Genomic DNA, 72,089 nt, shown 5'->3' with positions numbered 1-72,089 from the left:
ATTGACTGGACTGACAACATGGGAAGTGCAGTGTCATAATGAGCAGCCGAATGGTAATAGTGTATATGCTGCGTTGAGGTTGAGAGACAGTATGTACAGGGTGGCTCTGTAGTGTAAGGGAAGGATGCCCTGGGATGTGGTTTCAATAGCACTCAGAGAGCCAAAGGGTGGATCGATTTATGTTATGTGACAGTGATTGAAAGCATGCCATTACTCCTGACTATTGTGCAGTACTATTCCCTTGATACAGATGGTGTTTAATATATTTTAGGTCCGTCTGTGAGGCCCTACTCCACAGACATAGAAAACACTGTATTTGTGAAGAGGAAAAAGTTCTGATGTTGTGGGTGGTTACATGAGTAGGTGAAGAGCCAGTCCCTGCAGATGGTAAGATGTATGCCTTAGATGTAGGTATGCATACTTTCCAGGATTTGTATTGAAGTGAAAAATTGAGAAGGGTGACCTCTGGTGGATTGATTTGAGGATGTGAAATCCAGTAAATCGGGGTGATTTACAGAGTGAAATTAAATAAGTTTTGGGCACAGGCAGCAGAGTGGCATGGTTTCCATTCTTAGCTGGAGGCAGCGCTTAATATGTTCTGGATTATGGAAATAACAACAAATGGTATAGCAATGCAGGGTGGGGCTTGGGGGCAAGAGGTCTTGTTCTTCAGCTCAAACAGAACTGAGAGCTCAGGACGACAGTCAAGATAAGATTATTTATTCATACAGGGAAGCGATTTACATGATGGTGAAAATGAGAGAAGAATGACAGAAAAAGGTATATTCCTTGACTCAGAGGGTATCACATAGAGAACATTTCCTGGACCTATGTTCAGATAGAAAAGCAACAAATGGCCCTGGGAGTAAAGTATGCTGCCTATGTTTTTCAACAATGGCCCAATATCAGAACGTACTGTTAAAGAGGAATTCCACGAACTGCATGATATTCAACCCTGTTATGAATTTTGTGCCCAGTGGTGGTGTATGAGGTGCATTCCATCACCTTGTACAGGTTAGAATTAAAAGGCCGAAATCAGCAGTTGTCCCAGTGTGGTGACTACTGGCCAATTTATGCTCTTATTTAAAACCTGGTGATAAATTGCTCTCAACATTTCGCCTTTTGCTCAGTCAGTGGGAAGAGCCAAGATTTAATGCCTCCTGTAAAGACCACAAGGTTTGTCCCCTTCCAAAATTGGTCAGGCACAACATTTCATAATATTATAGTATGCTTAAAGAAAGCAGATCCCCTGAAGCATGATTTTCAGTATTTCAATTTAAAGCATGGTTGTGAGGCTTTGTCTTTTTCTCCAGGAAGAGTGCAGTTAATGTTGATAACCCTATCAGCGTTCTGAATACCTTAAAATACATTTTCGTTGCAATTGGAAGCCAGTGGAAGAGCATATAAAGGCAGAATAATGTAGTAGCATGGTCCTAGATACCCAAGTAGTTTTGTGGTAGAGCACTGTTGTACAGAAGATATTTAGGTATTCCTTAATGTATCCTTTAAATATAGTCAAGCCTGAATAAACAAACACAATTGGTACTTGTTCTTGATGCAGGAATGCAAGATCAGTGATAATCCTTCTAAGAGGTCTCTACATGTAGAAAGAAGAATTGATTTGAGTCAAAATGAGACAAGGAGAATTTAGTATCCAGAGTAGCTTTATGTTTTTGACACTGCTGGTGATTCTCTTAATTGTGGCAACCAATCCAAGCACAATGTCTATTAGGACCATTTTATGCGGCTGAGGATTTCCTTAATGGTGGCCTGGAGATTGAGGTGATCAGTTTTTAAATAGAGTGTCAGGAATATTAGGTTGTCATGCGCATAACTAAAGCAAGTGAACCCAAAAGGATTGCTATTCTGGAGTACAAGATTGAGATTACTGTTCAAAACTACAGGAGCTATCATTGAGCATTGTGAAAAATGGGATGAATGTTCATAGGCTGGAAGAGAATTGTGGGATGGAGACAATCTGAGCTTTCCCCAAATACATTTAGGTAGTCTATTTGAGAGCCCTCACTTGGTTGTCCAATCATCCCTGTCTGTGGAAAAATGGAGGTGATGTAGATTGCAGATAACTGCTGAGATGTCTAATGATATGCAGACACCCAATCCCTTTCCACCTACTATTGTTGCTAGTGTGTCCCATATGAAAAGCAGTTCCACATCAAGCATGAAAGATAGCTTGGGCACCTGACCAGAAATCTTCAGCCATATACATCCATTGCAGGTAGGCCATTCATTCATAATACACAAACGAAGCGGGGTATAAGGTAGGTACTTGAATGCACCAAATCATTTAGTCAGGTCAAGATTAACAATATTCTTCAGGTGCCACGGATCATGAGGTTAAATACCCCTAAACCCCCTTAGGATCAAAGGATCCCACAATATGTCAACAAAACACCGAGATCCAGCACTCCACAGAGTTATTTTATAATCATGCAATATATCAGTCCATTCAGCAGGTGTGATTTCACAATTGTTTCTTTATCATATTCTTCTTCTCTTTACAAATGTAAAAGACATAAACAGCGTAGCCGACGCGTTTCGTCCCAGCGGACTTCTTCAGGGCCAATTACTCAAGTATAAAGAAGGCTTCAACCTTTCCCCTCCAACTTCAAGAAATATAGCTATGCCTCCCTCTAGTAGTCCGAGTCAAATACGTTTCCTTATTTTTTATTTGATCAGGCTTAGTCCTTCAAGTGTGTTTTTTTCCGTTAACATGTAGTTAAATGATATCCGTATGTAGGAGCAGATTCCCTCCATCTAGAGGTCCCGGCCATTCATTCAGGTAGTTTAACCTGTGTTTCTCTTCTGACAATAGATTAGTTAGTTTCAGTAGTAGTACTCCCTAGTTGTAGCAAGGCTGCCCTTTCCACATAGTACACATTTTTTGCCTTTTTTCTGAACTCTATTTTTGTTGGCTTTACAATTCTGTACACTTTATCACTGTGAAACAGTAGTAGAGTGTCTGTACTTCTCCTCTTAAAAAGTGCTTTACACTCGAACTCCCTATTTAGTCTATTTAACTTCCCTCTAAAGTCCATTGTAAAAGATCCCTATTGTGTGCCTATGGCATACAGAGTCAAAGGTCATATGTGGGCTGCAGTGTGTATTTCCACCCCTCACATATATGACAAAATAATATGTATTCCAGGACCACCACTGCACTCTGGTGGGCTGAATTGTAAAGCCACTGCAGAGACACATGGCTATGAAAAATGCCTTTGTCATTTTGTAAAAACACCTGTTTTTATCATTCATAAGTCACACCGAAAGTGTGCCTTATGAATGGCAGGGTGATAATATAGAAAAACAGAACACACTACATTTTCAGGTTACTGTGTCTCACAGTGAAATTAAAGCCAAAAGCTATTCCACTATGTAGGCCTTGCTAGATTTTTACCTAAGTAAGGGTAGATGGGATTACAATTTTGATTCCGTATGTTCCCGTAATTAAAGGCTAGAAAAATTGTGAAATCACCTTTTTGATAACTTAAACAGAAAAGTATCTTTATTAAAATGTACCTGTTGCTGTCTGAGCCAAAATTGTTTTTAAACAAGTTCTGCAACTCATCGAACTACCAGAGCTGGAATACACATCTTTGGCTGAGAGAGTTAACAATCCTGTCGTAGAAGACAACGGCCTGCCTCTTAGCCCAGGAAGAGACTACTAATGTTAACAGCTAAGCACTTAGCAGGGATTAGTTATCTGGGAGTGTACAGGAACAGTTGCCAAGGCAGCTTTAGTAATGCCTCTTTTGACTTGTAGATGCCAAATAAGCCTTTTCCTATTCATTCCCAGGACCCCGCCAGACAGCCAGGCTCCATTCACACATGGAGGGAAAACTAGTTAGAGCCTATCAGGTGCGGGAGAGTTCATCTGTATAGGGCAGTGGTTTAGGATCTAAAGACAGGCCTGCCCGGTCTCAGTTGGGTTTTGCCATCATGAAACACGGGCTCCTGTTTTTTTTCACAATATGGCAAAAGGAAATGCTGTAAAAGGAGGTGGGCGGAATTCAAGAAGATATTTAGGATTGAGTGGTAGAATGTCAGCGAACACTGAGCACAGGATACATCTGGCACCTCTACCACCACCTTCTCAGCCTATTCTTGAACCTGTGAAGACTCCATCTGAAGTAAAAATCCGTGCTGGAAGAAGACTCGAGTCCTGCTGGTAGAAGAGGACTCCCAGAAGAACTCAAGGACTCATGGACTCCTAACTCCTTCTAGAACCTAAGGACTGGAGCTGCTCTTCAAGGGTCAAGTGGTTTGCTTCCAATTTTCCTGCTTCAGAGACACAAAAAGCAGACTGACACCTGATCCCAACAGGGTCGAGCTGAACACTGATAACTGGACCTTGCTGGAGACCAGGCTGGAGAGAGAGCTGGTGTCTAGAAGCTGACCCCAAGTAGCTAGGTGTTGGAGGACTGACCAGGAGGAACTTTCTCAGAACTTTAAGAATGCTGGGAGTTAGTAATTGTTTTGACCTCCAAAGGACCAGGACAATGTGCTAAAGTATGCCCAGTGAGATCGCACCCAAGATGGGTAAGAAATTCAGGATTGCCCCACTCAGTGCTTCTTGCCACTCTGAAAACTGGTTCAGCAGGACTTCACTGCAAATGTATCCAGCCTCATGGAACACTGCCTGGCTCCGGCTTCCAACCTTGCCCCACTGTAGGATTTTGACTTCCAAACATGAAATGAAATCCAAAGCTAAAACTTTGTACCAGGACAGTGTATGTATCTGACTCACGAAGTAACCTTGCTGGATATGAAATCAAGGTTTGTACCACTCTGAGGTTGACAAAGATGTATCTGGCTTTGAAGCCCTCATTGGCTACAGCCTTGGACCTTTCATAAAATAAACTAATTTAGAAGTTAAAAACATTGACCAGAACAACCTGCTTGGAGTATCCGTCATCCACCTAATCATGGTCAGCCTAAAATCTCAGAAAGGTCCCGGTCAACCTCGAACAGCAACTTTAGATTGGAGCATTTATTTTTCTTGTTGTGTTTTGCCCTAAAATAAAAAAAATTTAAAAATCATACCTCCAGATTCATACCAATTTACCTCCAGTCCTCCTTAACCTATTTTCATGCTCTTCCTGTCTTTTTGTTTATTATTGTTTCTCTATTGTTCTAAATTGATTTGGGAATATTATTGGTATATTCTTTATATTAAAATTGTCTGAGGATGAGCAGATAGTCTCTTAGAAATGTGTTTCGACCTAACTGTAATTGGTTTAATGAATTGGAAGGAGTACCTCACATTTCTGACACTAATTCTTGCATTTTTAGAAGGTGGTTAGCCTAAGACATTTTGAGGTCCTAAGGAAAAAGTAACTTTTTAAGCAATCACGTAATAATGGTCCTAAAAATATTCCTGAGAGGCAGGGGGCCACGAGAGAGCCAGAATTTCTACATAGCATCACACAGTAATTCATTCAGATTCAAAGATTGCTCGGAAAGAGCAGATGGTTGACACTTCAATTGATTACGTTTTACACCAGTTAAGGGGTTTAGATGAAGTGGAAGCATATTCAGACCCTAGGAAACAGTCCAGTTCCAGGGTCTTATTGAGAAGTCACAATGCCAGTGAATCACAAAGTCGCTTTTATATCGTGATGTCCGAAGAGACAACATCCCTCAATTTTGAAATGATTTTGAATTGGTTATAAATCAGACTAGGCCAGTGCTCTCTGTCTTTAAGATGTAATTGGTTCTGTTGTAAAAACTGAGACTGCTGAAATCCCGATGCCTCAGTGCAACTGGCCTGCGTGGAAACATATCCATCCATCCCTGAAATAAACCAGGAGGAAATGGAATCCCATTTTCTTAAAGGCAGACACTTAGGTGCCGATTACGATGCTCACAGAAAAGGCTCCAACTGTCGGTCGGATTCCTTTCCACCCGCTTCATAGAGGCGGTCGGAAAGGAATCTGACTGGTCATTCTGACTATGATGTTGGGTTTCTGCAGCCTTGCTGTGCCGGCCTTACCGGCACAGAAAGGCTGTCGGAACTCGACTTTGGAGGCCCCCAGCATTGCCCCCATGGGTGCACTGCCTCCAGTTGGAGGCCGAGGGGGCACCTAGGGTGCACCCCTGCTAATCCCTGCACCCCGAGGCAGGCACCTCAAGATGAACTGCACCTCCTATTTTACAATGGGAGCAAGTAGTCAGGCCGGAATACATGCTCCCATTGTAAAGTATAGGAATGCGACCTAACAGTGTTCGGTCACATCCTAATTAGTCGGTCGGGACCGCCGACCGGGTGTCGGTTGGTCCCTGACCGAGACGATGTATGGTGGAGGAAACTCCACCCAACATCGTAATAGGGCCTTTAATTTGCTGTTACATAGAGATAACGTGCCTGGGCCTCACTTGCTGCTGAAGTATTGAAATATTACAAGTGTTTCTTTTCAGAGATGCCTATAAAGATTGTGATGTTTGGCCAATTTATTTGGAAAAAGAAGATCCCCAGTAGGTGCACAAATCCTTATACCCGCTGATCCCTCTTTTATCCTTTATCCCATTCTTAACCCCACTCAACCGTAAGACTAGCAACAAATGCGTGTAAATACTGATTGTCACTGAATTTCAGTGGTGTGGAGTCTCTGTTGCTAGATGATTTCATTTGTTCCTTAACTACGATCCAAACTGAAACAAGAACCTCAAGTCACTTGAAAAGTTACAATTAGATAAATTAAAATACCAGTAAAATAATGAGGTCATCCAATTTTTGGGGATGATTTGCCCGGAAAAGAGGCAGGAAGTAACGAAACATGCATACTTGAACAGATAGTTCAGTTCAGGAGAGTTGCTGTTAGCTGAATACCTGGGGAGGGACAGAGAGCATAAATAATTGTCTTCACGTAAAAAACAAACATTTTAATGGGGACTGAGCGTTGTATTTGAGGAAGTTCTCTTTTCTGCAGTATTCCTTCATTCATTTTCATAAAGCAAACATACATCAGATTTCTCATGCAATATGTTCACATATTTTGGTTATCCAAATGGATGTTTCACAGAGAGATTAGTATTTAAAGAGACAGTCGATGACGAAAGAGAAATGGAAATAGCAAAACATTGCCACACATAAAGACCTTCATCTGTATTAGTTACTTGTAGCTAATCGAAGAACTATATTGTCCACTCGTGGCAGTTGTGAACTTTATTTATAGTGGGCATCTGGCATGCAGTTACAGGGCATGATATCGCTTTAAATAGCCATCCAAGAAGGGGGAATCAGGTTTGGTCAGCAGCCAATGTATTAATTGCGAATGTGTTGGGCTTCCTTATTGTCATCAGAATATCGTCCGCATATTAAAAAGTTTTCAATGGTCCAATCTTAGTGGATGCTATTACAAGTCTGGTAACTTGTGTGCACTGTGCACTATTCACTGGGTTATTAGCAAACCCTAACTTTTTTTATCAAAGTGAACCTAATAAAAATAATAATATTCTTTCCTTGTTCCTGTTAACCTTAAAGTCCATACCAATTATTAACATATCAGCTTCACAGATTCCAGGTGTCTCCACTAAGATTGAAGTAAGAATGAAGGGTTGAAGATTTGGTTCTCTCGTGGCCCCCCCCCTCCCTCTCAGGTCTTCTTTTATTGACCGCCCTCGGGTGGTTGGGTGTTGACTCCCCCGGCTGGTGTTCGCCGCCCTTCATAAGTCGTTTCGCCTTGTTTGTTGTATTTTTGTATTTTTCTTTTTTGTTGTTATTTATATTAAAAGTGTGTATTCTGATTTTCCTTATGTGCAGTCTGATCTACTGTGATAGTGCGGAGCCCCTGTGGGCCAGTCATTGTTTTCTGATATGCTGGAACACTTCGACTACTAGCGGCCGGCCCTGGTGGTTGTAGGCCCGAGTTTGTAACCCTTTTTATGCACAATAAAATCTTTTAAAAAAAAAAAACAAAAAAAAGAATGAAGGGTTGAAGCAGCACACCTTATTAATTCACTCTATTTTTAATTCCAACTGTTTATTAGAGTGGTGCTACAGTGCTACACTTGCTGTTTGACCAGGTGTCTAATCAAAAGGATGATATTACAAGTCTGGTCGGGTCGGCGCCGCAATACCCGATGGGCACCCATAAAGGGGCTCTTTGCCGGAGATCTTCTGTTCCTCCGTATGGGAGCTGTGGGTGTGAGGGACCTAGTGTGTGTGTAGATGTTCTGAAATAGTGAAAATAAAACAAGTGGGGAATCCTAAGAGCAAATTTTATTCTAGGTGGATCCCTACTTGATTAAAAATAGTGAGGAGAGGCGACTAACAAGCTAACAAGGGTCAAGAGGCGCTCTACTCCTTGATGGTCGACATGTTTCACGCCGGTTAGTCCTAAGGATCTGGTGGCGTCCCTCACACCCACGGCACCCATACGGCAGGAACAGAAGATCTCCGGCAAAGAGCCCCTTTATGGGTGCCCGTCGGGTATTGCAGCGCCGACCCGAAGAGGAGCGGACCCATATGATGAAGCATGGCACCTAGCTTGCTGGGTGTGTGAGGGCCTTAGTTCCGAAAGGAGGATTCCTCCTCCTCTTTCGGTGCCTGAGACACTACCTGCATGTAGAGGAACTGCGTACCTCTTTTTTGCATATAACTTTGATTGGGCTAGTATGCTGGACCTCTTGAAAAAGCCCTTTGTCCCTCTCTTTTTGCAATAATGTCATAAACATAACAGAAACATGAATTTAAATGGACAATTGACATTTGTTATCTTATCAATACTACTGTAGAATATACAGCGCATAGTAATTATTGCACAACAATTTTGTGAATGCTCAATGCATTTCGGGAAGTTGCTGTCCCTTCCTCCGGGGCCAACCTATAGGGGAAAAAATATATATCCTCTATTGAGCTTAACAACAAATAATCAGCAAATTCACAAAAGCAACATTACCCAGTCAATTGTGTTTTCAATTTATACCAACACGGGATACTCCTAAGAACCATTGCCTGCCCAACTAGATTGCAGTTATAGTGGGTAGTACAGTGCCTTCATACGTGAATGATGATAGGTTAAAAATCTAAACACCCGGTGTGCAAGTGAAAGTGAAAGAAAGAAAAAAGCTTGGTGCTGTGTTAAATACCTCATTGATTAAATGCAACTGCCCTGCAGCACAATGCTAGTAAGACCTGCCCTGTATGAAAAAAAAAGGAGACCGTGTAAACTACTATCCATGCCATGTAGATATGTACAAATGTATGTGCCTTTAGACGCTCACCTGGATTAGAAAAATGACAAATCTTGATGGAACACCGTAGTTATCTAAGGATTAAAGGCTTAAAACGAGCGAAAAAAGATTCAACTTCAACTGTAAAAAACTCAGAAATTGGTATATGACCAATGCGCAAAACATGCGCTTACCTCAATGGTGTATAAATGGCTTTGAAAGCTTGCTCATAGGCCCCAGTCTGACAAAAGAATACCTGCGAAAAAATACGTACTATAAAAGTGTCCCCGACCGTCTTAGAGTCTAATAACAAGAGAAAATCCCTGTAATGGCTTACCGGTAAATGCACCTTAGTATGGAGGTTAACTGCGGCACGATTCCTGCGTTCAATATTTACCAAGGCTACAGCCGAAACATAAATCGTCGAAAAGAAAGAGAAATCGAAAGAGGACTAGCAAACCTATGGAAAGCAGCAATCTTATCATAGGCCAAAAATTCAGATAACGTAATGTTGAATAAATGGAATGTCACAAACTGTAGCGAAATGAGGAAACGCTTAAAAAATGAAATCAATGGTTTGTAAAGAACTGATCCGAAATAAAATATTAATCGTCTAAGCGTATACTATGACTCTATGTGCTATGCTAAATTAATCTCAACGATGGACAATTAATGAATTGTGCCTCAGGGGATAAGATCATAAAAGAGCAGAAGTGATCAGAAAAAATACTGTAAACTGATGCAGAGTATCAGAGTAGCCTTGCAGGAAGAATGACCTGCGTTTAGATGTTAGATTATTAAGGGAGTGATGCCAGAAAGATCAGCCAAGCTGTGCCTATCTGTTTGTGTGTCCTGCCACCGTATTAACAGGTCTATATCCTTAATTGAACCCAATCTCCCCTCACATATGTCATCCAGTCCTAAAATCAATGGTGATATCCTTAATTTGTGTGCATATTATAGAAAACAGCTCATGTCTAGATGGTCATTAAGACCTGATGGCATCAAGCAATCTAGATATTTAATCCAATAAATTTCTCTTTGGAGCAATTTTTTTGTTATATCAATCCCTGGTCGTGGTGTCACTTTTTCTATAATTTGGAACCTAAGTTGCTATATGGTATGTTGTGCCTCCTCCCAATGAAGCGTTAAACTAGATGTTGTACTTCTAGTTCTAATTTTGCTCTTGTGTTCCAAACCTTTAGTTTGCGCTCTGTCTTACCCACATATGCTTTACCACAAGGACACTTAATGCAAGACACGACATTATTTGTGTTGCAGTCCCTTGTATGTCTTAATTGTACCTTTTTACCGTTAGATGGATGTGTTAAAGTGTTATGCCCGTTTTCACGTTATTGCAATGTACACAGTTATTGCATTTCTTTGTTCCTTGTGTTGTTTCTTGTCTGACAGGTTGTTCAGGAGTGGATAAAAATGTGTGTAGATTTCTACCCCTAGTATATGCATATAGGGGTTTGTTCCAAAAGATGCCATTAAAGTCTGATTCATGCTCCAAAAGTTCTGTTGTTTATAATTTTTTTGATTGTTTGTGAGGAAGTTGAAAATTTGGATACAAAAACTATCCTTTTGTCATCCGGGTTATCATGCTTTTTGAATAGATCTTGAAGATCACAACAGGCACGTGGCTGACGCACCAATCGAGCGCACTGCTTTACACGGGATCGTTTCCCTTTCATACATATCAATTTAGTCCAAATTTTAGTCGAAGACTTGACCATTAATCACAGTTTTTAACCATCACTTGCTTGTAAATACCACGGAGACAGCGAATTTCCTTTTGGATGTTTATTGAACATTTTCAAATGTAGCTGCTTTCCATTCCAGGCTTTTAAACAACGACACGTGTAATTTAATAAACACCAATGTAGGCCATGTTCATGCAACCCAATGCATTTCGAGCCACAGGCTCTTCGTCAGGGGTTTCTGCAAGATATAATGAAATCAACTGTACCACTTGCGACAGTAAAATATATTATTTAAACATAAATTAACTAAACAGTGAAAAAATATAAATCACCCTGTAGTTCAAGCCTCTAGAGATGTAGAAACCAAAGCATGCTGTACTGAAATCCACCCCAATTCTAACCACCCCCAACTAAACCAAAATAAAATAAACCATCTTCTCTCTTCTGTGCCCGCGTTTTACCTTGTCAAATGTGTGCCTTTCTTCTAGACCGCCCGATGTTCTCCTCACCGCTCGGCCAAAATTACTCTCACAAACGCTCTCCCGAACGAACCGTAATATACACTGGTGCTCCCACTCACGTGCCTACAATCAACCCTAATTATCCAACCACATGACTCACATTCCTACTACTACAACACCCATACTACCCTGTCCTAGCTAAAATCAAAAACTTACCCTTAGCATCAAACATGCCTATCGTGCATAGCATTCAAAACCTAATCAAATTCTCAAGTTAAATAAAACCAAAAATCAAATGAAAACCTACACTTATCCTAACAATTATCGTCACGTATTACACCCAAACCAGACTCTCTCACCTACATCCCAATCACCTCTACCACTACTCACTGGTACCCCATGTTTATAATTCGGTACGTGACGGACGTCTGTTAATTACCGTTTGAATAGATCTTGGCGTTCCTTGATTTGAGCATGTTTTAGAAAATCCTGTAATATTTCTTCAGGATACCCGCGTGCTTTATATCGTGACTTATATTCAAGGATTTTCTATGTGCTGTAAGTTGGGTCTGAGCAAATTCTTCTTATCTGGAAAAACTGGGAATAAGGCAAGTTTTTAATTAAATTTCTGGGGTGGCAACTGGTGTATGCAAGGGCCTTATTCCGGTCAGTTGGTTTACTGTAAACTTGAGTTTCAAAACATCTGTTGGAAGGTGATTTACTCACCAGTACATCCAACAAGTGTATGCTATGGTCAGAAATGTAGGTAAATTGGATCCTGGGGTTGATAGTATTCAATGTGTCAATCATTATTATCAATTCATCCTTAGTGTCCGTCCACAAAATGTCGGGTTAGACATGATATTTTCATACTCAAATAGTGCCATAAAGGTATTTGCGTTTGCTGGGGCTCCCGAAAAACCCATGGAGGTACCCGTGAGTTGTGCAAACAATTGTCCTTGCCATTCAAAATAGCTGTGATGTAAACTAAACTTCAACAGTTGTAGAATAAAAATCTTCTCCATGTCAATATCACTGTTAGACTCGGGGGTCTCTAGTTGGCACAGGTATGCACTTGTGACAAATAGGGACCCTCTCCTCTAGTCAGGGTAAGGGGGTACACTCCTAAAATAACCCCGGCTCAACCCCTTGGTAGCTTGGCACGAGCAGACAGGCTTATCTCAGAGGCAGTGTGTAAAGCATTTGTGAACACATACAGTAACCAAGTGACAACACTACAGATGGACACCACACAGGTTTTATATAAAAAAATAAGTATTCTTTATATAGAGTTACCTCAAGACCATTAAACGACAAAAATACACAATACTGTTACTTTAGATGGTAGAAGTTTGCTTAGTTCTCTTAAGTTCTTAAATGCAACACTTTAAGTCAATGTACCTTTTTTAGATGCGGCACGCAGGGCAACGAAAGTGTTGCAACGATGTTCATGCGATGAAGTTTTTGGTGCAAAGAAATAAAGACGTGAAGATCTTCCAGATGCGGCACGCTTCTCCGATGTTGCGAGAAGACTCGACTCGATGCGTCAGCTGCAGCGGCGACACCCTTTACGCGATGCGACGACAGCGGCCTTGACAGCGACACTCTTCTCCGACGTTTGTGAGACGCTTCCGCTCGATGCGATGTTGCAGCGGTGACACCACTTTACGCGATGCGACGACAGCAGCTCCGACGGCGGCACGCTTCTCCGTGGATGCGAGGTGCTTTTCTTGATGCGGTGCAATGCGAAAGCTACGATGGCTGCGAGAAGACTCGACTCGATGCGTCAGCTGCAGCGGCAACACCCTTTACGCGATGCGACGACAGTGGCCTTGGCAGCGACACTCTTCTCCGACGTTTGCGAGACGCTTCCACTCGATGCGATGTTGCAGCGGTGACACCCCTTTACGCGATGCGACGACAGCAGCTCCGACGGCGGCACGCTTCTCCATGGATGCAAGACGCTTTTCTTGATGCGGTGCAATGCGACAGCTACGATGGCTGCGATGGCGACACGCTTCTTCCTCGATGCGAGACTCTTCTCTTGATGCGGTGCAATGCGTCAGCTACGATGGCTGCGATGGCGACACGCTTCTTCGGCGTTGCGAGACACTTCCTGGACGATGCGAGACGCTTTGGCTCGATGCGATGCTGCAGCGGCGACACACTTTACGAGATGCGACAACAGCAGCTCCGACGGCGGCGCGCTTCTCCTCCTTGAGTCGCGCTTCCAGCTCCTTGCGACACGCAGTCCCTCAGAAGGCCCAACAACAGCAGCAGGCACTTCCAAAGAACTCTGGGGAGCTGGGGGGTGAAGTCTGTTGATCCTGAGACTGCAGCAGGAGGCAAGCTCTATTCCAAGCCCTTGGAGAACTTTTTAAGCACAAGTTGAAATAAAGTCTTTTGTAGTCTTTCTCCTCTCCTTCTGCAGCATGGCAACCAATGCAGGCCAATCCCCCAGGTCAGGGACAGTACTCGTCCTTACAGCTTTCCCAGTTCCTTCTCCTCAGGCAGAGGTTCTTCTTGCCAAGCAGGATCTAATTTCTTGGGAGCAGGGTCCCAATACTTATACCCCTAAATCCTTTGTTCCTCTGGGGTAGAGGGGCCTTTGCCCAGCCAGAACCAGTTCCTGAGCACTTTGTTGACATGTCTCTGACTTTCCATTCAGGGTGCAGGGCAGAGACATCAGCCACTCCACAGGAGGTGGAGCCAGCATTGTGGTGGCAGAGCACAGCCCTATTCAGAGTCCAGGTGCACTCCTCCCCACCCATCTGGATGTCAATCTATCTATTCACCACCAGGCTACTTAGCCCTGCCCTCTGGAATTCCCCAGCCCTGTCACTCACAGAAACCAGACAGCAGATACACATCATAGAAGAGGCGGGCTGAAATGGTTAGGCAAGCAAATACCAGCTTTCTAAAAGTGGTATTTGCAAACACAGAATATTAAAATAAACTTTGCTAAAAGATGTATTTTATTATTCTGAGTTCAGGCATACTAAACTCGAATTTCTACCATGTTCCCTGGGTCTGTTAGGATCATAGAATGTAACAATTCTAACAGCCCATTCTGGCCTATGAGAACAGGTAGCCTTGCAATAGTGAAAAACGAAAATCGCTGTAATTCACTATTAGGACATGCCACACACATCAGGGCTTGTCCTACCTTATGCTTATAATGCACCCTGCCCTTGGGCCTACCATAGGGGTGACTCACATGAAGTAAAGGTTTAGGGACTGGCAAGTGGGTGCACTTGCCCAGTCAGCATGACAGTACCAGACTGCACGCAGGTTCTGCAATGGCAGACCTAGACACATTTTACAAGGCTGCTTCTGTGGGTGGCACCCAGTGCTGCAAGCCCACTAGCAGCATTTGGATTCACAAGCCCTGGGCACTCCTGGTGCACTTTACTGGGGTCTGACAGTAAACCAAATAAGCCAATCATGGAATCCAATCAACATATACATTTTATGCAGGGAGCACTTACACTGTGGCACTGGTTGGCAGTGGCACAGTGCTCTGAGCAGCTAACACCAGCAAAAACATGAGACACGGCGAGACAAAAAGTGGAAGGGAGACTCACGCCAAGGTGCCAGGTCTAACAATGTCCCATCTGGAGTAAAGCCCATTCCACGACTCCTAAACCAGCCTTGTGTGGTATAGACTTATACCGTGCTGCGACGTCAATTGTGCACAGTGATGTTCTCTCTATATTATCCAACTTTAACATTTCCAGTTTCTGTAAAAAATGAGTAGTGTCTTTAAGATACGATTGCCGTCTTTGTACAAATTGCTGTAGGTAAAAATCCAAAGATTTACCCAGTGGGTCAAAAATTGACCCGCACCCCGAGACTATCGGGCGGAACGGAGGATTTGAGACATCCTTATGAATTTTAGGCAACATGTCCAGCTTTGGTCTGCGAGGGTTACTGGTGGAATGAAATGTTTTAGTTTGTTCATTGATCCAATCTTGATCAATTGCATTTTGTGATATGTTCCCTAATATTTCTTGCAGTTTAGTTGTGGGATCATATGTTAATTTAAGATAGGTGTTTCCATCATCAACATGTGCATTGACCTTTGCTTGGTAGAATGAAGTGTCCATGACAACTATTGCTTCACCCTTATCTGCTGGTTGCAATGTAATTTCTGAATTATTAGCTAAGGATTTAATCGCTTTTTTTTCATGTGTTGTCAGATTATTTCCTCTGTTAACTTTATAATTCAAATGCTGAAGATCTTTAAGCACAAGTATTTCAAATGTATCTAGCATCTTATGTGATCCTGGTGGCAAAAATGTACTCTTAGGTTTGAAAATAGTGGATCTGGGTTCCTCAGAATCTTTATCACTATGTTGATAAAAAAATGACGTAATCTTAATGTTCTCATTAATCTGAAAAAATCAGCTTCAACTTTCATTGGAGTGGTATAATTGGTTGGAACAAATATAATCCCTCTGCCAAGTATGTTGATTTGCTTGTGAGTCAATTGTTTTGAAGAGATGTTAATTACTAACCACTGTCTTTCCACTGTGAAGTGATTTCCTGCTTTTTTCTTTGTCCTCTCAGGAATCGTGCTGCAGTTAACTTCCATACTAAGGTGCATTTACCGATAAGCCATTACAGGGACTTTCTATGGTTATTAGACTCTAAGATGGTCTTGGAAACTTTTTATAGTACGTATTTTTTCGCAGGTATTCTTTCGTCAGACTGGGGCCTATGAGCAAGCTTTCAAAGCCATTCATACACCATTGAGGTAAGCGTATGCTTTTTACAGTTGACGTTGAATCTTTTTTTGCTTGTTTTCAGCCTTTAATCTTTGGATAACTATGGTGTTCCATCAAGATTTGTCATTTTTCTCATCCAGGTGAGCGTCTACAGGCACATACATTTGTACATATCTACATGGCATGGATAGTAGTTTACACAGTCTTGTTTGTAGTTTTTTTTCATAAAGGGCAGGTCTCACTAGCATTATGCTGCACAGCAGAGTTTTAACCTATCATCATTGTTTAACAACCCATTCACATATGAAGGCACTGTACTACCCACTATAACTGCAATCTAGTTGGGAAGGCAATGGTTCTTAGGAGTAAACCGTGTTGGTATAAATTGAAAACACAATTGACTGGGTAATGTTGCTTTTGTGAATTCGCTGATTATTTGTTGTTAAGCTCAATAGAGTATATATATTTTTTCCTTTATAGGGTGGCCCCTGAGGAAGGGACAGCAACGTCCCGAAATGCATTGGGCATTCACAAGATTGTTGTGCAATAATTACTATGCGCTGTATATTCTACAGTAGTATTGATAAGATAACAAATGTCAATTGTACATTGTCCATTTAAGTTCATGTTTCTGTTATGTTTATGACATTGTCAAAGATTAATCAAATAACAGTTTCATTTTGTACAAATGGCACAGTGTTGAATATTATTATTATTATTAGGTTCTCTTTGAACAAAAAGGTAGGGTTTGTTAATAACCCAGTGAATAGTGCACAGTGCTCACAAGTTACCAGACTTGTAATAGCATCCTTTTGATTAGACACTTGGTCAGACAGCAAGTGTAGTGCTGTAGCACCACTCTAATAACCAGTTGGAATTAAAAATAGAGTGAATTAATAAGGTGTGCTCCTCCAACCCTTCATTCTTACTCCAATCTTAGTGGAGACACCTTGAATATGTGAAGCTGATATGTTAATAATTGGTATGGACTTTAAGGTTAACAGGAACAAGGAAAGATAAGGAGCTTTTGGATTCCATAAAAGGTGCACTTGCATCCTCATATGGCTACAGGAGGATCGGCCTGGAACAAATCTTACCTCAGAAGAGGGAATCCATGACAGAATGTCCCTACTCAATGTAGTGGCCTAGTTTTCTGGGCAATATTTTGATGTCAATGTTTTTAAGGGAGCTGGGCCTCTTGCTCCCACATTCTAATGTGTCCTTCCCCTCTTTGGGTAATATTGATATGATGACCTTGTTGGATATGGCTCACAATAACCCCAAACTTCTGCTTCACTAAAACACTGTATAGCATAGGAGCTATTTGGATTTTAAATGCCTTAAAAATTCAACAGGGAAGCCATCCTCTCTTGGTGACTTGTAGGTTCATGGTAATTTCACCCTCCAGCGGTGCACACCATTCATCAAGGTCGGATGAAGAGAGTGCAAGACATCATCTTTGACATCTAGGACCTCCTCCTGTAGTAAATTATATCATTTCTCATAAAAGGAAGCACATGCCTGTGAGATCTGTTCAAGGTGGGTGAGAAGTGTGCCTGTATTTTCTCGAATCACTGGAATGGCCAGCTGGGCTTCTCTCTGGCGCAGCTTGAAGTCTAACTACCTACCTGTATTTTCCCCACGCTCTTAGTGGCTCTCTCTCTGTTTTACCACGGTCTTTTCTGCTGCAAAATTGTAGTGTGCGCTAAGGGCACATTTATTTTTTCTCCAAATGATAGCATAACTGGGGAGTAGGATTTAAATTGAATTCTGCAGTTAATGCAGAAGTTTTGTCCCTCATAATGTGCCCCTTCCAATTTTCCTTGCCAGCTGTCAGGGCGCATCAGTGCAGGGTGCGGCCCTGCTCATGAACACTGCCAGACACACGTAGTATTGGCGCTAAAACTACATTTCCCATGACGACTTGTGGCATACTGCCGTGCGCATGCATACGTCAGGGAGAAATCACTCATCAATAGAGCTTCCGCGCTATTGACCTTGGCCGATTATTCTGGAGCCGGGATCAAGACGGACACGGAGTGCGGTCCAGTAAGGGTGCGTGGTGCAGTGAGCTATCGGTTTTACAGCTTCTCGCTGTAAACATACAGTGATGTGCTTTGTTGGGCGCTCTCATGCGATATCACACCTGTAGAGTGATTTCGACCGCCTCTCCAAGGCGTTATTGGAAACGCATTCAACTGTGGTTCACCTGTGTTGGCGAGCCGGCATTTTCGCGGCTCATGCAGAGTGAACCTGAGGTTTATTTTTTGGGGGTAATTAGGCAGTACAGGAGTATGCCTACAGGAGTATGGTTTCTTGATTCTAAAGAATAGTCATTTTCTCCTGGCATTCACTGTACCCAGTGACTGGGTCAAAGGTCCTACGAGAACCAGGTGTAAAGGGGGTGCTAATTTCCATGAGCTGTATCTGTTTTCTGTTATACTGGATCTATACTACCCAGAACGCTTATTTCAACGTTGTTGACAATATTGGATGTTGTCTGTATTTATGTATATTTTCAGCAGGGGTTGTTTGAGAGCTTTTGGATCACATTCTCTCTCTGCCCCTGTTAGAAGTGTCATCTACACATAGTGGGTAGGTGTGATTCCGTTGGTTCCTTCCCTGTCCCCCTAGAGTCTTACATGTCTGCATAACAATCAAGCAAAACTTCCTTCTTGATATAGTGTTTTGTTTTCTGCCATTTTCCTCTCAGAAAACTCAGAGTGGGTCTCGTGTATCCATGCTTCTAGTTTCAAACAAAAGACAGCATTCACATTTCTTTTCAGGTATCTCTAGTTGCATGATTGATAGTAAGCTAAGAAACAGTACAATTCTATTGTTATTATTATTATTGTTTGCATTTTACAGGTCTCCTTCCCTGCTGTCCCCTTCCTTACCTTCCCCCGCTTGAGCACTTCAAAAGTCTGTATTTATACCAACCAGACTTTGGGGATATCAGGAGGTGGACCATACTTAGGGGCCCATAATGATCAAGGGCGGATCGCCACCGCCAGGCCGGCGGTGGTGATCTGCCCGCTAAATGACCCATCTTCACCCCCCGCCATATTAGTATGACGAGGAGCACCGCAGCAGACGGAAACACCGTCCGACGCTTTTCCACCGGTCAGATTACCAGTCGGATTAAGGTATAGGTAATTGTGGCGGTGACTTGCAGGCACCGCCATCCATTTTAGAATGCATGCCATTCCATGCGGAGACCCTGCCATGGAAAGGCATGCGGGAAATCACCTAGGGGGCCCATTGCGGGCCCCCGGGGGGTGGGGTGTGTGGGTGGCTGCACTGGGGAATACCCATGGTACCCCCATCATTGCCATGCACAAGGTGGCAGGCACCACGCGGTGCCTGTCACGTTGTGCATGGCAATGCACAACAAGGGCATGAACATTGCGACGGATGCTGCTTACAGCACCGTCCGCCACAATGTTAATGTAGAGGATGCGCCCGCCAGTGTGGACAAAGTCCGACGGCCATCGTAATAGGCCCCTTAGAATCATCCAATCCTGAGGATACAAGGCCTTGACACCAGCTGCCCATATTATCTGTGGTGAAGTAACCAATTGTTTATTCTGTGGCAGTTCAAGTGGCGTCTCAGATCTGGTAATTTTTATTTAGAAGCATTTATCCGCCCGATGTGTGTTGGGGGAGCTCTATGACTGAGATGTATACTAAACAGAATCAGTCAATGGTCTGACAAACCCTTGCCCTCTTTTTCCCCACTATAAGATGTCTGCCGGGAAAGGGAATTGAAGCAAGGACTGTTGTACTAGGAAGTAATTTATCCAGACATTGAGGGTTATTATGATGGCAGTGAACCCGCCACTGGCATCCTGCCGGTAGCGGGTTCACCGCCATCGTGCAGCCATTCTCCACTCACCAGATTAGGATGGCAGGCTGTGTGCTGGCGGATGGAAAGTCCGTCGCCACGGGTCCGACACAGACAATCGTTACGATTGCCTGTCGGACCCGGCCAGCATACCTAAAATGGTGGCGATGCCCAGCAGGCATTGTCCGCCACATTAGGATGCTGCATCAAGCCAGCCTTTCAATGGCGGTTCCTCCTCCATTCAAAGGCTGGCGGGGATTTACCTTGGGGGCCCATTGCGGACCCCCCTTGTGCAGGGGCACTTTTGTTTTGTACTTGGGGGCACCTATGGTGCCCCCTACATTTCCCTGCACCAGGTGGCAGGCACCGACTGGTGCTTACCACGTAGTGCAGGGAAAAACAAAACGTGCATTTTTAACATTGGGGAAGGTACTGCAGCCAGCAGCATCCGCAGCAATGTTAAAACTGCCTTTTGCGGCCGCCATGGTGGCTGCCGGATTGTAATTTGTGGTGTGGGGCCGCTGCCATATATGCAGTTGGTCCCTATCCCTGGGACGATAGGGGACCGACTGAAGTCTGTATTATTACATTTGTAGATTTGCTCATGTGTAAATTTACTCTTGCACTTAGGTGTAAATCTACACTTTTGCACTATTTACCATTTCCGAGTGTAGATTTACACATTTGTGTAGACTTATATGTCTCCACCCATTAAACGAGACAGCGGCGGTTTCTAAGAGTAATTGTTGAGTGTAAAGTTACTACCAGTAACCTATAACTCATAGGTGTAGTTCTCCACCATTGTGGTGAATATCCTCCTTTTGGAAAGCATAGGGAAAATATTAAAGTTTATTATTCTTTAAAAGAATATGAATCCTATTTTAATATAAAATATAAATGTAAAATTATTTAAAATATTTATTGTTAACATAGAACTAACACAATAAAACTTGACATCCCATTTTCATGAAATTATTTGTGTGTTAAATAATTAATTACCATATATGTATTTGATTTATAAATAATTACAATTAATGATTAATTGAAGACAATTTCATCCACTGTAACTTTTTTTACTATGAATTAAATTTTGTTAATAGCTATGTATTTATTTATTCTAAATATTTGTTTTTCTTATCAAAAGTATAAAAGTTGAATATAATTGTATTTTTAAAGTTTGTTTATTATTACACATGAGCACTAATAAAGTAACTTTCCGTCACTCTCATCACCTTAGTGGACAGTTACACTAATCTGTTTTCTCTGTTGTACAGAAGATACTTTTGGGCCATGGTGACATTGTGGTAGGTTGATTGTGAGCAAGGGGATTAAACTGAAAGACATGATGATGAAAATACAAGAATAAACGTTGTCCCTTTTCTGGCAGCAGGTGTGAGTGGTTGTACTGCCGGCTGAGGCGCTGTGTACTGGACTTCACATTACACTCTGGGTCTTTCACAAGGAGATTAGGGCTCTCCTCCCCTGCCAGGATCATGGTGGAAAAGGAATGTCAGATGAGTTAAAGGAGCTTCCAAGAGGACTTTATAACCCAACCAGTAGTGCGCCAGGAAGTGCATCTGTCGAGTGGTGGAGAAAGGGGGCCTGGCCTCCGAAGACCTTTCAGCAATCCCGCTGTGTGGGATTTACTGGAGGTAACAGGAGGGCTTGTTGGCCCCCATGGACCCTCAGCAGCCAAGGAGACTTCATCACCCAACCTGTAGCGCTGAAGGTGCATTTGCAGACTGGTGGAGAAAGGGAGCATGGCCTCAATGACCTCTTAGCAATCCCGCTGTTTGGTACTTACTGGAGGTAACAGGAGGGCTTGTTTGCCCCTAAGGACCCACAACATTCAAGGGGACTTCATACTCCAAATAGTAGTGAAGCAGAAGGTGCGTTTGCAGAGTGGTGGAAAAAGGGGGCATGACCTCTGACCACCTCTCAGCAATTCTGCTGTGTGGGACTTACTGGAGGTAACAGGATGACCCTCTTGAGCTATGGGGACTTCATTCCCCAACCAGCAGTGCACCAGGAGGGGCGTTTGCAGAGTGGTGAAGAAAGAGGGCATGGCCTCCATATCCTCTCAGCAACCACACTCTCTGGGAATTATTACATTTAACAGAACAGATTCCTGGACCCCAAGGACCCCCAGCATCCAAGGGGACTTCATCTCCCAACCAGCACTGCCCCAGGAAGTACGTTTGCAGAGTAGTGGGGAATGGGGGTGGGGCAGCCGGCTGCTTGCCTGTCCCTCATTTGCTTTTTTTATGGGAGGAGGGTCACGTGCCCCCCTTCCCTGGGCTGATTTTGGCCCCAGGGACCCCATCCCCCAGGGCCAGGCCTTTTTGTAATGGGGAGGGAGGCCACATAGCTCCCTTCCCCGTACTCATTTTAATTCTGGGGACCCCATCTCCTTGGACCCGGCCTTTTTAAACTAAAAGGGAAGGGGCAGAAGGCCCTCTTTTGGCCCTGGGGACTGCTTCCTCCTGTAGTGACATGACAGCAAGGAACAGAACAAGGCACACCAAACTAGGTTCAGGGAAAACAGGATTGGAATTAATGTCAGGAGCAGAACTGGAATACAGGTCTGGTTCAGGACTGAAATATAACGACTTAAGGCAAGCAGAACACAGACACAAGAACTGAACTCAAAAAAAGCAGGACCGGGATAAAGGTCAGATTTGGGACTGGAATACACAGAACAGTGGCGATATCTAGTGCAAGGCAGAGGGGCTGCTCCCTTATAACTTCACACTGTTAGAGACTGTAATTGCAAAAAGCAATGAACAGTAATTACCATCAATTACCATTATTATGAAAGGCATACTGTGCACTGCCTTGGCCTGCCTCGCCGAAATGGACATCAGGCAGGTTTTATTGGGCACATGAGCTAGTGCTCATGTGCCAGAATCGTCATGGTTTTGGTGGTGATTAAAGTGTATTTTGAGCAGGCTATGGGCTGATATGTTGCCAGCCCAGATCTGCAATAGTTGGGGGTCCCACGGACTGCCCGGTAATGACACGATGCAGTGCCATATGTTTAAAGCAGCCCTCGGCGTGCCCCAGCCCTGTACTACTGGGGCTGCTTGTCAGTTATTTAGAGCATCCAAGACCAGCCCCTCTCTTTCCCAAGTCATCACTTGGGTAAGGGAGGGTTACAGCCTTTGCAAGAGGGTCTGATGTCACAAAGTCATGAGACTCAACTCACCGCTCTGTGAGGCCGGGTCACGTGCTGTAAATAGAATACATGCAAAAGAAACAATTGATGGACGGAATGCTAGACATTGCAAACATTCACCCCCAGTCACAAGGATCTGGGTTAAATCCATCATTCTTTTGCTCACCACACCACCCCAGTTTGGACCCAGCCATATGCAAATCAGTCTTGACCCTGTTCCTTGTGGAAACAGTCCAGCCCAAACAGCCAAGTTAGGTCCTGCCTGGACTGGAATGGGGCATCCTGGGACCGGTTTCCAGGCATCACCCTTCATCAGCCAGGCTAGCTTGAATCGAGTGGTGTAGTGAGCATGGGACCCATGTCTGGGCACACCCTTACCACTTAGGGCGACATATGCAAAAGAAACAATTGATCGACGGAATGCTGGACATTGCAAACATTCACCCCTAGTCACAAAGATCAGGGTTAAATTCATCATTCTTTTGCTCACCACACTACCCCAGTTTGTACCCAGCCATAGGCAAATCAGTCTTGACCCTGTTCCTTGTGGATACAGTCCAGCCCGAACTGCCAAACCAGGTCCTCCCTGGATCGTAAAAAAGCATTCTGGGATCATTTTCAGGGCATCACCCTTCATCAGTGAGGCTAGCTTAAATCCAGTGGTGTAGTGAGCACGGGACCCACGTCTGGGCATATCCTTCTCACTTAGGGTGACATATGCAAAAGAAACAATTGATGGACGGAATGCTGGACATTACAAACATTCACCCCCAGTCACAAGGATCTGTGTTAAATTCATCATTCTTTTGCTCACCACACCACCTCAGTTTGGACCCAGCCATATGCAAATCAGTCTTGACCCTATTCATTGTGGAAACAGTCTAGCCCGAACAGTCAAGCCAGGTCCTTCCTGGACCAGAAACAAGCATCCTGGGACCAGTTTCAGGGCATCACCCTTCATCCACTAGGCTAGCTTGAATCCAGTGGGGTAGTGAGCATGGGACCCACGTCTGGGCATACCCTTCCCACTTAGGCCGACATATGCAAAAGAAACAATTGATGGACGGAATGCTGGACATTGCAAACATTCACCCCTAGTCACAAAGATCAGGGTTAAATTCATCATTCTTTTGCTCACCACACTACCCCAGTTTGGACCCAGCCATAGGCAAATCAGTCTTGACCCTGTTCCTTGTGGGAACAGCCCAGCCAGAACTGCCAAACCAGGTCCTCCCTGGACTGTAAACAAGCATTCTAGGATCATTTTCAGGTCATCACTCTTCATCAGCGAGGCTAGCTTGAATCCAGTGGTGTGGTGAGCACAGGACCCACGTCTCTGCATATCCATCTCACTTAGGGCGACATATGCAAAAGAAACAATTGATGGACGGAATGCTGGACATTGCAAACATTCACCCCCAGTCACAAGGATCTGGGTTAAATCCATCATTCTTTTGCTCACCACACCACCCCAGTTTGGACCCAGCAATATGCAAATCAGTTTTGACCCTGTTCCTTGTGGAAACAGTCCAGCCCAAACTGCCAAGCCAGGTCCTCCCTGGAAAGGAAACAAGCATCCTAGGACCGGTTTCAGGGCATCACCCTTCTTCAGCCAGGCTAGATTGAATCTAGTGGCATGGAGAGCATGGGGCCCACGTCTGGGCATACCCTTCCCACTTAGGGCAAGAAATGCAAAAGAAACAATTGATGGACGGAATGCTGGACATTGCAAACATTCACCCCCAGTCACAAGGATCTGGGTTAAATCCATCATTCTTTTGCTCACCACACCACCCCAGTTTAGACCCAGCCATATGCAAATCAGTCTTGACCCTGTTTGTTGTGGGAACAGTCCAGCCCGAACTGCCAAGCCAGGTCCTCCCTGGACCGGAAACAAGCATCCTGGGATCGGCTTCAGGGCATTACCCTTCACATCGCCGAATAGAGCTCTGCCACCACGCTCTGAATCTATAGCGTCGCTCTCCCCCGCAGAATAGAGCCCTGACACCACGCTCTGCATTTATAGCGGCGCTACCACCCCGCCGAACAGAGCTCTGACATCACGCTCTGTATCGGTAGGAAAAGAGGCATTTGCATTTTGCCTCGCACCCATTCCCCTTTTGGTTGTTTTTTGTTCCTTATCTTATCCTTCCCTCTCTTGTTGATCTGACCCCCGACCTCGCTGCTTCTTGTGGGGGTTCCTCCTGATTTGTTATAAGCTGGAGATTACTTGGGAAGACTTGCGTGAACCACTTGGTTATATCGAGTATCCACATCTGAATCACGGTAACAGCGCTTTGCGCTGCCTTCTGTTTCTACTATTGTGCTCATATCTATGTCTGATAGTTACAGAATGTTTTGAGAGGGCTTCTTGTGGTTACTACATCGCTGTGAATTACTCCTCAATTAGGTGCACTATCTATACCTGCTGCTGATATAAACCCTATTCGACTCCAGATCCACAGTAAATAGTGGGGGTAAGTGGTGAACGTCACATAGGCATGGGTTTTTAGCGGGGATAATTAATGCCGGTCTGAATTTATATCTCTATGTTGTACAGGATACTCTTCGAAGCTGGCCTATGTCTGTACTGTTCGCCGAGAACTGACAGTAGAATGCTGTAGTATACATACGGAAGTAGCAGTAGAAGGGTATGTGTGCTTAGGAGTTATAATTAAATAGTAGGAGAAGCCTCAACATTGCATAGCTGAATTAACCCTTCTTTCCCTACAGTATTATTCAGCCTCACCTGTACCAGACGTGGAGCCCTTGTCCTTCCTGAAGTATTCCCGCCTTCCCTTGTTTTGTTTCCCTGTTTTCCCCGGGGGTGCCATCCGTACTCTAGAGTCTGATAGAGTCGGAGGCCCGCCGGGGAAGGTTGTGGTATTCTCTCCGGATTCCTGACGCTCCTGCGGAACCTCCTGGTATTCATTACAGAACGCTAAGCCCAAGTGCTGTGTTCTGCCCGAGCGTCATGGATCTGGGAGCGGTCTCCCTGGCGGATGTTGCAGGGATGATTGGGAATCTGCAGGCTGAAACACAGGCTTTAGCAAATAGAGTAGACGCACTCCAGAGACAACAAGGGGTAGCGGCAGCGGGGGGTAGTTCAGATGTTCCCACTCCTGTGATACACGTTACTACCCCTCCCACCATTCCTCTGGCCCCGCCAGAAAGGTTCTCTGGGGAAGCCGCTAGGTGTGCGGCGTTTCTCAGCCAATGTCAGTTGCATTTTTCATGTAAAGCCTCTTGTTTTCCTTCTGACCAGTCTAAGGTGGCCTTTATGATTTCGTATCTCAGTGGGTCGGCCGCAGATTGGGCTATACCTTTAGTAGATCGCGATGACCCCCTGTTATACAGTTATATAGCTTTCAAGCGTGAATTCCGAAAGTTATTCGACAGGCACACATACACGCATTCAGCGGATACAGAGTTGTTAGCGCTGAAGCAGGGTAACCGCGACTTGGTGGAGTATATCACCTCCTTCCGCAGGCTAGTGGTAGAGGCAAATTGGCCTGAAGAGAAGCGTAGTACCCTTTTTTATAGAGGACTGCGGGATGAATTGAAAGACGCTCTCTCCCAGATAGTGGATCTACCCGAGTCCTGGACTGACCTTATTGACCTAGTGGTCAAGATAGACCATAGGTTACAGGAGAGGAGACAGGAGAAGGGAAAGTTTGAACCCCGTTATATAGTCACCAGAGATAAAAAGACCGAGTCCCCTAAGGGCATTGAGGAAGGCGAGCCTATGCAGATCGGAGTGGTGAAGGGTCCCTTATCACCCGAAGAACGGCAAAGAAGGCGAGCTAATAGACTATGTCTTTATTGTGGTAAGGACGGACATTTCTTGCGCCTTTGCCCGATTAAGCCATCTCAGACCATGAAGTTGGGAAACTAGAAAGCCCGGGGTTCGGTGAGACACGAATCCCGGGTAGCTCTGGATGCACCGTCTCCTCCTCTGAAATCGACACCACACCCACCTCACATTTGTATGTATCCTCGTATCTGTCCTTCCAACAACAGGGTATTCACGTAGCAGTTATGATAGATTCGGGGGGTTCCGGGAATTACATGGATTCAGATTGGGCTAGAGAGAATCTCATACCTATCATACAAAAATCCACCATGAGCAAGGTCACCACTATAGACGGTAGTCCCCTTGTTTCAGGGCCCATAACACATAGTACGGTAATGCTTCAGATGAGTATAGATGCCGATCATCACGAAGAAATCGCTTTGATTTAATCCGGTCTCCACAGATTCCTGTACTCTTGGGCATCCCATGGTTGAAGGTGCATAATCCGGTCATAGATTGGAAAACTTCAACACTGACGTTTCGGGCTACTACTGGTCAGGAGTCTTTGATTGCTAGTGCACAAGTGAATCAGAACTTAGAGCAAGAGGAGTCTACTACAGAGCTACCCTTCTGTTATCAAGATTTGAAAACTGTTTTTGATCCCAAAGAAGCTGAGGTTCTTCCCCCGCATAGGGTGTATGACTGCCGCATAGATCTAGAGACTGGAGCCAGGATCCCCTGTAGCCGGGTCTATGCGTTGACAGAAAAGGAGAATTTGTACTTGAGAGAGTATCTGGATATGATGTTGGACAAAGGATTCATTTGTCCTTCTCGCTCTCCTGCCTCTTCTGCGTTGTTTTTCATACCCAAGCGTGAGGGGGGGTCTTCGCTGTTGTATAGACTACAGAAAACTCAACCTTGTTACCATTAAGAACCGGTACCCTTTACCCCTCATCGCCTCCCTCCTTGACAGAGTACGTGGAGCTCAGTTCTTTACTAAGCTGGACTTGCGGGGCGCTTACCATCTGGTGCGTGTCAGGGAGGGAGACGAATGGAAGACAGCTTTTTGTACCAAGTATGGGTTGTTCGAGTACCTTGTAATGCCCTTTGGGCTTTGTAACGCTCCTGCGGCGTTCCAATTTTTTATCAACGAGGTGCTCAGGGATATGCTGGATGAGTTTGTGATTGCCTATATTGACGATCTCCTAATCTTCTCCCCTTCTATGGCTGAACACACCCGCCATGTCCGTAGAGTGTTGGAACGCCTCCGCGATAATTACTTATATTGTAAACTGGAGAAGTGTACCTTTCATTCTCAGGAAGTACCCTTTTTAGGGTTTGTAGTGTCTCCTTGGGGTCTCGCTATGGACCCCATCAAGATCTCCGCAGTTCTTTCTTGGCCGGCTCCTGTGACTGTTAAAGGCCTGCAGAGTTTTTTGGGATTTGCCAATTTCTATCGGCGATTTATACGCGGCTTTTCGGAATTGGCCAGTCCCCTCACCACACTCCTGAAGAAAGGTGTTCCGTATGTATGGTCTCAAGAGGCCGAGGACTACTTTGCTCATATGAAACGGGCCTTCACGCAGGCCCCTGTCTTGCGTCATCCTGATCCCGCCTTGCCCTTTGTGGTGGAGGTGGACGCCTCTCAAGTGGCAGTGGGAGGTGTCTTGAGTCAAGTGGATCCTAGTACAGGTCTCTGCCACCCGGTGGCCTATTACTCACATAAGTTCACACCAGCGGAATACAACTATGCGGTGGGTGACAAGGAGTTACTTGCAGTCAAAAAGGCCTTTGAGGAATGGAGGCAATATCTGTTGGGCGCTCGTTACCCTGCTGTGGTGTACACCGACCATCGTAATCTCCAGTACTTGAAGTCGGCCAAAGCTTTGTCTATGCGTCAACTGCGGTGGTCCCAATTTTTCAGTGAATATGAGGTCACTATACAATACAGGCCTGGACGACGAAATGGCAATGCTGATGCCTTATCTCGACTGGGTTTCTTACAACCGGATGAGCCATCTGAGTCACCTAATATAATTGCTAGGGACGTTATCATAGGTGGAGTTCTCTCTGAAACAGACTTCCTGAATCAAATCAGACAGAGTCAGTCCTCGGTAAACATGAAAGAACTAGTGGGCTCGCAAGAAACAACGATCGAAAAAGGATACGTTTGCGTTCAAGGTGGAGTGGTGTTACCAACCCTGGAATTACAAGACCAGGTTTTGAAGTGCACATCCCATGGAAGGCCATCCAGGGATCAAGAAAACTGTCAAGGCGATCCGGGAACGCTTTTGGTGGCCCAAAATGCTGGAAGATATAGAAACATATGTGAAAACCTGTCATGTATGCGCTCAAACCAAGGTGTCCCACCAAAATCCAGTGGGTCTGCTTTTACCACTGCCCACTCCTCCTGGTCCCTGGCACACGGTGTCACTTGATTTTATTGTGGGCGTACCCGTCACGGTGAAAAGGAACAATACTTTATTAGTGGTTGTTGATCTTTTTACTAAGACAGCTTACTTTATCCCGTTGGGGGGGTTACCTACAGCTGCTGAAATGGCTTCAGTGTTTCTAAGTCAAGTGGTTCGCCTACATGGCTTCCCATCTGTCTTGATTTCGGACAGAGGGACCCAATTTGTGTCTCGATTCTGGAGAAATTTATGTGCCTTGCTACAGATATATGTTCGGTTGTCTTCGAGTCACCATCCTCAGTCAGATGGTCAGACTGAGCGAGTCAATCAATGTTTTGAACAGTACATTCGAACTCAGGTCCTCCACTCCCCTACCGATTGGGATGAGTGGGTATGGGTAGCGGAAATAGCATACAACAACAGTCCACATTCCTCTATCTCTCACACGCCTTTCTTTTGTGCTTCAGGCTTTCACCCCAAGCTATTACCATCCGGAGTTCCCCTTACCAGTTCTACTCCGGCAGCTACAGATCTGGTTCGGCAATTTCAGAACATACACAGAGAGGTTGGGGAGAACTTAGAACAGGCTAAAGTGAGGTATAAGGAGGGGGCGGACTTGCACAGAAGCTTAGAACCCATTTATACACCGGGGGATAAGGTGTGGCTTTCCACCAAATACATGACGCTGAGTGGTCCTCGCAAGTTTAACCCTAAATACATTGGTCCCTATAAAGTGCTGAAGGTGATCAATCCGGTGGCTCTCAAATTAGAACTTCCTACCACCTTTAAGATTCACCCCATGTTTCATGTGTCTTTGGTCAAACCTGTTGTACCGGATACCCGATTGCCCCACAAACCTGCTCCTATTACCCTTCAGGATTCGGAGGAATACGAGGCCATTGTGGATTCACGCTTTGTAGGGAAATCCCTTCAGTACCTCATTCATTGGAAAGGGTATGGGGTGGAAGAACGCACATGGGAACCAACTCGTAATGTGCACGCTCCTCGTCTGGTTCGCCAATTTCACTTGAGACACCCAGAGAAACCCAAATGCTAGGGGGACCGTTGTGGGGGGAGTATACTGTCATGCCCCGGAGCCCTGCTCGGCGATCGCAAGAGTATAAAAGGAATGTAAACGCCCCCGAACACGCTTAGCGTTCTGGTTCTGGGCCCCATTTCCGTCCACATCTTTGTGCCTGACTTCCGTCTTTCTTTGCTTCCTGTTTCCGCTGTGCTGTCGCTTCGACGGCGGTCGAGCCTGTTTCCTTAGCGTTCGGTAACGCTAATGTAGTTTATCGCAGTTGGACTGTTTAGTCCCTTTTGTGGCCAAGTTTCCATTCAGCTTCCTTCCCTCTCCATAGGGAAGCACTTGGTTACACCGAAGTCGGAGTTCGTCTTGTAACTCCGCCCTCCGGGGGTTTCACCCGGGCTTTCGGCGCTACCACATCGCCGAATAGAGCTCTGCCACCACGCTCTGAATCTGTAGCGTCGCTCTCCCCCGCAGAATACCACGCTCTGCATTTATAGCGGTGCTACCACCCCGCCGAACAGAGCTCTGACATCACGCTCTGTATCGGTAGGAAAAGAGGCATTTGCATTTTGCCTCGCACCCATTCCCCTTTTGGTTGTTTTTTGTTCCTTATCTTATCCTTCCCTCTCTTGTTGATCTGACCCCCGACCTCGCTGCTTCTTGTGGGGGCTCCTCCTGATTTGTTACAAGCTGGAGATTACTTGGGAAGACTTGCGTGAACCACTTGGTTATATCGAGTATCCACAACTGAATCACGGTAACAGCGCTTTGCGCTGCCTTCTGTTTCTACTATTGTGCTCATATCTATGTCTGATAGTTACAGAATGTTTTGAGAGGGCTTCTTGTGGTTACTGCATCGCTGTGAATACTCCTCAATTAGGTGCACTATCTATACCTGCTGCTGATATAAACCCTATTCGACTCCAGATCCACAGTAAATAGTGGGGGTAAGTGGTGAACGTCACATAGGCATGGGTTTTTAGCGGGGATAATTAATGCCGGTCTGAATTTATATCTCTATGTTGTACAGGATACTCTTCGAAGCTGGCCTATGTCTGTACTGTTCGCCGAGAACTGGCAGTAGAATGCTGTGGTATACATACGGAAGTAGCAGTAGAAGTATGTGTGCTTAGGAGTTATAATTAAATAGTAGGAGAAGCCTCAACATTGCATAGCTGAATTAACCCTTCTTTCCCTACAGTATTATTCAGCCTCACCTGTACCAGACGTGGAGCCCTTGTCCTTCCTGAAGTATTCCCGCCTTCCCTTGTTTTGTTTCCCTGTTTTCCCCGGGGGTGCCATCCGTACTCTAGAGTCTGATAGAGTCGGAGGGCCGCCGGGGAAGTCTGTGGTATTCTCTCCGGATTCCTGACGCTCCTGCGGAATCTCCTGGTATTCATTACACACGGTTTATAAGGGTAAAGGGTGGGAAGTAATGTATGTTTAAATAATTAATAATTAGTTGGTCATTGACATTAATTAGTTAATTGATATTTAATTAGAGTATTTGTTTATATTTTTTGTGTGTGGGTTTTACTTTTATAGGGGTACAGTGTGGGGAGTAAATTGATTTTTCTTACTTTATAATTAGTTGTTAAATACTATTAGTTTTAATTGTGTAATTAATTGTTTTACAGTTTAATTGTATCTATGGGTTGTAGTGATTATGGGGTAAAGTGTGGAATGTGAATGAATTTTTATGAGTTTTAATTTGTTTTTTCATTAATAATATTTCTTTAATTGATAATTAACTAAGTTAATTAAGGACGTATTTGTTTTAAAGTTTAGATGGGGGTTATGAATTGTATGGTGTTATCGGGTAGGAAATAAAAAAGAAAATATATGCAATAGTTAATGTTTTTGTTTCTAAATAATTACTAATTAATAATATGTATTAGTTTGCAAATTGGTTTTTATTTTATTTAATATAATATTTGTAGGTATTTGTCAAAGGTATTTAACATTATAATATGTTTTTTATTTTTTATTAAATACATTTTATTTATTTTTTTACATTTTTTAACATATTTATATATTTTGTATTTTTTTTTAATAATATTTTAGTTGTTAATAATTTGCTTGCTTTTAATTTTGAACTGACTGGAGTGAGAATATTAATTGTTACCCCTCCGCAATCCAACACTTTCCCTACTGTTGCACTCACTGGAGTGGGAATAGTAATTTTACCCCTCCGCTATCCAACACTTTCCCTACTGTTGCACTCATTGGAGTGGGAATAGTAATTTTTACCGCTCCGCTATCCAACACTTTTCCTACTGTTACAATTATTGGAGTCGGAATAGTAATTGTTAACCCTCCGCTATACAACAATTTCCCTAGTGTTGCACTGACTGGTGTGGGAACAGTAATTTTTACCCCTCCACTATCCAACACTTTGCCTACTGTTGCACTGATTGGAGTGGAAATAGTACATTTTATCTCACCACTATTCAACATTTTCCCTACTGTTGCACTCACTGGAGTGGGAATAGTAATTTTTACCCCTACACTATCCAACACTTTCCCTACTGTTGCACTAACTGGTGTGGGAATAGTAATTTTTACCCCTTAGCTATCCAACACTTTCCCCACTGTTGCACTGACTGGAGTGGGAAATTTAAGTTTGAAGATTTTTAAATAGTTTAATGTTTTATATATATATATATATATATTCACTGAAAAAACCATAGGTTTCAGGGGCGTTATAGTTAGCTGGACATTTCACTCATACAAAACCATTGAAATTCCCCCGTTAGAGTTTGTTCAACTATCTATAACTCGCGCGCCCGCAATGCACTGCTGATGACGTCACATATTACATCACTCATGACATGGTCAGTGACATCACTCATGACATCACTGATGACATCTCAAATGACATAATCGGCCCCGGGGCATGGCCATTTGTTTTTTTTATTGATTTGGAGGGGGGCTGCCACTTATGGCCCCAGGGACCCCATCCCCCGGGGCCGGCCTTTGTTTTTTTTGGTATTTTCTTTTTAATACATTTTTTGAGGAGGGGGGCCACATGGTGCCCCTCCTGGGCCACTTCTAGCCCCGGGGACCCCATCCCCCGGGGCTGGCCCTCTCCGTTGGGGACCGTGGGGGGTCCCCAATCCATCCACAGTCTCGCCGGCTCCCCGCGTCATTCGGGAGCCAGCATTGCTTTTCCACATGGGGAGCTGCTAAGATGCAGCTCCCCGTTTGGAAAAGCAATCGTCTTTGGATTTTAGAAGAGAGAGCAGGTTTCCTGCTCTCTCTTCCAAAAACCAGAGCAGTTTGCTATGACAGGGCTCCAGCCGCGAGGTTCCCGCCCTGCCATAGCAAACAGCAGTGTCCCGGGGGTGGGCACCCCGGGACACTGCAGGAGCCGGCTCTGGGGTTGGTGGTCCCCAGGGCCATTGAGGGCTCCAAGAGGGGGGCAAGCGGTCAAGCATATTCCGAGTTTCTTCAATGCGACCATTTCCATGGCGGTGAGCCCACCATAAAAAGGGTGGTGGTGAGGAAACTAAGGGGTCCTACAGGTCCCTGTTGCCTCTGTGTATGGGGATGCATGCAGGTGGGCACACTTTCTGCCCCCCTGTATTTTTTAACCACCTGATGCTGCGCAGGCAGAAATGCACAACATTGTGCATTTCTGTCCGTGCAGGAACGGGCTGACGCTCTCCTGCGGTGGTGCATTTCAAAGGCCCTCTTATAAGCTTTATAAAGGCACTGTCGTGGGACCACCGCCAGAGGACTGCCCACCAGGATTATAAATTATAATCTGGGTTGCGGACTGACTACGGGTTTGGCTGACTTGAAGCGGGGCGCTGGTGTGGCAGCCCACTCCCAGAAAGCCAAATTCATAATCAGACCCTAAGTAAAATGTAAAATACAAACAGGAACTTAATCACTGACATGAATTGCCTTAATGTTCTTTAAATTGATTGTCCAGGAATTGATGAGTGTTTTTTACCTGCAACGTTAAGGACAAGAATATAGGGTATGACAAGGAACTATTTCGAAGTCTATTTTTAATTACTTATGTCCTTACAAAGACACATGAATACCACAATCTTTCTATAACACTGTTATTGCATGCATTGTTTGCCATGAGTTATGTCAGGAAATATTGAAACCTGTATATGAATGGTGTGTTTGGTTTCAAAAAGAAGAGGCAGGTAATTTGTGTTTTAGATACAACAATGTGTATTGCCACCTTGATATCTGTAAGCTAGCTTCTATCTATGTCTGTCCATGTTTGAAAGTGTTGAGCAATTTGATACTTCCCAAAATTTCTGTTCAATTTGTGACTAACAGTAGGCGTTTTTAGTATCACATAATACAGTCGCTATTGGCCATAATGTACACTGTCAAAACTTGGCAAGGCACATTTTTGTTTAAGCAAATACAACTGTAAACACTCTTCTTGCTTTTGATTGGCATTTTGTTGGTATTAATACTCATAGACTGTCCAAATGTGACAGAAGCTATCACCAAATCACCAGCCTCTCAGAAAACCTCCAAGCATTTCATTAGTGCTACTTACCCTGCCATTGAGAGAACAAATCTTAAAGGTCCTCTTCTAATACAGCTGTCGTCTGGCCCAACGTCTAAATTGCACCTGTTAACTAGTTCTATTGTTTAGCTAAAATGTAAAGGTAATGGGATATGCAGTTTCACTTTATCATAATAGGGGTGTGCAACCATTTAATTACAAATTACGAATCTCGAATATCAGCCATCCGTATTTTAAAAGGTTTCTTAATTTTCATGCCGGTACACCCTGACATAATTAATCCAGCACATTACTATCAGTGCTGAGACTTTCTGTAAGTGAGTGCCTCACACATGGTAAGGAAGCTCATTTGTGAAGTTCTGATAATGTCTTGCTAGCCATTTTCTGAAAAAGGCGGAGCTACTCCAAAAAAGGAATGGTAGCCTTGCTGGGGAAAGGTTGAAAAGATGTGCATTTTGTTGGAGTAAAAATGCAGGTTAGAACTACAGATTGAAATTCAGAAATGCAGGGTTCACTCTTGCATTCCTTGGCCCAGCCATTTATGCAGATATTTGTTATGTTGTTTAATTTTCTAAAGCGCTCCATTACCCAAAAGGTTTCTTGGTGCTAGCTGAGATGCAGAAAGAAGATGCCACAAAAGAAAGAAATTATTTAACAGAGAAGAGCCATGTTTTCAAGGCCATACTAAAGGCTGCAGTGATTGTGACACAAAGCTGATGATCAGTGGTAAGAGGCATGATAGTGGCCCATGCAAACGACCATTCACAGATTCATGACTGAGCTGGCGTTCAAAAGCATAAGACACACAGATGTTGGACGGAATGCAGAGCAAATCAAACATTCACACTCAGTCAAGAGATCTTAGTTAAATCCATCATTCTTTTGCTCATCATGCCACCTGAGTTTAGACCCAGCCATATGCAAATCAGTCTTGACACTGTGCCTCATGGGAACGGTCCAGTCCGAACTGCCAAGCCAGGTCCTCCCTGGACCAGAAACAAGCATCCTCGGCACTAGTCATGCCTTTCGCTTACATAGGAGAGTGTTGGAAATGGCCCTTCTTAGGGTAATTTCCCTGAAACATTTTGCATTTTGTCCTCCTGATTTTGCGAACTCTTTTTTAAGACCTCAGGACTCTGAGTACTTTTCCACTGTATCACAGTTGGAAAGTGCGTGCAACCTTCATACATATGGCAGGATTTGGTGCGCACTTGATTGGTTCAGGTGTTCAGGTGGCCCTGTAAAAAGGTACACCACATACCCTGAACGGGTACTGCACTGGCTAGTAGTGGGACGCCACACTGATTGTGCCACCCACAGGAATAGCCTGTCAAACACGTCTCATGCGCAGGTTGGCCTTTCTCATGCAGTAGCCAACCGTGAGGGAGATTTTCACTACCACTAGAGTGGCCCTAGAGTAAATCCTGAGGGGGGCTCGGGGTAGGTGAGTGCCCGGACAGGTACATCTATGTGTTCGCTTCCTGGGTAGGGAAGAACCCCCATGTGGGTTTTCCCTACCTATTGGTACAACTACCCCCATAGGACACCTCCTGGGTGTGACTGATTATCTTATCCTGGCCTTAGATCACCTGGTTCTCTTCCACTGTAAATGCAGTGTGAGAGTGCGTGCACCCTTCCCACACACGTTAGGAAGTAGAGCTTACCTGCGGGTTCTAAACATAGGTCTGCCATTGCAGGCCTGTATGTGCACACTCGCACCTATGGGAGAAACAGCCTTTACAATGCACTCTAAACCACAATGTAGGTACCTTTATAAAGTAGTCTTAACCACGCTTTAGTCTTTACAGCACATGTTGTTTTTACGACTACCATGGACCTAATTACAAGTCTGGCAGTCCAAGGACCACCAGACTCAATGGGGGCATGGCGGTGGCAGCCAATCCACCACCACACTGGTTGTCAGACCGCCATATCATAACTTTGGCGGTCGGACTGCCATTGCACCGCCGCAGCTGCAATGTAACCGCCATCCATTACCGGTGGCGTGGCGGTCAGGGCCTCAGCAATATGCTGGTGGTGCCGCTTCAGCACTGCAATGCATATTACAAGTTTCAGGACCGCCAATGATGTCATTGAGGTCTTTACTCCATGATAAGGCTGGCGGCCCTGAAACAAAGGGGTTCTACAGGGCCCCCTGTTGCCCTTTTGCATGTGAATGCATGCAGGGGGGCACAGCATGTGCTCCTCTATGTGCATGCACCCCAGTCCCTGCACAGCATTGACTTTACAGACCATGCCATGCAGGAACTTTGTTTGGTGTTCCCATTGCAGTACCCATTTTCAGAGGCACCACCATGTGACTGCCCAAAAAAGCCAGCCAGGCACAAGGGAATTCTTAATCTGGCGGGCAGTGGGCACACGGGTTTGTCGGTTCGGGAGCGGATCGCCGGCGTGGCGGCCGCACCCGCATTGCCAAACTCGTAATCAGGCCCTGTCTTTACCACTAGTGTCATACCCACGCATGAGTTTAGAACAATTTTTGGATCAAGATATTTAGCATGCATGTCATTACTACCCATCTTTTTACCACTAGTGTTACTACTACTTTTGTGTTTTACAACTAGTTTTATTACCACTCATTTTTTTAGCACTAGTGTCATAAGTACTTATGTGTTATACCATTATTGTCATTACAATGCATTAATATATAAGTATATGGGTAAGTATATAAAGTATATGTTATAGGTATTTGGTACATATAATGTTATATTTCTTTATATATATTTTTTTTTATTTTTATGATAATACGTTTTAGGGACCGGATGTATGGGATATAAGGGTATTAGGTGGGGAACTGTATTAATACTCAAGTATTAATTTATATATCATTTTTCAAATTATAATACATTTTAGGGATGGGATGTAGGGCATATAGGGGTAATGGTTGGGGAAGTGTATTAATACTCAGTTATTAGTTTATATATATATTTTTTAATTATCTTATGTTTTAGGGTTGGGATGTTAGGGATATAGGGGTATTGGGTGGGGAAGTGTATCAAAACTCAGGTATTCATTTTTAATACTTTCGTATTCATATTTATGAATTATAATTGTTTTAAAATAATGATCATTTTATATTTTTAATATTTAATAAAATTGCTAAATTTGTATTTAAGGGTGGGATGCAAACGATATGGGGTATTGGGTGGGGTAGTGTATTGATACATATATATCAATTTTAATACAATAGTATTAATATTTATGAATTGTAATTGATATAAATTAAAAATGTATTTTAAGTTGAGTAATATTTTATAAAATTGTAAAATTAGTATTTAGGGATGGGATGCTATAGATATAGGGGTATTGAGTGGGAAAGCATATTATTAATCAGGTATCATTTTAATACTTTCGTATTAATGCATACTATTTTGACTAATGTAAAAGTAATAATAATATTTCATTTATTTTTAAAATATTTGTCAAAATTACATTTGAACACATTATATGAAAAGATGTCAACGTAATACATAGGTGTAATATTTATATTATGTATTTAAATATAGGCCCGGATTACGAATTTGGCAGTCTTCCTGTAGGACCACCACCGCGGCGGTCCCAGGAGGACCGTCAAGCCTGTTGTGAACCCTCCTGCTGGATTCCAAATTGAATCCAGGGCTGGCAGCGTGGCAGTGGTGATGTCACGGTGGAGGGTGTGTTTGGCTCACGGGAGAGCCTAAACTGCATACCAATGCCGTGACAGAACCCCCAGCACATCTGTGCATGTTGTGGCATGTACGTCATGACACACAAAATGATGGACGGAATGTTGCACATTGGCAAAACATTCACCCCCAGTCACAGATCTGGGTTTAATCCATCGTTATTTTGCTCACCACGCCACCCCAGTTCAGACATGGCCATATGCAAATCAGTCTTGACCCTGTGCCTCATGGGAACAGTCCAGCCCGAACTGCCAAGCCACGTCTTCCCTGGACCGGAATCAAGCATCCTAGGACCGGTTTCGGGGTTTCACCCCTCTTCAGCTAGGATAGCTTGACTCCAGTGGCGTAGTGAGCACGGGACCCACGTCTGGGCATACCCTTCCCACATAGGGCGAACAGCAAAACACACAAGATGATGGACGGAATGTTGCACATTGGCAAAACATTCACCCCCAGTCACAGATCTGGGTTTAATCCATCGGTATTTTGCTCACCACGCCAACCCAGTTCAGACATGGCCATATGCAAATCAGTCTTGACCCTATGCCTCATGGGAACAGTCCAGCCCGAACTGCCAAGCCACGTCTTGTACGTCATGCATGCCATACAGTGCACACATGACCATGCACTTTTTGGGGGTGTATCGTGTGTCCTCCCCGTATGCACCCCAATCGGCAGATTTGCCCGGGACCCTTTCGGGGACCTCTTTCCATTCCGTACTGCCAAGCATTTAATGGCGGGGTCCCCGCCATGAAATGCTTGGTGAAAAGTCAGTTCGTAATCTGCTCTGTGGTGCCGGCATCAGCACCGCCATGGTTCCTGCCTGCTTTCCCCACCGCTGTGGGAATCAAAACATTGAGGGTCCAATTCCGATCTGGGTTGGAAAGCTCTCCGACCGAGCCGGATCCGGAGTGTTTTCCGACCGATCCGGACTCCTGCAGTCCGCCCAAGCAAGTACGATGCGGCCGCATGCTGCCGGACTCAGTTCGGTCGGACTCCCATAGAAGTCAATGGGAGCCGGTCGTACGACGCGTACATGGGCTCCCATTGACTGAATGGGTACGTCTCACACAAGGGCGCCCCCTACAGTGGGTACGCATCGGTGCCATCCGCACCATACATGCCTGTGTTGGGGAGACCCTTGGGTCTCCCCCTGTGTCCGAGTCGTAAGGCTGCGGGTGACGGGGGAGTCGTGGCATCAGTCGGACCTTATTCTCTACAATGGGGGCGGTACCTGCGCAGGCCCCGTCATAGGGAATACGATTTCCCTTTCCGACTGCCTTTTCATGGTGGTTCCACAGCCATGGAAAGGCTTCGGAAAGGGACTATGGGAGCCCATAGCAGGGCCTGCGCTATGGGGCCACTGGGGCACATGTGGAAAACATCCCTTTTCTATTGCGGCTTGTGCTGCAACACTTTTCCAGGCCATAGCACAAGCTGCAATAGAAAAAGGCACGTTTACGACCACCTGCACGAAGGTCGAATTGTAATTGGGCTGTTGGGACCGCCAAATTCTTGTAGAACGATCCTGTGCCCGAAACCATGGAAGTTGTACACTTGTCCGACCGCCATTGTAATGAGGCCTTTTGTTCCTTCTTTAAAATTTCAAAAAAATGATATAGGTTTAGGTGAGGTTTGCCAATTGATTTCCTGAAGGAATTGTGTCATTGCTCAATGGCATTGGTAGTCTTGGCACCTCCCTTTAAGTAGGTCATGTAACAGTTCCACCATTCAACAGCAAACTTGGTATCCTCCTGTGACCCAACCTGCTTAATTGGCCAATCCGTGTATCTTAAAAATAATTTAGTTGTGGTGCCAATTTCTCTTCATTTTGAATAAAATATTGTGATTCAGAAATTGTTGTGTGGTACTCGCCTACACATTCAGTAGGCTCAAAGCATAATGCAGGTAGTTTTTTTTAAAATTCCAAATGAAGTTTACTGTTTGATAAGTAATCCTCGACTAAAGATGATTTTTGAAGTCTATGCCAATATGCAAGAGAAAAGTGAACAAAACATCCTTGAATTTGGGTAGTACGGTATATTGCTGATATTGTATTAGTCATTGACAATTCAAAGCCAATTATTACTTTTACATGACTTTTATTCATTAATTTGGATTTTATAACCACTAATAATTCAGTGTATATTGAGGATGGCTTATCAGGGAGTACACTATATACCACTGAGACAGTTGTGTTATTTATGTTTTCATGAATAGTGTAAATTAGGGCTGTTGAATTAAAAGTACCATCCATCATCCAAATTTTACTATTTTCAAGTCTTAAAAGGTTATGGTTTGTGCTAAATATTAGTATTCTTTTTTTATGTTTTCATTGTCATGCAGTACAAAGGGTTCTTCAGAAAAAGTGATTGCTAATTCGGGGTATGTTAATGTCAGAAGATGTCTGTGGTGTTATTCGTTGCGGATTACTTGCCTATTGTTGTCCTAGTACCATTCTCCTCATATTGGAAATTGTGTGCATACTACTGGCTAAGTGTATGGGAATGGTTTCAGATGCCTGTCTCAAAACTGATCCACAGGGCTCATTGGAGGTGGATGCAAGTTATTTTACTTTGTTATATTTTCAAGCACTTCAGTCTCTGTTGCAGAGGCAGAGTGGTTATGCTCAGTTTTCTGAACTACGGTGTCTTCGACAGTAACCGTTTTGCCTGTGCAATGGGATGAAGAAAAGTACTCAATGCATCTCCAATTACACCTAGGTGCCGATCACGAACCGGTAAAAAATTCCCCCGTGCGACTCGTATCGGGTCTTTTTACCGTACGAATCGTACAAGTGCCGTACGAACTGGCAATCACGATTCGCATGGTAAAAAGTCCATACGAACCGCACTGGGAATCATTCCCCACACGTCCTCGGGTCGGAAAATGTGTCCGACACGTCCTCGGACGATTTACCTTACAAACGTGAAAATCCAAGTCCGACCGAGGAATCACGATCCATCCCGTGCGTCCGAGCGTACAACCGTATGGAAAAAACACCGTCCGCACCGAACACCTATAGCAACCATGGAGACATGTGCCCGCATACGCGCCCAACACTCCCCCCAGCCCCCGTACGTCCGACACGTACCCCCCGTATATATATACCCCCACCCGTCTAGGTACACCCCAGTACGTTCCAGTCGTACCCCCACCCCAGCACGTGTCATAGCCCCGTCTACCTACACCCCAGTACGTTCCAGTTCTACCCCCACCCCAGTACGTGTCGTACCCCCCGTGTACCTACACCCCAGTACGTCCGAGCCCCACCCCCACCCCAGTACGTGTCGTACCACCGTCAATGTACACCCCCCCACCCCTGTACGTGTCGTACCACCGTCAATGTACACCCCCCCACCCCTGTACGTGTCGTACCACCGTCAATGTACACCCCCCCACCCCTGTACGTGTCGTACCACCGTCAATGTACACCCCCCCACCCCTGTACGTGTCGTACCACCGTCCATGTACACCCCAGTACGTTCCAGTCGTACCCCCACCCCAGTACGTGTCGTACCACCGTGAACCTACACCCCAGTACGTTCGAGCCCCACCCCCACCCCAGTACGTGTCGTACCACCGTCAATGTACACCCCCCCACCCCTGTACGTGTCGTACCACCGTCAATGTACACCCCCCCACCCCTGTACGTGTCGTACCACCGTCAATGTACACCCTCCCACCCCTGTACGTGTCGTACCACCGTCCATGTACACCCCAGTACGTTCCAGTCGTACCCCCACCCCAGTACGTGTCGTACCACCGTTAATGTACACCCCCCCACCCCTGTACGTGTCGTACCAACGTCAATGTACACCCCCCCACCCCTGTACGTGTCGTACCACCGTCAATGTACACCCCCCCACCCCTGTACGTGTCGTACCAACGTCAATGTACACCCCCCCACCCCTGTACGTGTCGTACCACCGTCAATGTACACCCCCCCACCCCTGTACGTGTCGTACCACCGTCAATGTACACCCCCCCACCCCTGTACGTGTCGTACCACCGTCCATGTACACCCCAGTACGTTCCAGTCGTACCCCCACCCCAGTACGTGTCGTACCACCGTGAACCTACACCCCAGTACGTTCGAGCCCCAGCCCCACCCCAGTACGTGTCGTACCACCGTCAATGTACACCCCCCCACCCCTGTACGTGTCGTACCAACGTCAATGTACACCCCCCCACCCCTGTACGTGTCGTACCAACGTCAATGTACACCCCCCCACCCCTGTACGTGTCGTACCACCGTCCATGTACACCCCAGTAGTTCCTGGCGCACCCCCAACACAACCTCCTAAGTACGGAGCGCACCCCATGCCCCAACATCACAACCGCATGTACGAGTCGTACAAAGCCACACACAAGGACATAATCGTACAACCAAATGGCCCATGTACACACCGTACACACGCTCAAAACGCACGTACACAACAAGGACAAAACAAAACAACACAAGAATACACCATTCGAAAGGCACACAGCCACTAAACATGGCCAACAACCACTAAAATAACACAATCACTGACCTGCAACTGTCAAAAACAAACAGAGGCCCAATACACCACCACTCCTTATAACACACCCACCCAAAATTCAAACACTGCCACACCCACCCATGGACCAATGAAAAGGGCCCACACACACAAACCATGAGCCTTTGCAACAGACTCACTGCTGCCAGACACCACAGAACCAGACTACAAGCTACACCACACCTTACACTTGCACACCTTCACACGACCACCCTCACAAACACCCTCTCATCACATTCACACACACACACAACCATCCACACCCCCCCCCCCCAACATCCACACACCCCCCACACCCACACCATCCCCACCCACACCCCTCACCATGCCCACTACCAAGAATCCAAAGTTCAGTCACCGAGAGTTGGAGGTCCTTGTTGATCAAATCCTCAGAGTCGAGCCACAGATCTTTGGAACATTGGTCAGAAGCACCAGCCAGGCAGCCAAAACAGCCATGTGGCAGACCATCGTCGATGCTGTGAATGCCGTTGCGGACACCAGGAGGACCAAGCAGGATTGCCAGAACAGGTGGTACGATCTGCGGAGGAGGGTCAGAGCCAAGAGGCAGGAGGAACACGAACAGGCCAACGCCACCGGAGGAGGGCCCTCCCGCAGAGCCGTACAGTACCATCCCTGGGAGGAGAGGGTGATGGCCATACTGCCGGTGGAGGCAGTTGAAGGAGTAGAAGGACTCCGAGACCCGGGTGAGTACACAAACAACGCACCTCACATGGGGGGAACTGCAACCACAACCAAAATTACTAACAGGCACGCAACCACCACAAGCCATCGCATGACTCAACCACACTCCATGAGCAGGCACATGCCACTGCTGCCACCATGCCCCATGCACCCAGGTGGACAATGTCAAGTCACAGGCCACAGAAGACAACAACACATGACACGGTAACCCGGATGGCGGGAGGCTGGGCACCAAAAATCACATAGTGCGACTCCAAAGCAGACAACAATGCCCTCTGCCCATATGGCCTAGGTCACAGCCAGACAAACACTGTGTCCCAACATAGGAATGACTTGCCAGCAAATGGCGGACGCCTTGCATCAACACATGGGGGTGAAGGCACTGTTTTGCACATGACAGCAGCTAATGAACAGCCAACATTGTGAAAGAGTGGCAGCACACACCACCACAGCAGCAGCGCACAGACACACAGCAGACAAAATGGGTGCCTGGAGATCAGAAACAAACTCACATCAACAGGCCAAGGGCCACTCAAAGATCTGCCAACAGTGTGTGCCCAGGAAGCTGGGCCAAGGTGACAGAGGGTGACACACGGAGGGAGGGAGAGGGGGACAGAGAGGGAGGGAGAGGGGGACAGAGAGGGAGGGTGAGGGGGACAGAGAGGGAGGGAGAGGGGGACAGAGAAGGAGGGAGACACAGGAAGACGGACAGAGGGAGGAGGCTGACACACAGAGGGAGGGAGAGGGGGACAGAGAGGGAGGGAGAGGGGGACAGAGAGGGAGGGAGAGGGGGACAGAGAAGGAGGGAGACACAGGAAGACGGACAGAGGGAGGAGGCTGACACACAGAGGGAGGGAGAGGGGGACAGAGAGGGAGGGAGAGGGGGACAGAGAGGGAGGGAGAGGGGGACAGAGAGGGAGGGAGAGGGGGACAGAGAAGGAGGGAGACACAGGGAGAGCAAATCAGTCCTTTGGTGTGTGGGAAAGTCTGCTCGTCAGCAGGTGGACTGCGTGCATGTAGACAAGGGTGGCCAGTGCCAGAACCCCCCCTCTTCATCATGGCAAAACGCAGGGCCATGTCACAACCTGTACACGAGCACAAGGACAGCCACCTGCATCATATAAGTGTGTGGATCCACTCCATGTGCACATGTACAGTGCTACAAGGAAGGCGCAAATGCATGGCTCGCCACACCTGCACACTCCACTGCTGACTGCAGTCACACTTGACGCAGCAAGTAAGACTGTGCCACACATAGTTAAAGGGGCCAAATTGGTGCCCAAGGGACACACCCATGCACAAGTGCACTGTGAGTGGAATGCAAGACAGATCCTAATTCCAAGAGGAAATGTGCCAACTTTGAAACGGATGAAACATGGATGTTGCATGGACCAAAATTAACATTTTCTCTCTCACACACAGGTCAACGTCGTGCTGCACCCCCCAACACTGGGGGGGAACACTCACAGGACCCGGATCTGCAGGAGACCGATCCCACCGGCAGCGACCACTCTCACCAATCTGCGGACGACCCCGACCGACCTGGCCCCTCTGGTGTCCAACCACCTGCAGCACCTGCGTCAGGTACAACCGTGCCAACCACCACCCCCACTCCTGCCACATCCCAGGAGACACCCAGGATCCCTGCCCCAACACCACAATGCAGCCAGGCTCGCCAGGAGGGACACGGTGTCCCGGGCACCCAGGAGGAGGCAGGCGACAACGCCAATGCCACCCCTCAGGGGTCCCGGAGACCCGATGTGCCCACAAGTGCAGGCCAGACGCAAGTGGGCAGGGGTGGTGGGAGTGGAGGACGGCGGAGGCGCGAGCCTGACCAGTTGGCTGGGGATCCGGTATTTTCCCATGTCCGTAACATCCTGGACTCATACCGGCAGGACACCACGGGCATGGCCCAGGTTGTGTCCGTCCTCGAGGGGATCAAGGTCCAGCAGGCCCAGCAACATGCGGAGCTAATAGCCTGTCTACAGGTACACCAACGGAGGATGGAGGACAGACAGGCTGAGCAAGTGACGGCGTCCCAGGGGATTCACGCTACACTCCGTCGGATGGCCGACACCATGGCCGACCCTCCCTGTGCCAGAAGGCGGAGAACATCACCACCCACAGGGAGGGATCAGGAGGAGGAGGAGGAAACATCCGACGGAGCATCCCGGACGTCGTCACGGCCTGCTGCTGAGGTTCCCCGCAGGAAGCCGGGTCGTCCACGGAAAGGACCGTGAGGGTGGCTGCTACATCACCATCTCCCAGGACACCTGGCCTGGCACCTGGCCCACTGGAGCAACAGCATCACAGCATCAAGAGACATTCTCTGCCACATGGCCCTGCTGGTCACTGGCTGACCAATGTTGACAAAGACTGTGGCATGGACTCTGAGGATTTCCAATGGCAAGGACACCAACTCCCCTACTGAACTTTGGATTCCCTAATCCCGGAAAGCCCCTCACTTTGTCCCCCCCCCCCCAATAATAAATCACACTATTAAGAGTAGATGCCTGCTGGTAGCATTATTACCTAACATGTGTCTTGTACAGTCTAAACATGTCTGAGTCATCTGTTCACTTCAACCATCCACACCCTGGGGCCTGAGTCTGGCACAGGACACATGGGTCACAGTTTATTAGGCAAGACAGACATGGAGCACCATACACACCCGTGATGGTCAGAACCAGCTGAGGGGGTGGCCGAACAACCGTGCTGACAGACACATTGAGTACAGCAACAGTCATGCGCAGAGGTCAGGGATCCTGGCCAGTGTCCTGGGGGGCACCCAGGTATGTGTAGACAGGTGGCAGAACCATGTCCTGCAAGCTTGAGTCCGGTGGATGCAGAGAATGGGGTCATGGACAATGTTGGATGCATGGGGATGGCACATGTCACAATACCCACACAGTCATGGACATCATGCCCAATACACAGTCTCAGCACACACACACAGCTTGCATCTTGCCACTCGACACATTGACACATAGCCACAATCAGGGAATACCATGCCAGACATGCAGGATGCACCGTGCCAACACACCAGCATTGACTGAGAAGAGGCACCTTGGAGGCATAGGGACACCTTTATTAGTCATGTTTTTGGGATTGCAGAGGCAACTTGAAGTACACATGAACACATCATGTGGAGTAACATGTGGCTCCAACACTGGCACCCCCCTTCTGCAGCACAAATGCGTGATAGCCATGGAACTGGCACACAAGCGTCGGCTAACAGCTAAACACCCACAGCTGCTCACGGAGAGCCTGCCATACACCATAGATCCGCTGATGTGGAAGTCCCACGCCATGTCAAGACAATGTTAACCGTATGTGTCCGAGGGCAGTGTCACACACATTGATGCCATCATCACAATCCACTATCCCATCACTGATGACTGACAACCAGGCAGCCCATCTATTCAGGTGTACCCAGCTGCATGTCGTGTCCCATGGGGATGCCACATGTCTGCAGAGGAACCAAACCCCGACCGGGGCAGTGTGCACACATCGTGAACAACTGCCACACCCAATACACCCCAGATGCATCCCTTACCCCATGGAGACTTCCAAACGTGTCCGTGCCTGTAACGCTGAGTCAGCCCACGATGTCATGTCCATGAGGAATAGCAGTGCCACAACAATGCAACCAGCAAACGGCATGCGCAGGTACCTGGGGAAGAGAGACACACAAGAAGTCAGCCACAAAAAGCACAGCCACTTGCATGTGCAGTTACTCGACACATGTATGGATGACAACATGCTAGGTCACAATTATGACTGGGGAAATACTACCATCACTGCCACCATCACTCCAGTGACACACCCACACACACCTCTGACCCACGTGCCATACATGCAGGTGGAGACACACATCACAACGCATGCCACACGGGGACCAATGCGTGCACACTCAGACCCTGGTACTCACCACTAAGCAAAGAAGTCGCGTATGAGCCGAGTCCGGATGTCCTCTTGCGGCTCCACATCCTCCACATCACTAGCCCCATTGCCAAGCCCTTCGTCCTCCACGGGTGGATGGTCCTCGTCATGTTGATTCAGGATGAGTGGCACAGCTCTTTCAACTGCCATGTTGTGCAGCATGCAGCAGACCATGAAGATCTTGCAGACCTTCGCCGGGGCATAAGGGAGTGCACCGCCGGTCTTGTGGAGGCACCGGAATCGGCTCTTCAGCATGCCAAACGTCCTCTCTATCACTCGCCTTGTCCGGCCATGGGCGGTGTTATAGCGGAGCTGGGCCGGCGTGATGGGGTTGCGGAGAGGTGTCAGCAGCCAAGGCATGTTGGGATAGCCAGCGTCCCCTACATGGGAAGCACATGGACATCGTTAGAACTGGTGTAGCGGTCGTGCTGGTCGGCTATACAGAATACAGGACAGACAGACTGTACCCACCAACAACACATGCCCGTTCGTTGCGCAGCTGCATCATCATGTCAGGCATCCCGCTACGCCTCATGATGTAGGCATCGTGTGCTGATCCTGGGAAACGTGCACAGACATGTGAAATCACCATATTGGACAGACACACCACAAGGGCATTGATGGAGTGGTAGTGCTTCCGATTGCGGTACGCCACCTCCCGTGCGTGTGGTGGTACCAAACCTACATGTGTCCCATCTATGGACCCAATGACATGGGGCATCCCTCCCAGGGCATAGAATCCACGCTTGACCTCAGTCATCTGTTCAGGGGTTGGGAACTTGATGAAGTCATCCAGGTGAATCAACATGGCCTCCAAGAAATCATGCAGCACACCGCTGAACATGCTCTGGGACATGCCACCAACATGAGCTATGGTATTTTGGAAGGTACCCGTGGCAAGAAAATGTAGGGCAGCCATTACCTTCAGCTGGGGTGTCAGTGCCGTAGGATACCTGTGCTGCGGTTGCAGGTGTGGTGCCAGTCTCGCCGTCAGCTCCAGAATCAACGGTTGGGTGAAGCGGTAGAGCCGGATCCTGTCATTCTCCTGCATGGTAGCCAAGTCTGGAATTCTTCGGGCAACAGGAGGCGCTCTGCAGTAATTTGGAAGTGACAAGGAAGAGTGAGTGCACTACGAGAACAACTCATGTCTACTGAGCACATGTAAATCTGGCAATACACACATGCCACATAGGGAGTCAGGCATGTGCTACATGCCCAGGACACGTATGGATGCAAGGTGACACTCCTTCCAAGACCCAGCTACACACGGTGATTGAGAACCTCCCCATGCCACGCCATGGAAATAGCTGTGTCCCAGTGCAAGTGCACAGCCCGACGCAAGACAGGAGTGACATACACCCACACATCAGCAGAAGTGGGATGCCGATTGCAGAGACTGGTAGCGGAACACTGGAGCCACAGGTCACATGACATTACACTAGTCCAGCCCACACACCTTGCCATGAAGGTGCACATGTCATGACTCACCACACATTCCTTGTGAGGATGCTGACATGGCCTTGTCACGCTACTCCGTGTCCCATGCATACATGTGCACCTCACATCCGATAACACATGTGGCATGGTGTGCGGAACAGTGTGCAATGACAATCTACACACAGCCACATGTTGGTTGCTGCAACGGCTGCAGCTTTTGAGGGTGCTACAACATCAACCTGATGTAAATCCCGGACACATATATGACATAGTCACATTGTGCACTGTGGGTAGTGACAAGTCATGTGTCATGACCCCTGTACCGGGCATCATGGGACACTTCCGTGTGTTGGTGTCCGTGCCATGCCAGTGACACTCACCCCAAGTGCGCAGTCCCACATGCACACATGTCAAAGGAGTCAAGGGCATGCCTGGCACACATTGCACCCTCACACAGTACACATGTACACATCTCATCATACATCTGGTGCCTTCTCCACTCAGGAGGCATGTTCCACATCACAGCCTGTGACACCTGTGCCCCACACATGTAGTAATGCACAGACGATGCCTTGATGTCCATTCCTGGACAAGTATGTCCATCCATGGACAAGTATGTCCGCCCTATTCCTACATGTGTGTCGCCTCTCACCACAGTGATGTGTAAAAACCGCCGTACTGCTGCTGAGAGGGCCTGTGCATGTTCCCAAATCACTGTGGGAGTGCTGCCGTATGTGTACCCATCGTGATGGCGAGCGTACAGGCATTTGTACGGTCCGTAGCACTACGGGTACGCATACGCGTGCAGACCCATAGTGATAGTGAGCGTAGATGCGAGTGTACGGTCCGTACCACTACGGGTACGCATACGCGTGCAGACCCATAGTGATAGTGAGCGTACATGCGTGTGTACGGCCCTATCACTATGGGTCTGCACGCGTATGCGTACCCGTAGTGGTACGGACCGTACACTCGCATCTACGCTCACTATCACTATGGGTCTGCACGCGTATGCGTACCCGTAGTGGTACGGACCGTACACTCGCATCTACGCTCACTATCACTACGAGTACGCATACGCGTGCAGACCCATAGTGATATGGAGCGTACATGCGTGTGTATGGTCCGTAACACTACGGGTACGCATACGCGTGCAGACCCATAGTGATAGTGAGCGTAGATGCGAGTGTACGGTCCGTACCACTACGGGTACGCATACGCGTGCAGACCCATAGTGATAGTGAGCGTACATGCGTGTGTACGGTCCGTAACACTACGGGTACGCATACGCGTGCAGACCCATAGTGATAGAGAGCGTACATGCGTGTGTACGGTCCGTAACACTACGGGTACGCATACGCGTGCAGACCCATAGTGATAGTGAACGTAGGCATGCATGTACGGGCCGTTGCCATGCATTTGGGGTGCCCTAGGGCCCCGAAACGCACCGTACCTGTGTGTGATGCTCCAAATTACATAGGGAACAAGTATTAAGGCCTACATGCATGCTGGTTGTCATGGAGACCAAGTTCAAATTTAGAAATTGTTCTGGAAGGTGCACAGCAGAAGTCAGTTGGAATTCTTCTACTTTGTTGCAATGTGTTTGTGGGGCTGACATCATGCAGGAGAATGAAACCGATAGAGAACACACAGACTGCTAGGTTTGAAGGGATTGGTGGAAACATAGGATGCAAATGTGAGTGACCAATCACTCTGTACTCCTGTGCATGAGACTGGGCAGAAGGGCACATATAAGGCAGCCAGGTCCCATGAGGGAGCACTTGCCTGCACATCTTTGCATTCGTCGACCCAGCTGCTGCTACTGATTCCCTGGAACCATGTCAAGGGCTGTGGAGAGGACACAGCCATTCACCCTGGAGGAGAACATGGCTCTGCTGGATGTGATCCTCCCACAGTACTCCATGCTGTATGGGCGACCAGGGTATCAGGTGAGTGCATAGGCCACTGCCACAGACTGTCCCTATGTTGTGACTGTGACTTCTGCCATTGCGTCCAGGTGTAACACACATGCCATGTACTGTCGGGGGGGTCCCAGGGGGGGGGGTGCCAGATGTCTCCCAGCAGTGCCCTGAGACAGGAGGGGTGGGGGCCTATCACTCACAGCAGTGCCCTGAGACAGGAGGGGTGGGGGCCTATCACTCACAGCAGTGCCCTGAGACAGGAGGGGTGGGGGCCTATCACTCACAGCAGTGCCCTGAGACAGGAGGGGTGGGGGCCTATCACTCACAGCAGTGCCCTGAGACAGGAGGGGTGGGGGCCTATCACTCACAGCAGTGCCCTGAGACAGGAGGGGTGGGGGCCTATCACTCACCGCAGTGCCCTGAGACAGGAGGGGTGGGTGTGATGCACAGTGTGAGCCTTGATCATTGATTGTGACATTGCCATCATTCCACCTGTGTACCCACTGTGGCACGTACAGCTTTTTCCCTCACCAGGGGATGATGTCCCTATGACAAAGGTGCAATGCGTTGGCTGCATGACATGCCTTGTTGTAACCAGCTAATTTGTACCCATATGTCTCTCTGTGACATGTGGCTGGTGTATTGATGTGGTGTCACTTGTTCCTCCTCACAGGTAGGCGCCACTGCCAAGGAGCAGATCTGGCTGACCGCCGTCAGTGCCGTGAGGGGTGTGGATGGTCGGAGGCGGAGCCTGCCCCAGGTGAGAAAACGCTGGCAGGATATCCGGTGCTGGACGCGGAGGATTGCACGGCTCCTGCTGGGGGACTCACCTGTGAGCCACAAGAACCGCGGCCGCCGCCGTCTGAGCCACCTCCACAGGCGTGTGCTGCCGGTGGTCTTTCCAGACCTGGAGAGGCGCTTACAGGCGATGCAGCAGCCGGAAGGGGGTAGGTACATGTGTGTTTGTTGTGTGTCACCGGCATTTGTAAGGGCACAGTAGCATGAATTCACTGGCAGGGTTTAAAGGTGCTGTGCAGATCCTGTTTGCCCCAGTATAGCGCTGTGCCCCTGCCACCCTTCCCCTCCTTGCAATGTGTTCCCTGGTCTGTGTGTAGTCACTCCTTCACAAGGTGATGTAGGCTGGCGCTTTGTCCACGAGAACAATGACTGTAGCATCATGTGTGGGGGTGGTGTGTAACAGGTTGTGGGACCTTGCCTGTGCACTGTCAAGTTCACTGCATGTGGGTTCCATGTCAGTTGGCACTGATGCTGACTCCAGACATGGGAGTTGGTCTCTCATGTGTCATGCCTTACAGCGCGCATGTCCTATGTAGTGGCCTGTGACATGATGTGCATGAGTGTGCGATACACATAGTGCAGGGATGGTGACGTGTGTTGCAGTCATTAACATTCAGTAGCATGTAGTTGCGTGCCCACTACTGTCCCCTGGGGCACCTTTTCCTCAGTGGTGTATGTGTCATCATAAACGTGGACAATCTCAGTGTCTACAGCGTAGGTTGTGCTCTGTGCCATTGTCCCCTGTCACCATGTATATAGACGTGCTATTTTGTACAGGTGTCCACTGTGCAGCCTGACCTGATTGTCCTTCTTCATACTCACAGTTGCCAGTGCCTGTGTGTCTTGTTATACTCATCTGAGGATGGGCACTGGTACCTCATTATTTGTACAGGCGCACCTTGGCTGTTTGGCGTACACTCTTGCTTTTTGCCTGCCCCTGTGTGTATCAGCCAGACTATGAGATGTTGGTGCCACCTGTGTCTCAACAATTTGCCTCGTGTAGGGTCTTGTTGGTGCGGGCAATGCCTATGTGTCAAATCCTGATTTCTACTTGCTGGGTCTGGGCAGTGTGTGATGTGTCTGGACACACACGCAATGTGCAGTGACCGAGTCATGTTGGGCATGTTTTCAGCATTACCTATGCAGCATGTGTCTCAAGTTCATGGATATGGTCCCTGGTCATCGGTATTTTCGCCAACGCTGTGTGGTGCAGATGCAGTGCTGGATTGTCCCCAGGGCCTGGGTGCTCTGTCAGACTCCGTTTCCTGTGTTTAGCTATTGTCTCATGCTCTCCATGGTATTTCAGTGGCATGGTGGCTCAACCAACTGTGTGTTTCATGCCCTACATCGGTACCTTGTTTAGTAGATGTTAGGGATCTTCCTTTTCAGGCTATGCAGTGTTACCTATGTCGATTGTACTCATGTGACTGATGTGTACAGCTGTCTGATTAATTTATGTCTCTCCACCCTGCCCACAGCATCGTCGGGGGACACAGAGGGAGACATGGACACAGGCAAGGCGGAGGGACCGAGCACCAGTGCCAGCCGTGACATCGGGGCTGGCACATCGAGTGGGACAGAGGTGGAGGATAGTGCGGCCGAGGACCTGTCGACTGGCACGTCAGAATACGAAGCTGACAGGTCCGAGGAGGATGTCTCCGAGTGGGCGGTGGCTGCACCAGCAGCTGACAGCGGAACAACACCTCGCACCGCCCCCTCAGTTCCCACCAGCCGCCTCCCACTTGCTCGTGCCCCTTCCCAGCGTGCCCGGTCACAGCATGTCTCCTTCCTGCCAGGCACCGCACCCCCTGCCCCTGTCTCCACTGCTGCCGCCAATGCAGAGTCTGTGGACATCCAGCGGCAACTGCAGGTTGGTCAGGCTGCGATCCTTAATGTCCTCCATGCCCACGGCAAAACCCTCACCAACATCGAGGCTTTCTTGGAGGGCATTCATTAATCGCAGGCTGACCAACGCAACTTGCTGAGGTCCATCGACTCCACACTGACTGCAGCAGTGGGTCTCCTGCAGCGCGACCTACCCCCACCTACCCCTGCCCCATCCACACTTCCCACTCCCATGCCTGTCCCACGTACACCCAGACGTCGGCATGCACCCACATCAACGGACACGGGCACCACACCAGCAGGGAAGGTCCACGGCACTCCTCCTGACACGCACACACAGGGTGAGGTAGGCACACCCACTGGGTCGGGGGGCAAACGTGTGACACGCAGCCATAGTGGGAGTCCGCATTCCACCCAGTCCACTCCCTCCAAATCCCCTCCCCTCAGCTCTCCTGGCCACATCTCCCCCAAGGACTCCTTCATGGCCGCTCTGTCCCTGAGCCCCACAGTTACACCACCACGCAAGCGGTCAAGGAGGTCCCCGGTCAGGGTGGTTGAGTCTCCCCCCCTGTCTCCACCCTCCCCCGGTGGCGCTGCGACCCATCCCTCTGACCCCCCCCCCCCTCCTTGGGGCCTGAGGTCCCTTCGGGTGCAGGGGACTCCCTGGAGGACCTTGCAAAGGTGTGTAGTGCCATCCTGGCCTCCGCCTTTGGCACTGACCCACCCCCTGTGGTGGAGTCCTCCATCCCTGCACCCACAACGCCGCCCCTTTGCCCTGATGTCCCTGCGGTGCCTGTTGCTTCCCCCCCCTGATGCCCTAACCAGTGTGGAAGACGATGCCATTTGACTGTGCAGGCAAGGTAGGGGACACGCATCCCACTGTGTCCCCCATCCAGCTGAGAATCATTGACTGCCCTATGGGCTTTGTGAAGATTGAACTGCCTGCGATCCACGGACATTGTGCTCATGCTGAATAAAGCTTAATTTTGTTTTCATTATCACACTACTGCTATGCTGGTATTGGTGTTGGTGGGGCTGCTACATGGTTTTTGGTGGTGTGTAAGGGTTTGGGTGTGTGGGATATGTAGTAGTGTACTGCTCATTGGTGGGACCCTGGGATCTGTGTGCCATCACAAGGTGTTGGCTAACTTTCTTTGTTCATGTAAGCAGTTACTGCATGGTGCACTTGTCCCAGGGTGTATTCCTTCCTCTGTGTACCCACCTTTCTTCCCTGCAGGGTTTTCCCAATGTTTAGCGCAGAGCTGTGTCTACATGAGCTGTGTGTGTGACGGAGCCCTTCTACTTTGGCCATGCATGCAGGGCCATGTCTCCACCTGCAACAATCGTGGCATCCTTGATGATCACTGTACTTGTGTGTGGAGTCTGTTGACATGAGTTCATGGGGACATGTTCACTTGTAGCCAGTATGCATGTGGATAATTCTGGCCTCACACACATGTGTTACACCCCTCCTGTCTCAGGGCACTGCTGGGAGGACTCCACACCCACCCCTCCTGTCTCAGGGCACTGCTGGGAGTGATAGGCACCCACCCCTCCTGTCTCAGGGCACTGCTGGGAGGACTCTGCACACACCCCTCCTGTCTCAGGGCACTGCTGGGAGTGATAGGCACCCACCCCTCCTGTCTCAGGGCACTGCTGGGAGGACTCCACACCCACCCCTCCTGTCTCAGGGCACTGCTGGGAGGACTCCACACCCACCCCTCCTGTCTCAGGGCACTGCTGGGAGTGATAGGCACCCACCCCTCCTGTCTCAGGGCACTGCTGGGAGGACTCTGCACACACCCCTCCTGTCTCAGGGCACTGCTGGGAGTGATAGGCACCCACCCCTCCTGTCTCAGGGCACTGCTGGGAGGACTCTGCACACACCCCTCCTGTCTCAGGGCACTACTGGGAGTGATAGGCACCCACCCCTCCTGTCTCAGGGCACTGCTGGGTGGACTCTGCACACACACCTCCGATTTCATGATATGTACGCTTGGCACATACACGGTGGGGGTACGCTCAATGCATTCGAGGTGAGGGTACGAGTCTACTTACACTGGTGTGGTGGGGGTACGCTCCTTGCATTCGCGGGTGGGGGTACGGGTCGTACTTACACTGTTGGGGTGGGGGTACGGTCCGTGAGTCCGCGGGTGGGGGTACGGGTCGTACTTACACTGTTGGGCTGGGGGGTACGCTCCTTGCATTCGCGGGTGGGGGTACGGGTCGTACTTACACTGTTGGGGTGGGGGTACGGTCCGTGAGTCCGCAGGTGGGGGTACGGGTCGTACTTACACTGTTGGGCTGGGGGGTACGCTCCTTGCATACGCGGGTGAGGGTTCGAGTCGTACTTGCACTGTTGGCATGGGGGGTACGCTCCTTGCATACGCGGGTGAGGGTTCGAGTCGTACTTACACTGTTGGGCTGGGGGGTACGCTCCTTGCATACGGGGTGGGGGTAGGGTCCGTACATATCCGTCCCCACGCTATGTGATGTTTGTGCGGCCCGTGGGTGCGATCCGTCCCGCCATTGTTGGGGTGACGTGTGTGGGCGTGGTCCGACTCGTACCCACGCTCTTCAGGCGTGGGTACGGGACGTACCTGTCTGGTTGTGTTGCCGGTTCGCGTGGTGACGGACTTCCGTTGTGGCGGTCGCTGGCTTATCAGGACACGCCCCCACCCCCTCGTGGTGACCAGGGCATGGGAGTCAGGTATGTCCAGGCCATGTGTGGTGTGTGACTTATGTGGTTGTTTTGTGGCCTGCCCTGGTCCTGCCACCCCACCCCACCCCACTTTCCCCCCTCCCTTAGTTATTCTGACCTTCTGCGGCGTCTGCGTCGTAACCTGTAGAGGAGGTGTACTGCTATGAGGGCAGGGATGACTCGTAGGTTCGGGTCCATGTCTGTCCGTCGCGTACTGGTACTCCTTGCTCGCGTCGTCCTGTCGCGTACGGGTCCTCCTTGATCGCGTCGTCCTGTCGCGTACGGGTCCTCCTTGGTGGCGTCGTCCTCTGTGTCCGTCACGTACTGGTCCTCCTTGTTCGCGTCGTCGTCTGTCCGTCGCGTACTGGTGGTCCTTGTTCGCGTCGTCCTGATTTCCCGGCAGTTTTTGGCTGCCGCAAAATATTCACCGTGCGGGGTGACGTCGGTGCCAATCGTGATTCCTGGGTCGTGAATGGCTGGCTGCGAGCGTCCCGACGTCAGGTCGGCGCTTTCCCGGATCGCATTGGTAGGTGTTTTTTTGTTCGGTCGGGCTTTTTTACGATTCGTACGGTAATGGTGTACCCGTGCGAATCGTAATTCCTTGTTTGTGAAAATTGACGACCGGGTACGCGTCGGGCGGAGTTTGTGCTCCGTCCGACGGTTCGTACCCGGTTTTTGCAGGATCGTGATCGGCACCCTAGTCTCACTTAACCTGTCCTTACAATAAAGGTAGCCAGCATACTTTAGCAGTCTGTTGCCTCTCCTGGATTTCACATAGTGTGCTTGATTAGTTGAGGATGCAAAAATGTTCCGTGGCTCCGCTCCCGATGGTTTTCGATTAAGCTGTGAGCTGCAAGTACACACAGAGCTGACATTGCTGTAACGCGGTCCTGGGAGCTTCCCGGCTGGGCCTGACTTCATCGCCGTGAGCCCGCAGGAGGGCCGTTCAAGGCCAGTGACCCTCCCCCCCTCAGCTACACCGGGGAGAGTCCCTTGTCTCAGGACTTCTGAGGGTGCAGTTGGCCCAAAGGGAAAGTAAAGATACGGCCAGCACAGCATAATATATGCGCATCAAGCACCTAACATAGAAAAACCAAAGAGAAAGTAAAAGAAAAGGATTGCTTCACAATGAGTGTGGGGAGAGCAGGGAGAGGAGCCCACACTGGACTATACTGTACAGGAGCCCTTTGTTTTGCTTAGGACAGAGGGCCTGCCGGGGCTGACTAAAGCCCTGAGTACATTGCATTGTGAAGGAGGGGCTCAACACCCGCCGCCTCCTGCAGCCACTTTCACTCTGTATAGCACTTGTGTAACCGAAGACCCGGAGAGAGGGAGCAGGACCCAAAGCCTCATGAGTCCCTGTGGCAAGAGCCGCCGACGCTGACACTTCAGGCCCGGAGGTGCTGTATTCAAAACAGAAGGGGGTACCGCTGCGTGGGACACGCCTGGGTGTGTGCTCGGGCCAAGACCGGGGTCCGTCATTGTCTGGGAGAGGCCGGGTTAGGTCAGCCCCCTTCAAACTCACCCTGGGGTCAAAACTACTAAGGTGCCGATCACGATCTGGTAAAAAAATTCCCCGTACGACTCGTATCCGGTCTTTTCACCGTACGAATCGTACAAGTGTCGTACAAACTGGCAATTACGATTCGCATGGGAAAAAGTCCATACGAATCGCATTGGGAATCATTCCCCACACGTCCTCGGGTCGGAAAATGTGTCCGACACGTCCTCGGACGATTTACCGTACAAACGTGAAAAGTCAAGTCCGACCGAGGAATCACGATCCCACCCGTGCGTCCGAACTCCCAACCGTATGGTAAAAACACCGTCCGCACCGAACTCCCATTGCAACCATGGAGATATGTGCCCGCATACGCGCCAAACACTCCCCCAGCACCCATACGTTCGAGTCGTACCCCCACCCCTGTACGTGTCGTACCATCGTGTACCCACACCCCAGTACGTTCGAGTCCTACCCCCACCCCTGTACGTGTCGTACCACCGTCTAAGTACACCCCAGTACGTTCGAGGCGTACCCCCACCCCTGTACGTGTCATACCCCCATGTACCTACACCCCAGCGTTTGAGTCGTACCCCCACCCCTGTATGTGTCATACCATCGTGTACCCACACCCCAGTACGTTCGAGTCCTACCCCCACCCCTGTACGTGTCGTACCACCGTCTAAGTACACCCCAGTACGTTCGAGTCGTACCCCCACCCCTGTACGTGTCGTACCATCGTGTACCCACACCCCAGTACGTTCGAGTCCTACCCCCACCCCTGTACGTGTCGTACCACCGTGTACCTACACCCCAGTACGTTCGAGTCCTACCCCCACCCCTGTACGTGTCGTACCATCGTGTACCCACACCCCAGTACGTTCGAGTCCTACCCCCACCCCTGTACGTGTCGTACCACCGTGTACCTACACCCCAGTACGTTCGAGTCATACCCCCACCCCTGTACGTGTCGTACCATCGTGTACCCACACCCCAGTTCGTTCGAGTCCTACCCCCACCCCTGTACGTGTCGTACCATCGTGTACCCACACCCCAGTACGTTCGAGTCGTACCCCCACCCCTGTACGTGTCGTACCACCGTGTACCTACACCCCAGTACGTTCGAGTCGTACCCCCACCCCTGTACGTGTCGTACCATCGTGTACCCACACCCCAGTACGTTCGAGTCCTACCCCCACCCCTGTACGTGTCGTACCACCGTCTAAGTACACCCCAGTACGTTCGAGTCGTACCCCCACCCCTGTACGTGTCATACCCCCGTGTACCTACACCCCTGTACGTTCGAGTCGTACCCCCACCCCTGTACATGTCGTACCATCGTGTACCCACACCCCAGTACGTTCGAGTCCTACCCCCACCCCTGTACGTGTCATACCACCGTCTAAGTACACCCCAGTACGTTCGAGTCGTACCCCCACCCCTGTACGTGTCGTACCATTGTGTACCCACACCCCAGTACGTTCGAGTCCTACCCCCACCCCTGTACGTGTCGTACCACCGTGTACCTACACCCCAGTACGTTCGAGTCCTACCCCCACCCCTGTACGTGTCGTACCATCGTGTACCCACACCCCAGTACGTTCGAGTCCTACCCCCACCCCTGTACGTGTCGTACCACCGTGTACCTACACCCCAGTACGTTCGAGTCGTACCCCCACCCCTGTACGTGTCGTACCATCGTGTACCCACACCCCAGTACGTTCGAGTCCTACCCCCACCCCTGTACGTGTCGTACCATCGTGTACCCACACCCCAGTACGTTCGAGTCGTACCCCCACCCCTGTACGTGTCGTACCACCGTGTACCTACACCCCAGTACGTTCGAGTCGTACCCCCACCCCTGTACGTGTCGTACCATCGTGTACCCACACCCCAGTACGTTTGAGTCCTACCCCCACCCCTGTACGTGTCGTACCACCGTCTAAGTACACCCCAGTACGTTCCGGTCCTACCCCCAACACAACCTCCTAAGTACGGAGCGCACCCCAGGCCCCAACATCACAACCGCATGTACGAGTCGTACCAACCCACACACAAGGACAGCACCGTACAACCAAATGGCCCATGTACACACCGTACACACGCTCAAAACGCACGGACACAACCAGGACAAAACAAAACAACACAAGAATACACCATACGAATGGCACAAAGCCACTAAACATGGCCAACAAACACTAAAAAAACACCTTCACTGACCTGCAACTGCCAAAGACAAACAGAGGCCCAAAACACCACCACTACTTATAACACACCCACCCAAACTTCAAACACTGCCACACCCACCCATGGACCAATAAAAAGGGCCCACACACACAAACCATGAGCCTTTGCAACAGACTCACTGCTGCCAGACACCACAGCACCATACTACAAGCTTCACCACACCTTACACTTGCACACCTTCACACAACCACCTTCACAAACACACCCTCATCACATTCACACACACACACCCACAACCATCCACACACCCCCCCCAACATCCACACCCCCCCATCCACACCCACACCCCTCACCATGCCCACTACCAAGAATCCAAAGTTCAGTAACCGAGAGTTGGAGGTCCTTGTTGATGAAATCCTCAGAGTCGAGCCACAGATCTTTGGAACATTGGTCAGAAACACCAGCATGTCAGCAAAAACAGCCATGTGGCAGACCATCGTCGATGCTGTGAATGCTGTTGCGGACACCAGAAGGACCAGGCAGGAATGCCAGAACAGGTGGTACGATCTGCGGAGGAGGGTCCGAGCCAAGAGGCAGGAGGAACACGACCAGGCCAACGCCACAGGAGGAGGGCCCTCCCGCAGACCCGTACACTACCAGCCCTGGGAGGAGAGGGTGATGGCCATACTGCCGGTGGAGGCAGTCGAAGGATTAGAGGGACTCCGAGACCCGGGTGAGTACACAAACAACGCACCTCACATGGGGGGAACGGCATCCACAACCAAAATCACTAACAGGCACGCAACCACCACAAGCCATCGCATGACTCAACCACACTCCATGAGCACGCACATGCCACTGCTGCCACCATGCCCCATGCACCCAGCTGGACAATGTCAAGTCACAGGCCACAGAAGACACCAACACATGACACGGTAACCCGGATGGCGGGAGGCTGGGCCACAAAAATCACTAAGTGCAACTCAGAAGCAGACAACAATGCCCTCTGCCCATATGGCCTAGGTCACAGCCAGACAAACAGTGTGTCCCAACACAGGAATGACTTGCCAGCAAATGGCGGACACCTTGCATCAACACATGGGGGTGAAGGCACTGTTTTGCACATGACAGCAGCCAATGAAAAGCCAACATTGTGAAAGAGTGGCAGCACACACCACCACAGCAGCAGCGCACAGACACACATCACACCCAATGGGTGCCTGGAGATCAGAAACAAACTCACATCAACAAGCCAAGGGCCACTCAAAGATCTGCTAACAGTGTGTGCCCAGGAAGCTGGGCTGAGGTGACAGAGGGTGACACACAGAGGGAGGGAGAGGGGGACAGAGAGGGAGGGAGAAGGGGACAGAGAGGGAGGGAGAGGGGGACAGAGAGGGAGGGAGACGGACAGAGGGAGGAGGCTGACACACGGAGGGAGGGAGAGGGGGACACAGAGGGAGCGAGACACAGGGAGAGCAAATCAGCCGTGTGGTGTGTGCGAATGTCTGCTCGTCAGCAGGTAGACTGCGTGCATGTAGACAAGGGTGGCCAGTCCCAGAACCCCCCCTCTTCACCATGGCAAAACACAGGGCCATGTCACAACCTGTTCACGAGCACAACGACAGCTACCTGGATCATATAAGTGTGTGGATCCACTCCATGTGCACATGTACAGTGCTACACGGAAGGCGCCAATGCATGGCTCGCCACACCTGCCCACTCCACTGCTGACTGCAGTCACACTTGACGCAGCAAGTAAGACCGTGCCACACATAGTGAAAAGGGCAAAAGTGGTGCACAAGGGACACACCCATGCACAAGTGCACTGTGAGTGGAATGCAAGACAGATCCCAATTCCAAGAGGAAAAGTGCCAACTTTGACACTGATGAAACATGGATGTTGCATGGACCAAAATTAACATTGTCTCTCTCACACACAGGTCAACGTCGTGGTGCACCCCCCAACACTGGGGGGTAAGACTCACAGTACCCGGATCTGCAGGAGCCCGATCCCACCGGCAGCGACCACTCTCACCACTCTGTGGACGACCCCGACCGACCTGGCCCCTCTGGTGTCCAACCACCTGCAGCACCTGCGTCAGGTACAACTGTGCCAACCACCACCCCCACTCCTGCCACATCCCAGGAGACACCCAGGATCCCTGCCCCAACACCACAATGCAGCCAGGCTCGCCAGGAGGGACACGGTGTCCCGGGCACCCAGGAGGAGGCAGGCGACAACGCCAATGCCACCCCTCAGGGGTCCCGGAGACCCGATGTGCCCACAAGGGCAGGCCAGGTGCAAGTGGGCAGGGGTGGTGGGAGTGGAGGACGGCGGAGGCGCGAGCCTGACCAGTTGGCTGGGGATCCGGTACTTTCCCATGTCCGTAACATCCTGGACTCATACCGGCAGGACACCACGGGCATGGCCCAGGTTGTGTCCGTCCTCGAGGGGATCAAGGCCCAGCAGGCCCAGCAACATGCCTGTCTACTGCTACACCAACGGAGGATGGAGGACAGACAGGCTGAGCAAGTGACGGCATTCCAGGGGATTCACGCTACACTCCGTCGGATGGCCGACAACATGGCCGACCCTCCCTGTGCCAGAAGGCGGAGAACATCACCACTCACAGGGAGGGATCAGGAGGAGGAGGAGGAAACATCTGATGGAGCATCCCAGATGTCGTCACGGCCTGCTGCTGAGGTTCCCCGCAGGAGGGCGGGTCGTCCACAGAAAGGACCGTGAGGGTCGGCGCTACATCACCATCTCCCAGGACACCTGGCCTGGCACCTGGCCCACTGGAGCAACAGCATCACAGCATCAAGAGACATTCTCTGATACATGGCCCTGCTGGTCACTGGCTGACCAATGTTGACAAAGACTGTGGCATGGACTCTGAGGATTTCCAATGGCAAGGACACCAACTCCCCTACTGAACTTTGGATTCCAAAATCCAGGAAAGCCCCTCACTTTGTCCCCCCACCCCCAATAATAAATCACACTATGAAGAGTAGATGCCTGCTGGTAGCATTATTACCTAACATGTGTCTTGTAAAGTCAAAACATGCCTGAGTCATCTTTTGTCTTCAACCATCCACACCCTGGGGCCTGAGTCTGGCACAGGACACATGGGTCACAGTGTATTAGGCAAGACAGACATGGAGCACCATACACACCCGTGATGGGCCCAACCAGCTGAGGGGGTTGCCGAACAACCGTGCTGACACACACATTGAGTACACCAACAGTCATGCGCAGAGGTCAGGGATCCAGTCCAGTGTCCTGGGGGGCACCCAGGTATGTGTAGACAGGTGGCAGAACCATGTCCTGCAAGCTTGAGTCCGGTGGATGCAGAGAATGGGGGCCTGGCCAACGTTGGATGCATGGGGATGGCACATGTCACAATACCCACACAGTCATGGACATCATGCCCAATACACAGTCTCAGCCCACACACACAGCTTGCATCTTGCTACTCGACACATTGACACATAGCCACAATCAGGGAATACCATGCCAGACATGCTGGATGCACCGTGGCAACACACCAGCATTGACTGAGAAGAGGCACCTTGGAGGCATAGGGACACCTTTATTAGTCATGTATTCGGGATTGCAGAGGCAACTCGAAGTACACATGAACACATCATGTGGAGTAACATGTGGGTCCAACACTGGCAACCCCGCTTCTGCAGCACAAATGCGTGTTCGCCATGGAACTGGCACACAAGCGTCGGCTAACAGCTAAATACCCACAGCTGCACACGGAGAGCCTGCCATACACCATAGATCCGCTGATGTCGAAGTCCCACACCATGTCAAGCCAATGCTAACCGTATGTGGCCGAGGGCAGTGTCACACACATTGATGCCATCATCACAATCCCCTATCCCATCACTGATGACTGTCAACCAGGCAGACCATCTATTCAGGTGTACACAGCTGCATGTCGTGTCCCATGGGGATGCGACATGGCTGCAGAGGAAACAAACATCGACAGGGGCAGTGTGCATACATCGTGAACAACTGCCACACCCAATACACCCCAGATGCATCCCTTACCCCATGGAGACTTCCAAACGTGTCCGTGCCTGTAACGCTGAGTCAGCCCACGATGTCATGTCCATGAGGAATAGCAGTGCCACAACAAGGCAAGCAGCAGACTGCATGCGCAGGTACCTGGGGAAGAGAGACACACAAGAAGTCAGCCACAAACAGCACAGCCACTTGCATGTGCATTTACTCGACACATGTATGGATGACAACATGCTAGGTCACAATTATGACTGGGGAAGTACAACCATCACTGGCACCATCACTCCAGTGACACACCCACACACACCTCTGACTCATGTGCCATACATGCAGGTGGAGACACACATCACAACGCATGCCACACGGGGACCAATGCGTGCACACTCAGACACTGGTACTCACCACTAAGCAAAGAAGTCGCGTATGAGCCGAGTCCGGATGTCCTCTTGCGGCTCCACATCCTCCACATCACTAGCCCCATTGCCAAGACCTTCGTCCTCCACGGGTGGATGGTCCTCGTCATGTTGATCCAGGATGAGTGGCACAGCTCTTTCAACTGCCATGTTGTGCAGCATGCAGCAGACCATGAAGATCTTGCAGACCTTCGCCGGGGCATATGGGAGTGCGCCGCCGGTCTTGTGGAGGCACCTGAATCGGCTCTTCAGCATGCCAAACGTCCTCTCTATCACTCGCCTTATCCGGCCATGGGCGGTGTTGTAGCGGAGCTGGGCCGGCGTGATGGGGTTGCGGAGAGGTGTCAGCAGCCAAGGCATGTTGGGATAGCCAGCGTCCCCTACATGGGAAGCACATGGACATCGTTAGAACTGGTGAAGCGGTCGTGCTGGTAGGCTATACAGAATACAGGACAGACAGACTGTACCCACCAACAACACATGCCCGTTCGTTGCGCAGCTGCATCATCATATCAGGCATCCCGCTACGCCTCATGATGTAGGCATCGTGAGCTGATCCTGGAAAACGAGCACAGACATGTGAAATCACCATGTTGGACTGACACACCACAAGGGCATTGATGGAGTGGTAGTGCTTTCGATTGCGGTACGCCACCTCCCGTGCGTGTGGTGGTACCAAAGCTACATGTGTCCCATCTATGGACCCAATGACATGGGGCATCCCTCCCAGGGCATAGAATCCACGCTTGACCGCAGTCATCTGTTCAGGGGTTGGGAACTTGATGAAGTCATCCAGGTGAATCAACATGGCCTCTAAGAAATCATGCAGCACACGGCAGAACAGGCTCTGGGACATGCCACCAACATTAGCTATGGTATATTGAAAGGTACCCGTGGCAAGAAAATGTAGGGCAGCCATTACCTTCAGCTGGGGTGTCAGTGCCGTAGGATACCTGTGCTGCGGTTGCAGGTGTGGTGCCAGTCTCGCCGTCAACTCCAGAATCAACGGTTGGGTGAAGCGGTAGAGCCGGATGCTGTCATTCTCCTGCATGGCAGCCAAGTCCGGAATTCTTCGGGCAAGAGGCGGCGCTCTGCAGTAATTTGGAAGTGACAAGGAAGAGTGAGTGCAGTACGACAACAAATCATGTGTACTGAGCACATGTTAATCTGTCAATACACACATGCTACATAGGGAGTCAGGTATGTGCTACATGGCCAGGACACGTATGGATGCAAGGTGACACTCCTACCAAGACCCAGCTACACACAGAGATTGAGAACCTCCCCATGCCACGCCATGGGAATAGCTGTGTCCCAGTGCAAGTGAACAGCCAGACGCAAGACAGGAGTGACATACGCCCACACATCAGCAGCAGTAGGATGACGATTGCAGAGACTGGTAGCGGAACACTGGAGCCACAGGTCACATGACATTACACTAGGACAGCCCACACACCTTGCCATGAAGGTGCACATGTCATGACTCACCACATATTCCTTGTGAGGATGCTGACATGTCCTTGTCACGCTACTCCGTGTCCCATGCATACATGTGCACCTCACATCCGATACCACATGTGGCATGGTGTGAGGAACAGTGTGCAATGACAATCAACACACAGACACATGTTGGTTGCTGCAACGGCTGCAGCTTTTTAGGGTGCTCCAACATCAACCTGATGGGAAGCCCCCACACATACATGACATAGTCACATTGTGCACCGTGGTTAGTGACAAGTCAGGTGTCATAACCTCTGTACCGGGCATCAGGGGACACTTCCGTGTGTTGGTGTCCGTGCCATGCCAGTGACGCTCACCCCAAGTGCGCAGTACGACATGCACACATGTCAAAGGAGTCAAGGGCATGCCTGGCACACATAGCACCATCACACAGTACATCTGTACACATCTCATCATACATCTGGTGCCTTCTCGACTCAGGAGTAATGTTCCACATCACAGGCCATCACACCTGTGCCCCACACATGTTGTGATGCACAGACGATGCCTTGATGTCAATTAATGGACAAGTATGTCCATCCATGGACAAGTATGTCCGCCCTATCCCTACCTGTGTGCCGCCTGTCACCACTGTGATGTGTAAAAACCGCTGTACTGCTGCGAAGAGGGCCTGTGTACGTTCCCATATCACTATGGGAGTGCTGCCGTATGTGTACCCATCGTGATGGCGAGCGTACAGGCATGTGTACGGCCCGTACCACTACGAGTACGCATACGCGAGGACACCCATAGTGGTACGGGCCGTACACAAGCCTGTACGCTCCCTATCACTACGAGTACGCATACGTGAGGACACCCATAGTGATAGGGAGCGTACAGGCGTGTGTACGGCCCGTACCACTATGGGTGTCCTCGCGTATGCGTACTCGTAGTGGTACGGGCCGTACACACGCCTGTACGCTCCCTATCACTATGGGTGTCCTCACGTATGCGTACTCGTAGTGATAGGGAGCGTACAGGCGTGTGTACGGCCCGTACCACTATGGGTGTCCTCGCGTATGCGTACTCGTAGTGGTACGGGCCGTACACACACCTGTACGCTCCCTATCACTATGGGTGTCCTCACGTATGCGTACTCGTAGTGATAGGGAGCGTACAGGCGTGTGTACGGCCCGTACCACTATGGGTGTCCTCGCGTATGCGTACTCGTAGTGATAGGGAGCGTACAGGCGTGTGTACGGCCCGTACCACTATGGGTGTCCTCGCGTATGCGTACTCGTAGTGATAGGGAGCGTACAGGTGTGTGTACGGCCCGTACCACTATGGGATGTCCTCGCGTATGCGTACTCGTAGTGGTACGGGCCGTACACACGCCTGTACGCTCCCTATCACTATGGGTGTCCTCAGGTATGCGTACTCGTAGTGATAGGGAGCGTACAGGCGTGTGTACGGCCCGTACCACTACGAGTACGCATACGCGAGGCCACCCATAGTGACAGTGAACGTAGGCACGCGTGTACGGGCCGTTGCAATGCATTTGGGGTGCCCTAGGGCCCCGGAACGCACCGTACCTGTGTGTGAAGCTCCAAATTACATAGGGGACACATGAGGGACAAGTATTAAGGCCTACATGCATGCTGGTTGTCATGGAGACCAAGTTCAAAAATCGAATTTCTTCTGGAAGGTGCACAGCAGAAGTCAGTTGGAATCAATCTACTTTGTTGCAATGTGTTTGTGGAGCTTACATCATGCAGGAGAATGAAACCGATAGAGTACACACAGACTGCTAGGTTTGAAGGGATTGGTGGAAACATAGGATGCAAATGTGAGTGACCAATCACTCTGTACTCCTGTGCATCAGACAGGGCAGAAAGGCACATATAAGGCAGCCAGGTCCCATGAGGGAGTACTTGCCTGCACATCTTTGAATTCGTCGACCCAGCTGCTGCTACGGATTCCCTGGAACCATGTCAAGGGCTGTGGAGAGGACACAGCCATTCACCCTTGAGGAGAACATGGCATTGCTGGATGTGATCCTCCCACAGTACCCCATGCTGTATGGGCGACCAGGGTATCAGGTGAGTGCAGTATCCACTGGCACAGACTGTGTCCCTTTTTAGTGACTGTGACTTCTGCCATTGTGTCCAGGTGTGACACACATGCTATGTACTGTAGGGGGGGGCCCAGGGGGGGGAATGCCTGATGTCTCCCAGCAGTGCCCTGAGACAGGAGGGGTGGGGGCCTATCACTCCCAGCAGTGCCCTGAGACAGGAGGGGTGTGTGCAGAGTCCTCCCAGCAGTGCCCTGAGGCAGGAGGGGTGTGTGCAGAGTCCTCCCAGCAGTGCCCTGAGACAGGAGGGGTGTGTGCAGAGTCCTCCCAGCAGTGCCCTGAGACAGGAGGGGTGTGTGCAGAGTCCTCCCAGCAGTGCCCTGAGACAGGAGGGGTGTGTGCAGAGTCCTCCCAGCAGTGACCTGAGACAGGAGGGGTGGGGGCCTATCACTCCCAGCAGTGCCCTGAGACAGGAGGGGTGTGTGCAGAGTCCTCCCAGCAGTGCCCTGAGACAGGAGGGGTGTGTGCAGAGTCCTCCCAGCAGTGCCCTGAGACAGGAGGGGTGTGTGCAGAGTCCTCCCAGCAGTGCCCTGAGACAGGAGGGGTGGGGGCCTATCACTCCCAGCAGTGCCCTGAGACAGGAGGGGTGTGTGCAGAGTCCTCCCAGCAGTGCCCTGAGACAGGAGGGGTGGGGGCCTATCACTCCCAGCAGTGCCCTGAGACAGGAGGGGTGTGTGCAGAGTCCTCCCAGCAGTGCCCTGAGACAGGAGGGGTGTGTGCAGAGTCCTCCCAGCAGTGCCCTGAGACAGGAGGGGTGGGGGCCTATCACTCCCAGCAGTGCCCTGAGACAGGAGGGGTGTGTGCAGAGTCCTCCCAGCAGTGCCCTGAGACAGGAGGGGTGTGTGCAGAGTCCTCCCAGCAGTGCCCTGAGACAGGAGGGGTGGGGGCCTATCACTCCCAGCAGTGCCCTGAGACAGGAGGGGTGTGTGCAGAGTCCTCCCAGCAGTGCCCTGAGACAGGAGGGGTGTGTGCAGAGTCCTCCCAGTAGTGCCCTGAGACAGGAGGGGTGGGGGCCTATCACTCCCAGCAGTGCCCTGAGACAGGAGGGGTGTGTGCCCATCACTCCCAGCAGTGCCCTGAGACAGGAGGGGTGGGTGTGGAGTCCTCCCAGCAGTGCCCTGAGACAGGAGGGGTGGGTGTGGAGTCCTCCCAGCAGTGCCCTGAGACAGGAGGGGTGTGTGCCTATCACTACCAGCAGTGCCCTGAGACAGGAGGGGTGGGTGTGATGCACAGTGTGAGGCTTGATCATTGATTGTGACATTGCCATCATTCCACCTGTGTACCCACAATGGCACGTACTGCTTTTTCCCTCCCCAGAGGATCATGTCCCTATGACAAAGGTGCAATGCGTTGGCTGCATGACATGCCTTGTTGTAACCAGCTAATTTGTTGTCATATGTCTCTCTGTGACATGTGGCTGGTGTATTGATGTGGTGTCACTTGTTCTTCCTCACAGGTAGGCGCCACTGCCAAGGAGCAGATCTGGCTGACCGCCGTCAGTGCCGTGAGGGGTGTGGATGGTCGGAGGCGGAGCCTGTCCCAGGTGAGGAAACGCTGGCAGGATATCCGGTGCTGGACGCGGAGGATTGCACGGGTCCTGCTGGGGGACTCACCTGAGAGCCACAAGAACCGCGGGCGCCGCCGTCTGAGCCACCTCCACAGGCGTGTGCTGCCGGTGGTCTTTCCAGACTTGGAGAGGCGCTTACAGGAGATGCAGCAGCCGGAAGGGGGTAGGTACATGTGTGTTTGTTGTGTGTCACCGGCATTTGTAAGGGCACAGTAGCATGAATTCACTGCCAGGGTTTAAAGGTGCTGTGCAGATCCAGTTTGCCCCAGTATAGCGCTGCGCCCCTGCCACCCTTCCCCTCCTTGCAATGTGTTCCCTGGTCTGTGTGTAGTCACTCCTTCACAAGGTAATGTAGGCTGGCGCTTTGTCCACGAGAACTATGCCTGTAGCATCATGTGTGGGGGTGGTGTGTAACAGGTTTTGGGACCTTGGCTGTGCCCTGTCCAGTTCACTGCATGTGGGTTCCATGTCAGTTGGCACTGATGCTGAGTCCAGACATGGGAGTTAGTCTCTCAAGTGTCATGCCTTACAGCGCGCATGTCCTATGTAGTGGCCTGTGACATGATGTGCATGAGTGTGCGATACGCATAGTGCAGGGATGGTGGCGTGTGTTGCAGTCATTACCATTCAGGAGCATGGAGTTGCGTGGCCACTACTGTCCCCTGGGGCACCTTTTCATCAGTGTTGTATGTGTCATCACAAAACGTGGACACTCTCAGTGTCTACAGCGTAGGTTGTGCTCTGTGCCATTGTCCCCTGGCACCATGTATCTAGACATGCAATTTTGTACAGGTGTCCACTGTGCAGCCTGACCTGAATGTCCTTCTTCATACTCACAGTTGCCAGTGCCTGTGTGTCTTGTTATACTCATCTGAGGATGGGCACTGGTACCTCATTATTTGTACAGGCGCACCTTGGGTGTTTGGCGTCCAATCTTGCATTTTGCATGCCCCTGTGTTCATCACCCAGACTATGAGATGTTGGTGCCACCTGTGTCTCAACAATTTGCCTCGTGTAGGGGGTGGTTGGGGCGGGCCAAGCCTATATGTCAAATCCTGATTTCTACTTGCTGGGTCTGGGCAGTGTGTGATGTTTGTCTGGACACACACGCAAGGTGCAGTGACCCAGTCATGTTGGGCATGTTTTCAGCATTACCTATGCAGCATGTGTCTCAAGTTCATGGATATGGTCCCTGGTCATCCGTATTTTCGCCAACGCTGTGTGGTGCAGATGCAGTGCTGGATTGTCCCCAGGGCCTGGGTGCTATGTCAGACTCCGTTTCCTGTCTTTTGCTATTGTCTCATGCTCTCCATGGTATTTCAGTGGCATGGTGGCTCGACCAACTGTGTGTTTCATGCCCTACATCGGTACCTTGTTTAGTAGATGTTAGGGATCTTCCTTTTCAGGCTATGCAATGTTACCTATGTAGATTGGACTCATGTGACACATGTGTACAGGTGTCTGATTAATTTCTGTCTCTCCACCCTGCCCACAGCATCGTCGGGGGACACAGAGGGAGACATGGACACAGACCAGGCGGAGGGACCGAGCACCAGTGCCAGCCGTGACATCGGGGCTGGCACATCGAGTGGGACAGAGGCGGAGGATAGTGCGGCCGAGGACCTGTCGACTGGCACGTGAGAATACGAAGCTGACAGGTCCGAGGAGGATGTCTCCGAGTGGGCGGAGGCTGCACCAGCAGCTGACAGCGGAACAACACCTCGCACCGCCCCCTCAGTTCCCATCAGCCGCCTCCCACTTGCTCGTGTCCCTTCCCAGCGTGCCCGGTCACCGCATGTCTCCTTCATGCCAGGCACCGCACCCCCTGCCCCTGTCTCCACTGCTGCCGCCAATGCCGAGTCTGTGGACATTCAGCGGCAGCTGCAGGTTGGTCAGGCTGCGATCCTTAATGTCCTCCATGCCCACGGCCAAACCCTCACCAACATCGAGGCATACTTGGAGGGCATTCATTCATCGCAGGCTGACCAACGCAACTTGCTGAGGTCCATAGACTCCACACTGACTGCAGCAGTGGGTCTCCTGCAGCGCGACCTCCCCCCACCTACCCCTGCCCCATCCACACTTCCCACTCCCATGCCTGTCCCACGTACACCCAGACGTCGGCATGCACCCACATCAACAGACACAGGCACCACACCAGCAGGGAAGGTCCACCGCACTCCTCCTGACACGCACACACAGGGTGAGGTAGGCACACCCACTGGGTCGGGGGGCAAACGTGTGACACGCAGCCAGAGTGGGAGTCCGCATTCCACCCAGTCCACTCCCTCCAAATCCCCTCCCCTCAGCTCTCCTGGCCACATCTCCCCCAAGGACTCCTTCATGGCCGCTCTGTCCCTGAGCCCCACAGTGACACCACCACGCAAGCGGTCAAGGAAG

This window comes from Triturus cristatus, chromosome 4_1, assembly GCF_964204655.1.
Source record: "Triturus cristatus chromosome 4_1, aTriCri1.1, whole genome shotgun sequence".
NCBI lineage: Eukaryota > Metazoa > Chordata > Amphibia > Caudata > Salamandridae > Triturus > Triturus cristatus.
The sequence above is the reverse complement of the archived record's forward strand: the minus strand, read 5'-3'. Positions refer to the sequence as shown.